The following is a 72,089-nucleotide window of genomic DNA, read 5'->3' on the forward strand; positions in this document are numbered from 1 at the left end:
ACGAGGTTATGCACATCCAGCATAAGCTCCCCAAACACGGGAAACAATCCAATTTGTTCAACTTTTAGCCAGAGTAGACACCTGGATTCCTTCCCTCCAACTTTTAAAATCTCCCTTTTGTAAATTTTCAAGTGTTGATGTCATGTTTGATGGTTAGATCAAGAGGAAATGGCCTCAAGTGTTTTCAGGGGAGTTAAGGCGAATATCAGGAGAATTTCTTCCCTCAGAGGGTTCTCCAGCCCCGGCACAGCTGCCCAGGGCAGAGGTGGAATTCCCATCCCTGGAGGGATTCCAAAGCCACGTGGATGTGGCACCTGGGGACAGGGGTGGCCTTGGCAGTGCTGGGAATGGTTGGACTCGATGGCCTGAGGGGGCTTTTCCCAGGTGAAGGGTTCTGGGATTCTGTGATCATCATTCCCCGAGGATGCTAAACCCAATTTCATTGTTTCTACTTTTTCTCCAGTCCAAATACCCGCTCTGCATTTCCATGAGAGCTGCTCCCTGTCAGAAAACAATTAAATTACACTTGAAGCTTGCCCATGCTCTGCGGCATCACGGTTTGAACAGCTGCGAAGTTCTAGAAGTTGGGTCCCGCACTAAAACCTACACAGCGAGTTCTGCGAGCACCCAAAATAACAAATCCCTGAAACTTTGAGGTGGGGGTGTCATTTTTAACGCTGATTTCCACTGCTGGGGCTGAGTCAAAGGGAGCCTTGTCACTGACTCCGAAGTTTCCGCGAAGCCCGGCCTTTGTGCCCCAGCTCCCGAATCAAAATTCCACCCAGCAGAAGTGTGAAAATATTTTCAGCGTATTTATTAGCACCTCCTCTCGCTCGGGAGGCAAACAGAACCACGAGATTTCAGGAGAGAGTGAAAGACAGAATATTAGCCCCCCGTGCTGCCAGTGCCCCCAAATTTCTGCCAATTCTTGTCACTTCCGACCCCGGGCGGCCTCACGCGGTTTTATTGAATCAGCCCATTTCCAAATTCTTCGGAAAAAACAAATGAAGTTAAATAACAAATAGCATAAATATTTTAATAGGCCTTCACATTACCAACTGCCAGACCAGCTGTCTAAACTGCAAGAGTTTTGGTGGCTTTTTTTTTTTTTTTTGTAATATATTTTAATTTTTTTTAATTTTTTTTTTTTTTTACAAAACACATACGTCTGTGCCTCCAAAGGCATCTGTCTCGGGAGTGATCCCTGGCCTCGGGCACCACGGCACAGACGCTCCTCACGGACACTTGGAGGGTGCTGGGTCCCATCTCTGCACCTCTCCATGCTCCCATGGCAAGTGGAAAGAGGACAAAAGGAGTCCTGAGCTCTCAGTGTTAAAAGCTCAGCTTGCTAATTAATTTTCAGCAGGAAAGATGATGGAAAAAAAAAAATCCCAATACTGTGTGTTTACCATCAGACAAGAAGAAGCAGCTTTGCTTGTGGCTCCCTACTTGTGGGAAGTCTGGTTTTCCACGGCCATGAAGCCAAGGAGCAGATCTGACTTCAGCCAGACAATATTTTGGGAAATTGGCTTTTGTGACAGCAAAAAAAGCTGTCCTTTAGCAGGAGGTGTCCCTGCCCATGGCAGGGGCTGGAGCAAGATGAGCTTTAGAGATTCCTCCACCTCAAACCATTCTGGAATTCTAAACATCAGGAAGAGAAACTTGGATCCCCACACCCCAGCTCAGGAGGAGAGGGGTTGAGTATCTACAGCTGAGAATTTAATAATTTATTCATAGAGAGAAAGAGGCTTTGAATCTGTCAGTGAAATATCTGTTATTGAACTGAAAATAAAAATTGAAAATCTTAATAAAATAATACTCCCAAGCCCAACGCTTTTTTAGGCAAATCTAATTTTAGATATTGTAAAACTAGGAGAGAGGACACACTAATTTCCCAAAAGAAGAAAATAACTACAATTGAAAAAAATATATATTTGATGATACAAGTTTTGGCTATGAAATATCAAACAGTCTCTTATGACACTGAAACAGTGAGAGGAGGATGAAAATTCCGTCTTCCTTTTGTGTCTCATCCAGGCTAAACTCCATGAAAATTCAGTTTTTAAAGCAGGACTAGTTCCCACTGACTGCAGAAGAAAGATGAGCTCCCCAGCTGAATTTTAAGGGAAAAAAGCAGAAATTGGAGGTGCAATGGATGCTGAGGGGACACAAATTCAACATCGTGAAGGTGAACATGGATAATAATCACAGCCAAAGTTTTAAATCTCAACTGATAATACATTAAACATCTTTTTTATACATAGATTTATATAGAGTTTTAATGATTATAAATGTATACAAATATATTTTACTTTTATATATTTAACGTAGTATCAGTTCATATATATGAACACGTATATTATATTCACTATATATGATATATAGACCCACTGCCTATACTGGTGTAATTTAATTAAAAATCATGACAAAACAGTAGTTGATTGCCAAATTTTGTCCTATTCTGAGCTGATTTTCCTACAGCATCATATTAATAACCTGCTGGCTGTTTCCTGCAAGTTTAAGTCAAAAACTTATTTGGAGCCTTGGGAATAGTTAACACTCAGAAATAAAAAATTCCTTAAACACTTACTATTGCTTAGCTTGAATTCTCTAGAACTCTGAATAATAGAAATCTCGTGATTTTTGGGGATTAGGTTCCCAGAATGGTTTGTGTCCAAAGGAACAGAAGAGCTCAGCGATGTTTTCTCTTTTCTCAGCATCTCCAGCAGTGGAAAGGTCCCTACACAAATTGTGAAAACTGCTGGTTTTGGGAGAAAAAAGGGGAATTTGGGGTTTTCCTTGCAGAGGAAGCAGCTGAAGTTTGCGTGGTGCCACCACGGGAGGGAGCCCTGTCCTCAAAAATTCACACATTTAGGGGCGACCAAACAAGGCAGGGAAGAACCTGAAGATCCAGGGAGACACCAAAAACCAGAGCCCTGGTCCTTCACAAAACCCAAATCATCCCAAACAAACCTTGGGAGAGCTGGGGAGAAGGGAAATCCTCAACTGCTGAGAAAAAATGTGTATTTTTTAAGTAATAAATTCCCATTTACATTTGAGTACAGAGGAAGTTTATAGTTAAAACAGTGAGGTGCATTATTTTTGTCTGAAAACCAAGATAAGCTCATCTTATTATTATTATTATTATCAACTCAAATATTATCAATCAAATTCACAGGCAAAGAGTAAGGCAAAACTGAGCCTGCAAATAGGAGAGACATAAAGCTTTTATATAAATTTATAAATTCATATAAATTATGTTGCTGCCCCCAAGTATTTTGAAATATCCACACAAAAGGGTTTAACCACACAGCCCAAATGTCTCCCACAAACCTATTCTGACATCATTCATTACCAAAGCAGCCAAGGTGGTTTTTCACTGCACAGAAACGTTTCCAATATTTAAGTCACAACTTAAATGAGTCAAATGGAGCTTGCTCTGGCATCGTGATCCTCCCCTCCCTGCTGCTGTCATGTGCACTGAACATGACCTGGGGTTCCCATGGAAAAGGGAATTGTAATTACAGCCTAAAACACCACGAGCAGTGAAGGGGGCTGGATGGGCTTCCCACAGCCTTAAATCCACTCCTTCCCCGTGCCAAACATTCAATCCAACACCTAAACAACAATTTCCTGCAAAACAACCTTTCCTGCAACCTGCACTGAGGAAAACCCCACAACTGACTTCTGGACATTCATCTACCACCACACAGATGGCTCAAGGTTTGGCAGGAGGTGACAGGAATCAGGAGCTGTCAGCAGCTCTCAGCTCTCACCATCCTGCTGGGCACACTGGGGTGAGGGATCCCCTCCCAAATGTCAGAGCCCCAAGGCTGGGGAAGGCAAGAGCCAGGAACCAGAGGAATTATTCTATTGGAAGGTGGCACTGAGTCATAGAATCGTGGAATGGCTTGGGTTGGAAGGGACCTTAAGGATCATCCAGTGCCACCCCCAACACCTTCCACTGTCCCAGGGTGCTCCAAGCCCCATCCAACCTGGCCTTGGGCAGTCCCAGGGATCCAGGGGCAGCCACAGCTGCTCTGGGCCTGCCCACCCTCACAGGGAAGAACTTCTTCCCAATATCCCATTTAACCCTCTAACTGTGTCATTTGGATTTCATTCCCCCTCGTCCTGTCACTCCATCCCTTTTCCAAAGGAGCCCCTTCAGGCCCTGAACTCTGCTCCACTCTGGTTCCCCTCAGAAACAGAACAGGTTATACTGAGCAAATTTGAAAAAGAAAATTATCAGTAGCTAAATTCACAGTTTATCAAGTGTCTTCCTGAAATACTAAAATAAAGGAATATTTCTCCTACCCCACATTCCTTCACGGCACCTTTGTGTCACTTTAAATGTTTTGCAAACTCTAATTATAACAATTACTTTAAAAAGGTGTCTTCGCACCGCAAGCCAAAATATTAGGGAACGTGATTACACCCCTGTCCTCAGTCTCTCACTTCTTTTACGAGGCCTCATGAGCCAAAAGCTTCAAGACAAAACTTCAGAGACACAACCTCCACCTACACGCAGCTCCTCTGCTCCGATTTAACTCCGTGTGTACAAACGCGGATGGTGGAACGGGAGGGGAGCAGCACCAAGGTCTCCTACCCACAATTACCAGGAAATGGGAGAGCCTTTGACAGTGCCCAGTATCCTCCTCACAAGGGGTCTCATTTTCTCCCTTTACTTGTATTAACTAACTTAGTCTGTAATTAGAAAGCTGCAATTCCTGTGATAAAGCAACACGGCCTCTCTGCTCTTCACTTCTTCGCTCCCTGCATTATGCCACTTGTGTTACACCATTCATCTTTCTAATTAATTACATTTATTTAATGTATTTATTGATGTATAATCATCACAGAATTCTAGAATGGTTTGGGTTGGAAGAAACCTTGAAGTCCATCTCGTTCCCTTCCCCATGGGCAGGCAGGAACACCTTCCACCATCCCAGGCTGCTCCAAGCTCTGTCCAGCCTGGGTTTGGACACTTCCAGGGATGGGACATCTCCAAATTCTGGGTTCCCCCACCCTGCCCACGGGGAGCAGATTTGGTGATGGGAGCTCCACACCCGTGCCAGAGCCCAGGGAAGCCAAGGATGTCTTCAGAGGAGCGGTGCTGCAGGTCTGCAGACATTTAGGAGTTAATATGAATTTAACATCTTGTGAAGGCAGAACTGCATGCCCAGGAAAGAAGGGAAGGTAAAACTTTCCTTGGACCAGCCATGCCCATTCCCTCCTCACACACACATTGGATTTCACTGGTTGGATCAAGCTCTCAGTGCCTTGAGCTCCTTTTCTCCCCAAATAAGATTTGGAAAAACTAAAACCTGACAAAGAAAACATCCTCACAGTTTCCTAAAAATTCTATTTTCCGTTTTTCTAAATAAATCATTAAATACATCAGCATCATATTAAGCTCTAATCCCTTGCTAGACTCTGAGTCCCAGCAGGAGCTCTGCAGTGTTGTCACCACACTGCCCATCCCTGACCACACGGATTGGGAAGGGATGCCGCTCACACCATCCCACTGAATTCCCGCCGTTCCATCCTGGCTAAGAGCTATTTCCTCGGGTGCAAACAGGGGAGTGAGCAGATTTATACAGGCCTGTGTGGTCTGCACACAAATCACGAGCTGTGCTTTCCCTCCCTTCGATCATCCCACTCCCTCCCTTCAGGGTGTGCTCCCAGGATGGCACTGCCAGGGGGAGGATGGGCAGCAGGACCAGCAACACCTCACAGATCCCAATTCCATCAGCTGACATCGAGCTGCCATCGGCACCTGGAGCTCCCTCCCGCAGCAGGAGTGGGATGAATGAGCAGAGCCTTCCCTAATTCATGCACTCCCATCCTGTCAGGAGTGAAGCAGTTGATGCCTCCATTCATCTCCCTTTGCCTGGCAGTGTCAGGCTGCCCACAGAGCGTTCTGTTCACAGCTCCACGTGCACGGCTCACTGCTCTGCCCACACTGCTCACCTGCCCCTGGGGAGTGACAAAAAACTCTGGGCGTGCACATAATCACCCAAAGTCAAGGACAGCTCAAAACTTCACCGCTTTCTCCTGAAAATAGTATTAACCCCAAAATGTCTAGGGTCATCTCATGCGCTTTGGTAACTCTTGCTGTTTGGTAAAGAGTAAAAGTAGGGACTGACAGACCTCATGGACTGGGATCTTTTCTTAATTTTATCCTTTCTTGATTTCACCACATCTTTGGAATTGTCCCAGGCCAGGCTGGACAGGGCTTGGAGCAACCTGGGATAGTGGAAGGTTTCCCTGCCCACGGCAGGGGTGGAATTGGGCTTTAAGGCCCCCTCCAACCCAAACCAGTCTGGGATTTTTAACACTCTCTGATTCTATTACTCTCCCACACAGACCAGACAAGTATTTCTCTAAATATTTGCTTAGCATAAGGCCGAGGAATTTGTATCTCACACCTAGGAATAGGAAGCCAAGGTTGGAGACCTCCCAGATAATTGATAAATATCAGTGAAATCTGTTCCTCACGACAAGGTCACTGATGTAGATACTGAAATACCAATTAAAAGCCTCCAGAAATTTCATTTACAGGTTTATCCAGAACTCCTGTTTGTCTGGGAGCTAAAAATAAATAGGTTTGTTGACATTTATAGATAATGACTGCTTGAGTAGATAGAATTTCAGATCTGAAACATCTCAGCTTTACAGAGAGTGTCCTGGTACCATTACCTGCCACAATTTACACGGATATGTCATTTATGTCTCAGAAACAAAAATTGCATTTGGTAAAATCAATAGAAAGCAAACATAATATAGCCCATGCTAAAGGAAACATAATTACACAAAGCATTATTCAATTTTTAGTAAAACATAAGGGTTGTGATTGCAGCAGATTTTGCAAAGCATATGAAGCATAATCATTTAGCATTAGGTTAAGTTGGATTTTTACATATCTGAAGAAACAACACCAAGAGAAAAAAAAAAAACTTAGGAGTGATACATCCTCATTCATGCTGAACCAAAACTTCTAAATGTCTTAAACATTCTTTTAAATCATTTCTCCTCACTTGTTAATGGAGTTGCCAGGTCTTCCACCTCTTTACAGCAAGCCCTAATGATGGTTGGGTTGGAATTGAAGGGGAAGTGTTCAGCAATGCCATGACTCAGATTAAAAGTGGTTTCTCTTAACCAATTCCACTGCTTCCAGAGATGACCCTTTTGGAGAATATCATTATTTTATTATTCTTTTTTATTAACTGCTGTCTGAATAGCCTGCTCAGAATATAAAAGCCAAGCAACCCTTCCCTCTCCCTGTAACAATTAGCAGCCATGATAAAGCTCCAATTTCCAACTTAGTTAATTTAGCATGTCAAAAAGCAATCTTTGCCTGGTAATTTCAATGCACTGAATGTCACAGAAAGGCCAAGTGACAGATTGCTGCATTTCAGTCAGAACACTCATCCTACTAAAAATGTAATCACTGATGTTCAGATCTCATTTGATATGCACTGTACAATATTTGGGTTGGGGGCAGCCTTTGGCAACTTTTTTTGCCCCCCTCTCATACAATAAAAAATGAATTCACGTTGCATTCCGAGTTCTACCATCAGTTTTGATAATCACATGGACAGATAAGCCCAGACCACAATGCTTCAATGGAATTCTGAGTTTATAATGAATAATCTGGAATTTACTCCTCACTGAGCAGTTCTGAGTTCAGACTCAATCACTTTGCTGAGAACTGGAAGTCTGATTCCGAGTCACACTCAGGAGGCTGCAAAGTCCATCAGAAATAAATTTAAATCCTTTACCAATCATTAGCATGCCCTGTGTTTAATCACATCCCTAAAACTGCCTGAACTCCATCGTTGCAGGATGGAGAAGCTCCAGTTGGAAGCTGAATTTCAGGGCTCTGTCATGTGCCTCGTGCCCCATCTTCCAGCAAGCTTTTCATGAATCTATTTGTTACAAATTATTTTGATGTGAATTTTCAAATAGAAATTTATTTGTCTTCTTTCCCAAGAATAGTTTCATAACCTCACCGCATTCCAAATCTAAATAACACATATGCTCCATGTTTAACAAACTCCAGTTGGTGCTTCATATGTGTACTTTTCCTCTTTATTCCAAGGATATGGCTGCAGAGCACTGGGGATCAGGCACCAGCGTGGGTGAACGCTCTCTGAATCCCTGCTTTTCAATTGTCAGGCAGCAATTGACTGAAATTGGGGGGAAAATGATTGTTCTGACAGGCTTTGATAAGTCATTGGCTCCAAAACTTTCTCTTCCAAGTCTCCCGTGTCTATCAGATGCTCAGTCAGGCGTGGGGCATCTCCTTCTTGCAGTGCCCATCCTTGGTGTGCCATGGCACTCTGAGGTTGGTGACTTGAATTTACGCTTCAGGTGTGAGGGAATTTTGGACAAATGATTGATTTTTGCCCAAACTGAAGCTGCCCTAGATGGAGCTGTGTCAATGAATAAGGGAAAAGGAGCTACGCTGGAGGATGAAGAGTTACAGGAGTGAGGATCTAAGGCGCAGTCGTTTATGCAACAGCTTGTTCTAAACTCTTTTTAATATTTACACTAAATTCCAGGTCAGCTGAAGTGGTGGGCAGGAGATCAAGCCCTTGATGAGGCATTAACTGCATGTCCACACCTGTCCATGGGAAAGCAGCAGAGATCATCCGACTTCAGGCTCTGCTTTTCCCCTTCTTCCCCTTCCCAGCTTCCCCACGTGACCTGGCACACCTGGACAGCCCCACCAGAAAATTAATTAAGCATAAAGATGAGTCCTGGATGGAGGCAGGACTGCTCTGAGCCCCTAGACACCAATGTATGGAAAACAGCATTGGAAACACAGGTGTTTCCATCCCAGCCCTTATTAATCCCCTGAGGAAGGGCCTCCTGCACAGTATCAGATCATAAACAGTAATGAACACTTTAATTAATACAACCCCACTGCCAGGGAGAGATATATTTAAATTCAATAAATCATGGCTCTTCACAGGCAGTGCTGATGAAACCTGAAGACCAAAAAGGGTGGTCTCAATCCCCAAAATTACCTCAAACAAATTCTCTAGGTGCACCCAAATTCTGATACCTTTCAAACTGGTTTCTTAATACAGATCTCCTCATTCAGAGTCATTTTTATTCACAATAAAGAGTTCAAGGTTCAGGGGGAAGCAGTAAGAAAAAAGAGAGTGGAGGAATTTCCATAACACCCCAAGATTCACAGAGAAATGTTCTTAAGTAGGTTATTTCCAAGAGATAGCAGCCATAAATGCACATTATGTTTTATATTCTTTCTGGATGGGTAGAAGGAACTGCACCTCTAAGTAATAAGAAAAACTTTAGTTCATTAAACAAACCTTAAGGGGAAGAGCAAATGAGAAGTGTTTTATATTCAGTGTCATCAATTCAGCTGAAAACATGTTTGTACCACTCCATGAAATGAACGCTTTTTATAGCACCGTTCCTGCCAACGTTGCCTCATGAACATAATAAAATTAAACATGTAAAACCAACTCTGGAGATGGCAACAAATAAATTCCAGAGAAACAGTAACACACATTCCTAAACAAACAGTTTGTGGAATAAAAGGAGAAAAATAGGTAAAGTGAGGGAAGCATCGTGCAGGGAGTGGATTGAATTTATACAGAGGTCAGGGAAAGAGATTCTTCAGCCTTTCTTTTCCAATGTATTTCTGAAGCCCCAACATTACAGCATTGGCAGCACCACCCCAGACCACAAAAGTGATTAATTACAGACATTTCTGCACTTGATCCACTGGTGGAAGTTACCATGGAAGAAGGGTCAGCTCCATCCCCCAAATGTGGCCTCACACCACTGCTGAAGAAGTGACCCTGGTGGCCATGTGATCATGGACTCAGATGGAAAAGATCCTCAAACCATCTCTAAAGTCACATCCACAGAGCTTTTGAATCCCCCCCAGAAATGAGAACTCCACCACTGCCCTGAGCAGATGTTCCTTTTGGGAAGAAATTGTTCCCAATATCTACCCTGAGCTCCCCTGGCCCAGCCTGAGGCTGTTCCCCCTCCTCCTGTCCCTGTTCCCTGGGAGCAGAGCCTGACTCAGGGAGTTGTACAGAGCCAGAAATTCCCCCTGAGCCTCCTTTTCTCCAGGCTGAGCTCCCTCAGCCACTCCTGAATCTCCAGCCCCTTCCCAGGACAGGGATCCGTGTCCCAAGGACCACAGGCACCACACCGCAGCGGGATCACACCGTGCCAAGGACTCAGCCCGTCTGCCCATGGACATCCTGTCCATGCTGAAGGTGAGCACCCTCCCCAGATTCTCACATTGCTGCCTTCTATTCCTCAGCATCTCCAAACAATCCAGGTGAATAGGAGGATGCAGGAGGTGATTTAATTTTGGGGTTTTCTGTAGGTTGTTTTTGGGACGGAGCAAGCCCATCCCTGCCTTCATTCCCCTCCACTCCAAAGGCAGCAAAGACAAGGATTCTCCCGACTGCCACCCAGGGAACTCAAAACAGCTGAAAGGAGGCACACAAAGCACACAGAGCCCTCCAAAGTTATGCCACAGTCATCAAATACCAGAGGCGTTTGGAAACCACTATTGTGGCCCCGAGTAGGAGCAAACCTCTCCAAATAAGGAAGCATTTCTCCTCCAACGTGCAGGAATTGGCAGCTCCCCTGCTGGAGTTTATGTAAGATTCCTCAAACAGATCAGCCAACTAACAAATGTCAAAGAGCCTTCCTGGATTTTGGAGGGCAATGGCCAGACATGCATTGCAGGAGGGGATTCTGATGAGGTTTGGAGTTGGGAAATGAATTTCCACGTTGCCAGGATGGAGGAGAAGGAAGAGTCCAAATAATGAGCAACCAGTGATGAATTGATGAAGAAAGGCCGTGCTGCCACCTCAAAGTGTCCCCTCTCACATCCCCATACGGGTAATTTACAGAAAAGTGGGCATTTCCAGAAAAAGGGGGGGTCAGGATCCCATTACAGCAGTGTGCTGCTTGAAATCAAGAGGATCAAAAGCAACAAATACAAGATGCTACTGGGACAATATTAATATGGAGACAAAATATTCCAGAAGGGTCTCAGGGAGGTCAGACAACTTTATATTTTTTACACTTAGCTACAGCTACTTTTCTCAGAAGACTGACTACATAAATTCAGCTTCACTTTCCAGCAAAAGGCTGCAGGACAGCTTCCTAAAAACTTACTGGAGAGGAGGTCTTAAAACCAGGCTATCCTGGTTAACCAAGACAAGATATGGCAAGTGCTTAGCAACACTCTTTCCCAATTTTTTTAACCTCCACCAGCCTCCCACGGAGAATGACAAGGAGTTATTACCTCCTGACAATGAGCTCTTTCTTCTGCTTCTTGTCCCATTAGGCCCTGATCTCTGCTGCTTCTGCACAGAAGGTGGTTTGAATATCTAAATACCTAAAAGACGTGATTGTGTGCACAAAAGGCTCTTCAGAGCAGGGAGGATTTGGGGTTACTGCACACAAAAATCTCAGAATAAAGGGCCCAGCTTGTTTTGCCTCTGAAGTGTTCAGCGTTTCAGATCTCAGAGCCACGGTGGCACTGAAAAATTTAGGGTTTATTATTTCTTCATTTATTAAGCTGCCTATCAGAACCAGTGAAGTCTATACTTGCATTCACTTAGGTATTTTCATTTTCTGAACAGCAAGTAAAAATAAACAACAAACGACTGACACAGTTCAATAAAGCAAAAAGCAAATCCAGTTTTGTGGGATTTGAAGGCGCATCTATTGCTCTTTTACCTTAATATACAGAGCAAGAAACACAGAGCCCAGATCAGCATCTGTTTCACTGCCACAACTCAGCTCTAAATAAATATTCACACACAGACAGCAAATTAAAAAGGACCCAAAGCCAATCAGCTGTTTGGGGGTGCTGAATAAAAGAGGCTTTGATCCATGGTCACAGAGGAAAGGTAATATGGAATTTTAGCAGGGTTTGAAGGGACTAAACAGAGCAGTGAAATAAGGAATACGTTAATTCTGCTTTTCCCGCACCATGCATAAAGACAAACAGCTGATGCCAGGAGAGGGAAGGGCAAAACACATCTGGGAAGACACATGGAAAGGGATTTTTCTTGCCTCCTTCTCTGCAAGCTCCGCTCTGGTTTGATCATCCCTTCCACCAGCATGAGCTCAGGCCCAAGCTCTTTTATGTGGACAATTAATAACTCTTATCATCACTTGATTTATCTCTCTTTAACATGTGTGCATCACATGGAGATGGACTGGGTGAGTTATTACCTTGTGGAGCCAAGAAAAGAATTTTGTTTTTACTGTCCTGAAGTTCTGTTTCCTCACTTGAATAAGAAATACCGCAGATCTATATTTCAAGAGGGACACAAGCAATGTCTTTGCCTAAACACATGCCTGATTTATTATTCAGATTTATAACTGTACTTTCTTCAGTGTTTGAGTTACACATTTTTTCTCTGCTGAAAAACAAGGATTAAATCCTAACCACAATGCCTTGATTTAAGCTTAATTTTCCCATGTACCATTTTCCTGCCTCTTGCAACTCTGAGGTTCCATGACTAAGTTCTTCCTGCTGCCACAAACTGATTTTTCAAACACAAGATTTCTCTTGTTTGGCCCGTGCATGGAATACCACAAAATCCAATCATAGTGTCTGCATTGAGTAAATCTTTGTTTAAATCCAGCTACGGAGGCTCAGGGCGCCCTTTTCCTCCACAGCTCGCTGGAGACAGCTCTGAGGGAGGCACAGAACAACAGGATTCTTCCAAGGACATTTCTGAACCAGCCCCAGAAAAGGGGCACTGAGCAAACAGACTTCCACAGTTCAGCATTCAGCTCTGGAGTTACATTTTATGAAAAATAACTCCCAATATAACACAATCAATCATTGCATTGCACAGAGGAGTTTTCAATCTAAAAGTGTCTTTTCTGTACGACTGACAAGGATAAATAGGAGAAAATCTCTGATACCTTTTCACTCTCATCACCCTGAATATTCACCTTTGTCTTCAAGTCCAGAGCCAGCTGAACACAGAGAAATTAAGCCAAGGAGATCTGAGCCATAATTCTCCTTCCATGGCTGTGGCAAATCCATGGACTCTTGTTTATTGATTCACAGCTGCTGATGAATGTGAATGGCCACACCATGAAGGTTTCTGCAGCTCTACATCCAGGCTGGGGTTAGGCATCCCAAGACCAGATAAAAATGCAAGAGTAGGAGCCCTACATTAAATTTATCAGCGTTATTCTCTATCTCAACAGCAGCAGCTGTAGCCGGCAGCGGTTTCATTCCAATTTGTGTCCACGAGGTATCGGCATTTCAGAGTCACCCTGACATCCTGGGAAATTTTCATTGCCAGGTAAAACTCAGATAAAACTGAGAATATCACAACAGCAATGCCCAGGGATCCCTGAAATTTAATATTTTTCCAAGCTGAAGGAGTGGCAGTCAGTCTCCCCCTGAGGGTCCCAGAACAAACTGATCTTTCCCAGCCCACACAAATTTCCACCCTCGCTGGAAACTCTTCCTCCTTCCACACCAAGTTCCTCTCCCAGGTTGTGCCAGGAGAGGTTTAGATTGGATACTAGGAAAAAAGTTGTTCACTGAAGTCGTGGTCAGGGACGGAGGGCTTGTGCCAAAGGTTGGGCTCGATGATCTTGGGGGTCTGCTCTAACCTTAATGATTCTGTGATTCTGACAGGGTCTGCACAGATTCCAGAAAGACACCAAATTAAACCTCAGCCTGAAGGAGCCTGAGGAAAGGCAGTCAAGTTATTGATTATACTCAGCTGCAGAACACTCTTTTTCAGCCAAAATTTGTCTGTGAGAGGGCAGAAGACAAAAGCTTTTGAAACCCACCCTCCCTTGCTGAATTAAATCTATTCCCTCAGGGCATTTGCTCCACCAGATATAAAGATATATTTTCATTGCAGTCAAGATTTAGCCTTTTCCAGACTTTATTTCCCATCCAGTCAAACTGATCTGCAATGATTAATAAGCAGTAAAACAATTTAAGAACAAAGAATAAAAGTGTACTTAAAGTTAAGCCCAAATGTAGAATTAGAGACGGTGCTTGTATCTGTTAACTTAGGAATTAATCTGAGCCTAAAGAAAAGCCCACGGTAAGTTTAATACTTCAACTGAAGTTTCAGAGAAGCAGAAACAGCCAATCCAACATATTCCATGGTGCCTCTCTCCTATGGACACAGCTTCCAACATGAACCTGGTGCACAAATGGGGAAATTACAGCAAACTGGGTTTTCTTTAGGAGTATTTCTCTACCAAGTTACTTTTAAATGAGATGTTTTGATGTTTCCCACAGACGTGGAGCATATGGGAATCAAGAAAGTATTAAAAAGTGAACAGAAACCCTGCTAATGAAAGATATAAAACATATAAAGCTCCTCTGAGCTACAGTAACCTTGTGGCTACATGAGCTGCTGGATAAACAGAGCAACCCAGATAAAGAAGAGCTGGAGAGGGATTAATTAAATCAGAAGCAATAAAGACATATTAAAAAGATTTCTAGGAAGAATAAATCAAATCACAAATACATTATTATGGGGTCAGCAGTGCTATGATGGGAAGGATCTCTGTGCTGGTCCCTCCTTGCTTATTACCCAGGTAATCAGATGGGTCACAGGACTGCAGCATCCCAGTGACTCCCAGCTGCCCAGGCTGGTCCTTCCTAATGCCCTTCTAGATAAAAAAAATGATCATTTCTCGAGGATTAAAAGCACACAATACCCTATAAAAAGACCAGAATCTTTCCTAACCCCTCCTAAGACAGGTGGATATTATCAGAGCATCTTCCCTGGAAACTTTCATTTGTTTGCAAGTCAAAGTCTTGAAAGAATTTCTGACATTCCCAGTGAAAAGACCTCAAGTCAAGTCTTGGATCAGCAATTTAATTCAGCTTGTTTTGTTGTCTCAGTTGTTTGTTCAGTGTTTATTGCCAGGCTTTGTTTTCCTGTCACCTCCATACCCACTCCACTGCCCTTGTTTATCACGTGGCTTTCTACACTCTCATAATCCTCTGAGCTTCCTTTCAAGTACCTTGGAAAAAAAAGATAAATCACAGTATGAGTTCATGAAACAATGTATGAATAAGTCATTTCCTCCTTTAAATACACCTCTGAGTAAATGATCCAGAGACTTTTCAAGAACCATTTACATAACAGTCGCTGATACAGGCTTCAAATTTTCATGTCAATCTCAGGATGGCATTTTAAATCACCCCATTTTCCTAAACGAGGTGAGAGAATTTTAAGAACAGATTTTGCCCACTTCTAGACCCCTTCTTTTAGACCCAAATCTTTAAATGGTGAATTCTGCTCATCCTTCTTCGTTTGGGGTAGTGCAGAAATGTCAGAAGTGCTCTGGATGTATAACCTATAATCCAAACACAGTTGGGTGCTACTTCAAATACATTTTCTTTTGCAACTACAAATGCCATAAATTTCAGCAACTGTCAATCCCACTTCACAGCCTGCAGCTTGAAAATAAAATTTGGAGGCTTTGCTAGATGTGAGTAACCATCAACTGCAGTATTACTGGGAAGACACCTATGAATCACAAGATGCTCAACTAGTTGCAAATAAATTTAGGTAATTTCCAGGCATAATTCACAGACAAGTAAACAAGAGAGTGGAATTTGGCTTCTGCGTGGATTTCTGAATCCATCCTTCCTTGGGCTCAGAAACCAAGAACAGGCTCAAAGGTGAGTCTCTCAAATCTTGTTGGAGTTGGGAGAGCAGTGAGGAAGGTGGGGGTCAGGCTCTGCTCCCAGGGAACAAGTGACAGGAAGGGGAAACGGCCTCAGGTTATGCCAGAAGAGGTTTAGGTTGGATATTAGGAATTTCTTCCCAAAAGGCTCACCTGCCCAGGGCATGGGGGAGGTCCCCATCCCTACAAGGACCTAACACCCATGTGCATGTGGCACTTGGGGACATGGGTCAGCGGTGGCCTTGGCAGTGCTGGGGAGGGGCTGGGCCTAAGAGATCTAAGAGGGCTTTTCCAGCCTAAATGACTCCGTGACTATTCCAGAGAAGTTTCTGGACATGACTCCTGCAGCAGCATGATTGCTCTGAAGGCACCAAGGGCCAGGTGGGAATTGATAAACTGGAGCATCAAGGGGATCATCACAAGCTCCATGTGCTGCTCCAGTGTTCCCTTGGGAACCTTTCCTTGGCCTCAGGATGGAGCAGGGCTCTGCTGAGCTTCCCTTTCCCTGGGATTACATGGATGGACTCAAGGACTTCTCTGCCAGCCTGAGAATGGGAAGCCAGTGCTCAGATGAGCTTCTCTTGGAATGTCTTTGCACTCAGAGGTCTTGGAGCACGAATGAAGGGCAGAGATGGAGATTGGGATCTCTGGAGCAGTGGGAACCTCTCTGGGACCGGCCTCTACATCCACAACACTCCTGATTAATTTTTGTGCTGAGCCAGGAATTTGGGCAACGGAGGGATAAAAGAGCTCATCCACAGCAGTTGGCACCTTTGTTTGAGTGACCTGAAAGAACCCAGGGGTTGGGAGCCATCAATTCCCAAAGGTACTGCCACATTTCTTTTTTTGGCTCCGAGTCCGAATGCCAAAACCCAGGGCAGTTGACTTTGATGTGCCCCACTCCCAGACAGCAGAGGCAGCAGTTGTGACCCCGAGAGACTCCCAGCCACAGAAAAACCCATTCTTCAAGTTCACTGGAGAGGTCACAGCCTCGGAGGTGCAAAATCCAAAAACACAACGTGATTTAAAGCAGAGCTGGAGAAGACAAAGCAGCCGGGGGAAGGGAAGTGGCAGGAAGGCTGACTCCAGGCAGAGGCGGAAAAAGGACATGGAAAAGGCAATGGAAGTTCACAAAGGGAGTCTGCAAAGAGTCAGGGGGTGAGGAGCTGTGACCCTCTCCCAGCTGAGCACTGGGCCAGCCCAGCCTGTGAAAGCAGAGCTGCAATCCATCATTTTTATCAGCAGCTATTCCATGCAGAGCTCAGTCACCCCCACACTGGGTAACAAGCTCCGGGAGGATTTCTCAGACAACCTACAAGCACCAGGCTGAGGAGAAGGACAGCACTGCCAGAGGAGAGGGAATTAAGAAAGATGATGTGAAAATTGGGAGAAGAGAAAGCCGGTGTCAAAACCAGCAGAAATCAGATCCTAAGTGCCTTTTTCTGGTAGAAATCATGATTTTATCCAACTTCAACAGGTAGTGGTGCCAACTGTGTTGCACAATAAACACTGGAGAAGAGGCTTTGGAGAACACATCCGTCACCACGACGTGACATGTTAGTGCTGCCTGCTTCCCAGAGTGAGAACAAACAGCAAAATCCAACTCCTAATGAAGTCAAACAACCCAAAAAGGAAAAGAGCAAAAGGAAACACTCTGTCTGTCTCTCTCCCCCATCACCAAACACATTAGCAAAATGGAGTGTTCATGATTAATTCACATTTCTTTCCCACCGTCTCTCCTGCTAGAGCAGCATAAAATCCAGCTCATTGTTGCTGCTCTCTGAAGATGCAGGAGCTCCGTGGCATCTCTAGCAGAGCTCTGGAGCTCTCCCGGCACACTCCAGGATGTCTGCAGGGCTTTTACCTGTTTGGTGACAACTGCAGAGTGTGTCAGTGCCAGGAGGGGGATTTGTCACAGCTCTGCAAAGAGCCCAGCGCTCGCAGCCCCCGCTGCGCCTCGGCCGACACGGAATTCTACAGCATCGCATTATTTTAGGGCTCAAGGCACAGAAATCAGGCCATAAAAACACAGAGGGTGGAGATCTTTACAGCTCTGAGATGGGCACCATGGCTGGATAGAGAGATAATTAGAAGTTAGTGACAATTTGCACAATGTACAAGGAGAAAAAGGCCTTTCTTTTAAAAAGAAGAAAGCCAAAAACGCTTCGACTCTACTACACTTCATAAAAGCCAGCTTTTTTGAAGCTATTTCAATTAAACCCAGCAAACTCTTCAAAAATCTTTCAGATTGTTCCAGATCTCACCTGACTCTGTTCTACATTTTCAGGCAAGGGGAAAAAAAAAATAAAAAAAAAAAAGTTATTTTACTTTGAAAATCTACATAATTAAAACCAGCACTGTCTTCTGATTGATAAAGTTTCAAGTGACAGCTTTGCAGCAAGCTGCCTCCCACACAGAAGCAATTTGTAAAAGCCTTTCAGAGTTTTATGTAACTGAAAAATCCGAGTTGCTTTCATCCAGGTCTTTCTTTCCAGCCCCAGTTTGAAAGTGGCTGCAAGGAACTGAAACAAATAGATGCCTGAATATAAGATTAATTTAGGGACCCCTCATTTTGTCTAATGATCAGGCACTGACCCACAGCAAAGTCTTTTTCTTGTTGCTCTGTTCTGTTCAGCAAATTTTGAAACAATTTTATCTTTAAAGACCAACTTAAACCTAATTTTTCAAGCACAACTGGTCAAACAACACATTTTCCACCAGCTCAAATGGGCTTAAGTTCCCATGAGAGCAAAGCCAAAAGGAACCGAAACAGCAAAGAAATAGAAGATGAAATTAATTTGTTCCCTGGGCTGGTGAATACAAATCTGTGTTTGTTTTTTCAGCCATGCAGCACCTTCAGCACTAGAGGGAGTACCCAAAAAAGCTTCATCAAAACTTAGCAAAATCTGAGCAGGAGTTATAAAACTCTCATCTGAATCCACGTATTCGCTGAGATTTTGAAAGCTGGCAGGGATAGGACAATTAATTCCATATAAATTTGCCGGGTGGTTTGTAAGAATTGTAGCTCTTGGGAAATAATCTAAACCTCAAGTTCCTCGCCTGGATACAGGTATCAGCCTCCCCAAGCATATCAAGAGCTTTTAAGGTGAAAAAATACACTTTTTTACCTTAAAAAAGGCAATGCATTTTCAAAAGAAAAATTAAAAAAAAATTAAAAAAAATAATGCAAAGTAGCTGAATCAATGTTGGCCCAATACAGTTCAGGAATACAAAATTTTTGTTAAATGCAAACATCATTAGTGGGTTGTTTTTTTTCTAATTAACTGATCTAGTTCTTAAAACCAAATAATTGTAACATTTACGGGCCAGCCACTGTAATGTCCCACAAATGCAGTAGAAACTGAGTGAAAACGCTGAGTATTGAAAGATGAGAGAACAAAGGTGTCAAAAAGAGTAAAATAATGAGAAAATTTAAAGATATTTCTATTTCAGCACTGGTAGATAGGGCCAGTTAATTATCTTAATGCTCTAAAATTATTGCCAGCCATTTCATAAAATTCTCAATAACTGCATTTTCTATCAGCACAAACATGAATTCTCATTTCCTTTGTATTTTAATGGTTCAACAGAAACAGGCTAAAGTGAATTCATATATTAGATGAATAATAAAAGTCCAGCAGAAGCAGAGCAGCCCATAGGTCATATTTGGGGTTGTATTTTGCCTTTCCTTTGTGATAAAGAACCAGAACCCAATTTTGACTCCCAGGAAGTCAGATTACAACACAATGGACGGGTTAGGGAAAAAAAGAAGCAAACCAAAAGCCAGCTCTACAAATCAGCAAACAGTCAAGCAAATCCACAGGACAAAGATTTGGGGCTCATGAAATAAACCTCTCTTAGTTTCCAGTTTTGGTACAAAGTGAGAAACCAGAGGTTCAGAGATCAGCCGCAGCTGTGAGACCTCTGGAGGAGCCTGCTCCAAACACCTGCTCCAGGCAGAGCCAGATCAATCCCTGCTCATCCCCCTGCTCCCTTCCCACGGTGTTTAAAGGTTTGGGATGTTCTCATCCCCAGGGCCCTGCAGCCAGGGCTGACCTGGAGCTGCACATCCCATCGGCTCCTGCTCCTTCATCACCAGCAGATCCAGCACAGCACCCCCCTAAACCAGCTCAGCTCAGGGAGAAAACACCCCTGAACTATCCCAAATACTCTCCAGGAGTCTCCCACATGGCTCCCAACCCAAACAGCTGCCCTGGCAGCTCTGGTTAAGGTCACCCACTGGAATTCTGAGCGCTCCTCCAGCTGCTGTGAGAAACCTTGGTGCCCCTGCTGCTCTGCCCCGTGTGCTTTCCATCTCCAAATCCTCCAGCCCAGCCCCTCCCAGGCAGCTCCCCCTCACAGCTCTGACCATCAGCTGTTCCTTGGAGCATAAATTCCTCTCTCCTCACAGAATCCTGGAAGGATTTCTGTCTCATCCCACCCCTGCCATGCCCAGGACACCTTCCACTATCCCAGGTTGCTCCAAGCCCCATCCAGCCTGGCCTTGGGCACTCCCAGGGATCCAGGGACAGACACAGCTGCTCTGGGAAATCCATTCCAGCCAGGAATTCCCAATTCCCAATATCCCATCCATCCCTGCCCTCTGGCACTGGGAGCCATTCCCTGGCTCCTGTCCCTCCATCCCTTGTCCCCAGTCCCTCTCCAGCTCTCCTGGAGCCCCTTCAGGCCCTGCAAGGCTTCTGGTGTCAAACTCCATTCCCAAACACTTGAACCACCCTGTTAATCCACAAATTCCTGACGAGAAAGGAAGGACACAGATCTTTCCCACTGGTTCCCTGCCCTAAAGACAATCTTTAGCTGCAACTCTGAAGAGTTTTGTTTCCTACAGACAGTGACAGCAGCCTGTGAGTGATGGGTGAAAACCCTCAAGACAGCATACCCTGAATACCCTTTGCCAGGCACATTTGGATGATTTGCTTCTTCAGTCAGATTTTTCTCTTTTGTTCCAGCTCTGTTGTGATCTTTCAACATCCAAGTATTACTTAATTCAGGAGTTTGTCACATAAAAACCATTTTTATTCTTCTTTAGAGGAGGTTTTCATGAGAGATTTGTTCTTCCTGGGGAATATTCTTAATAGAAAAAAAAATATTAACGGTATTTTGCAAACCAGAGTGCTAAATACTTATTAAACCATATTAACCATATTTTTTTTTGCTAGTTCCTTGCAAACAGAACTTGCTTCTTTAACCCTACCATTAAAAGAAGAAGTAACCACTGCCAGAAAAAAAGGGAGAAATTTTGCCTCTCCTCCCGTATAATTTTATCCTGAATATTGTTGTGTGTGACCCCTTCAAAGGGTGAGCATGGAAAAAGAAAATATTTGTGTGGTGGCGATGGCCTCATCTCTCTGAGGCACTTGCCACTCCAGCTGCAGGGATAAATCTCCTGTTACAGATAGATTGTGGCTGCAGAGCAGCCAAAATGGAATGTTAATTTAGGCTCAGCCATGCTAAAGCCAGGCAGGGCTCGGGGCATTCTTGGGGAAAACAAGGTCTCCACAAAAACCTGGCTCTGAGAAAGGCCCTGGCGGAATATTTTGAATTTCTAATGTCTCTGATTAGCTTGAGTCTGAGAGCTGAGAGAGAAAACATCACCCTTGGAAAATGCTTTCACTATTTTGTCCTTGTTTCCTGCTGCCTTTTGACACCTGCTTTCCTGCAGGCTCAGACTTCTGAGTTTTCCAGAATTTTCTTCCATTGTCTTTATCTCCTCAAAGAGTTATTTGGTTCTTCCAACCCCAGCAAAGGCGTTTTCCCATTATTCAGATTCCTACCCATCCATCTGTGGGATGATGGGGATAGACCAAAGATTGGATCTTCCACATCCAACAATTTAACTCCATGGCTGTTCCCAAAACACCACACATCCAGCCCACCACTGTTTCTCTTGGATTCAAGCAAATTTCTGTGGGTTAAGGACCCAACCATCTCACCCAGCCCAAAGTAAGTCCCTGCAGGGTTTTTGGCCAAACTGGAGGTTAAACTACAGTAACACAATGCCTGAGCCCTCAGAAGTCATGAAAATTATTCCAAATTAAGCCAAAAAATAAAAGGAAAAAATAACTTTATCAACAGCTCTAAAAAGAAATCCAGTGTCAAAATGAACTCCTGATGTTCTCCTGACATCCAGCATCAAGGGGGGGAAGGCAGGGAGAAGGAAAATCTGCTCAGCCTCGATATTTTCACTGCTGGTGCTCCCCAACAGCTCCGAGCTGTTGTGTTTCTGTGGAGAATTTGCTCTCCCTGAATAGCATCTCCCACTGCAATTCCAGATGCAGAAGGCAGGGCCAAGCCTGTTCCAGGAGATCATTTCTCATGTTCTTATCAATTTTCATACACAAACCCAAAGCAGCTGTTCCTTGTCCACCAGAAGAGGCAGCCAGAGAAAGCTCAGGACGCAGGGCATGCTCCTGGACACGACTCCAAACCATCAGGGAAAAAATACTGAACCTCCTCTGCCATCCTCCAAACCTCTCTGCAATCAGGGATTTCATCAACAGAGGTAAAACTGCCTCTGACTTTCAATCAGATGCTCACAGGCGCTTTTGAGAACCTTCTGTTCATCAAAAACCTGGAAAACTTCATCCACCCGAGGCCGTGCCCACATGAAAAGTTGAGATGTTCCAGACTAAAATGAGATAATTTAAATTTTTGGTGAATTTTGAGAGTGTAAGGACTAACTCAGGCTATATGGACCTCAGAAATCATTCACTTCTCCTCACAGAAGTCAGGACCAAAACCACTATGAATTTATGTTCTCCATAAGTTTTCCAGGATAAATGGGATGAATTTGGCCAGCTGGATCAAACCCTGAGACGGGCTCTGAGCAGCACCACGATATCTGGGCACTGAACACTGTGAGGAACAAGAGGAAAAACCCAAAACTAAAATACTTTTTAAATCACTTGTATCAATAAGAGCCTTTGCTGTCAGGTTATAGACAGAGAACACCCTTGTTGTCACTCAGCTGTTACAGAACTCCAACTAAGCACTGTTAATTATCTAATATCGAGCCACTTCTACTTCAAAGTAATTTTCCATCCTATTAGTTTTTATATCAGAAGTCATGCAGAACTGACTCTATTTATCTTTTGCTCTCTGGTATAAGTTAAAGTTTCTTAAAGCGCAGACCTGAATAAAATCTTAATATCCCTCTTAATTTGTCACCCATCTGAAAACTGAACTTGAAATAGTTTGCAGAATCTCTTCCACACAGGTCTTTTGTTTTAATTGAACTTTTCTTTTTCCCACAGGAAAGCTAATTTAGTATGACTTGCCACTATGAAAATTGAAATTCTTGGGCTAATTAATTTTTGTACCTGAAAGTGAATATGACCTTTTTTTCTCCCCAGTTTTTAATACCTCCCTCTAAAAACTTCAATCCTTGGCATGTAAAAACCAAAGGAGAGATAGAAAAGTTTTCAGGAATTAAAAAAACTTTACAGGATTTAGAAGGTTTAATAGGGATTACTTTGCAGGGTGATAGAAATTGTTCATCTCTACAAAGCCAGTAGCTGAAATATAAAATCTGGAGGCAATGGGAGCTTCCATTATAGAACTTAGGCATGGTGGGACAGGAACACGCGAAGTTTCCAACCTCATTTCCCTGAGTAAAAATCAGGAGACACGTTAAAAGTGATTTTCATAGGCAGAGATGAGATACACTGGTTGTATTGGTTGATAAATCCCTAAGAGCTAAAAGAAACAACTTTCCTGTACTTGCACCTCGAAGGGGTGAAGCTCATCCCAGGAGATGACTTCAAGCTCCAGGGCTGCTGTTGACACTGGGCTTCAACACCAAAATGATTTTATTGCATCAGGCTGGGCCTTAGATATTTTTCTGTTATTTTATTTCATCTACTGCTTTCTATATTAAGTATTTCCCCACCAAAATAACCCAAGTATTTTACACCAAACACTACAGATCCTCCTGATGCCCATCTCTGTAGCCCATTCCTGACTCTGGATTTTTCCCTGCTAATACAACAAAACCTCACTGACTTGTATTTGCCAACAGCAGAGTTAAGAGCAATTTCAACAAGCTGAAGTAATAAATTGAAGCCACTTACATCACCTGTACAAATGGTTCTGTGCAGTGTCCAGAACACAGAAGAGGTGACGTTTCTCATCCAGGTGGGACTGGAGCAGGGCTGGAGGGCATTCCCCACAAAATTCCCAGCAGGATTTACCTCCCCACTTGGCTTTCCCTAACAAACCAGCCAAAACCCTACCAAAGCCATCTAGGGCTGGGGTAAACCCCAGGGCAGAAGGCAATTGGAGGAAAGTCTGATGAGGAGCAGCTGAGGGTTTTTAGCCTGGGGTAAATGAGGCTCATTGGGGACTCTATTTTCTCCCAACAACAACTTTCCTTCAACTGTGTTTTTCAACATCTCTTGACAGGAGGGTTCTGTCAGCTGGGGTTCAGGCTCTGCTCGCAGGGGACAAGGGATAGGACGAGAGGAAATGGCCTTGAGTTGCACTAGAGGAGGTTTAGGTTCAATATTGGGAAGATTTCTCCTCCAAAAGGGCGACCAAACCTTGTCACAGCTGCCCAAGGCAGTGGGGGAGTCCCCACCCACGCAGGGACTTCAAAGCCACGTGGATGTGGCACTTGGGGACATGGGGCAGTGGTGGCCTTGGCAGTGCTGGAGAGTGGTTGGACTGGATGGGCTCAGAGGCTTTTCCAGGCTTTGTGATCCCAGGATTCTGTGTAAAGCACACAGCGTTTCCCCACGTCTCCAGCTGCGCCGTGTCCCTCACTGACGGATGCACCTCATAAGCTGCAGAACAGTTGTTTTCTTTCCCATGCACAGCCCTGGAAGCAGAAAACCACTGTTTTCTCTGTTCCCTTTCCTTTTTGCCCTTGTACATCTTTCCACACCACTGATGATGTGGCTGAAATCTTTCAAAGAATTAATCTGAGACTCCAGAGGAGACAAAGCAGCACCTGCTGAATGCATGACGGCAGCACTGGGCTGGGGATCAGCTCCTTTCCCTGCCTCTTATTCCTCGAGCCTTTCAAACCACCAAACCTTCATCCTTCAGGTGCTGAGAGTATTTGTGGAAACCCAGACTGTGAGACGGGCACATCCAACACCGCGTGGGTCAGACGCCGCAGTTATTTGTGTCCAATCTCACACAGATCTCCAAGGATAAAAGTTTAAGCCTCATATTTTCTGAGTCATCACCGGTTATTTGAACCTTTTGAACCTTCAGGGATGAGGGCTGATGTGAGTCAGGTGGGGTAGCTCTGTTCCACAGGGTGAGACGGAGAAATTCCTTGTGGACACATTGTCACTCCGGAGCAGACCCGGAAGGCGATGGGAACAAGGCGTGACAGCAACACCCTCCACAGGCTTAGTTCCCCTGGAAAAAGCTAAATTAAAGGAGGAGCAGGTGTCTGCTAAGTCTGGGCTTGCAGTTCCTTTGGGTACGTGGGGAAGTGTCAGCACTCCAGCTCTGTCTGGGAACACGGGCTTGAAAAGGAGCGCGATCCTCAGGACGTGCCCCAACCCCTCCAAGCACAGCCTGCCCTCCATCCCCGCCTTTGGGGGCCCCTTTGCACTGGCACAGAACCCAGAGAGACACCCCAAGCACCCCCACAAACCAGTGCTGATTCCCAGCGATGCAAACCACTCCCCAAACCCATTTTTTAAACCTTTTTCCCAGTCTGGGAGATGCGCTTTTCCATTGGAGCACATACCTGGCAAAGACGCCGAGCAGGATATTTTTGCAGCTCGGGATGTTTGAGGCAGCAGCAGATAAATATGACTTTTTCAACTCTAATCCTCATGCTATAAAATGAACATTTCACACATTCAGGCCTTAGGGAAAGAAATGCCACGTTTTATCTGAGTACCCTATAAAAGGAGCTGTACATGAAGCTCCTCATCATCTGCACACCCCAAGCAACCTTCATTGGTTCCCCTTCCACTTGAGCCATTCACCCATAAATTATCACCTTTCTCAATCATTTTTTCTGTAGCAGGAAACATCTTTCTGAATCCAAGTATGATGAACACAATACTGTATGAAATAATGAAGTTTATGCTTATTAAATTAATCCAAATTCACTCTTCATGGATGTCCAGGCTAAAAGAAAACTTTCAAGACATGACAGGAAATGCAGATAATTAATAAAAATGGTCAGGGAAGTTTTGGATTTATTTTTTTCTGTTAAGGAATGACCTCTCCAGCACCAGGGGAACCTCACAGGATCTGTGAGCTCACGCTGGAGCACATCCATAACAAAACCTGCAGCTGTTTTCCTGGATTCTGTTGCGAAAACAGACTTTTGGCAAAACATTATTATTTTGGAACTTTGCAAGGACATTTCACAATGCAGGTATTTTTACTTAAATGCAGGTAATTTTACTTAAATATTACAAAAAGGTGTCTTTGTCTTGGAGATTTAGTTTCCCAGAGACATCCATCAAGCACCACATCAGCTGTCAAACATAAATCAATTAACCTCTGCTGAGCAATTCTTTTTAATTACTCGAAAAGAAAAACCTTTAGAGGTAAACCTTTTTTAGGGTTTTTAATAAGACATTATTTTGCTGTTTATGTTGGTCTGGATCCTGGTGGTTTGTAAGTGTGGTTTTTTGCCCTTATAAATAACCAGTAATAAACAGACACCCATAATTCAGGGCCAGCCCAGGATCTGTCACTGCTCTGCCTGAGCAATATTTTAAAATGCACCAGAGTGATGCTTCTGTTCTTTTCCGACCTGCAAGGGGAAGAAGTGACACCTAAGGCTATGTCTACATTATTTATACCACTTTGATAGATTAAATCTTTACCACGAGGCTGAGCTTTTCAAACATGCCTGAAAATGTTTAAAGATTCCACAGGTGCTCTTCCCGAGTGCAAACAAAGGCTTCTCTTTGTAGTGCGAAAACAAAATTAAAATGGAACAAAACCCCTGGGAGCCGTGGGTGGTGCTTAGAACAAATCCTTGACTGGACATGTTGGATTTGTTTATTTTTAACTCAAATATTTTTGGAACTCAGCAGAGCAATACCTGTATAGATATGGGGTGGGTGGGATGCACCATGTCCCCGAGGGCCACATCCAGGCACCTCTTGAACACTTCCAGAGGTGCTGACTCCACCACCTCCCTGGGAATATTATTCCAGTGTCTGACCAAAGGGAATGTTTGTTTTTCCTGATATCTGATCTGAACCCGGCCTGGTGAAACTTAAGGCCCTTTTTACTTGTCCCTTCACCTGAGACAAGTGAAGAGGTTGACCCTCCTCCACCTTCCTGTCAGGGTTGTAGAGATCAGTGATGCTCCCCCTGAGCCTCTCCTTCTCCAGAAAACCACTGACACCGACTTGGTTCCTAATTCTTAAACTGTTTAATAATTTCCAAATTTGGAGGCAGGCAAGAATTAAAAGATTAAAACCTCTAAACCACATCTGAGTCTGCCATTAGGGTTAGAAGAGTCTGAAACGAATTCTGTGCTAATTGGCTCCCCAAAATATGACGGAATTAATGAGACAGTTTGGTCCTTGGCTTTGCAGCTGGAGAAAGATGTTGAGTTTCTTTAAGATCAGTAGCAGCTCAAGCAGAAGAAGATCTGAAAATATTCTTTATTTTGATCACCAGAAGCTAACGATGGCCACTGGATTTTCATTCCCTATGTCTCCATGAGAAGAACAAAAAGCCAGAATTTTGGGCCTCACTTCAGCCTAAAATTGCTTAAAAATGTGCCTTCTGAAATAGATGTCTTCCTTCTAATTCCCAAAGAGTTCACAATTGTATTTTTAGAAAGGCAATTTGGAATTTAACAAATACAGATACTTGAAAATGTCTCTGTGCTTTCCTACTTTCACAAAAAGACATTAAGGTCATATATTTTTTTCCGGAGTGGAGATGGCTTTGGGGTGGATGTAACCATGGCTACCCCACTCGGAATCAAACCAGACTGCTGAATTTGGAAGTCACTGAAATGTACAGAATGCACATGATTTGATCCACAATAATTGTGACTCAGATTTATGGAAAAACGGTTCTATTCCCAAATATTTTTGGTTGCTATTCCCAAATAGGGAAGAGGAGAGACCAAATTCATCCATGGGTCTCTTAGTCCATTTTGTAGCAGCCACTCCAATGTTGCTGTCACCCTCAACCCTAATTTTTGTTTGAATTGAGGTTCTCCTGACCTGTCCTACAGGAAACAGCCTCGAGCTGCACCAGGGGAGGTTCAGGTTGGACATCAGGAGGAATTTCTTCATGGAAAGGGCTGTCAAGTGTTGAGAATTTGGGAGTCCCCATCGCTGGAGGTGCCCAAGGAGAATCTGGAGGTGGCACTCAGTGCTCAGGGCTGGTGACAAGTTGGGGATTGGGCACAGCTTGGACATGATGACCCTCGAGGCCTTTTCCAACCTCTGTGATCCTGGGATTCACTTACCTGTTCCAAGTCCAAGATCTTTATTTAGTTAAGGGCCGGTTCTCCCTTCACCAGAGACACCCTGACCTCCAAGAATCAGGAATCAGCTTCCCTCCATTCAAAATAAATAAGTAGAAATGAGAAAATCAGACATCATCCCAATTATTTAGGCTAAAAAAGAAAGCTGCCCTACTCTGTGCTTTGTTCAGTCAGCCCTGCTCTCATTTCAGAAAGGTTTTACTACAGAAACCAGGGCTCTTCAAAATCTAAGCCTAATAGGGGTGAGTGACAGGTATATTCATTTCTGAGGAGTGATGACACAGTTTTAAATATTTAATGCACTGAAAAACATATGGAAAGAAAATAATATGAAGTTGGCTTTTGCACAATAACACCATATTTTCTGTCTCTTTCCATGTTGCAGCCACATTATAGAGAACTGCAAAAAAAGGAAAATGGCAGATTTCAAATCAGTTATCCTGGTGCTACCAGCTTTCAAAATATTAATTTTTTTCCCCCATTTTTTTTATTTTTATAGTGCAATCAATAAACAGAGCATGGCCATCAATCTCCATGCCACAGAGCAATATTTTATTTCCAAACTGATGGCTTCCCATGATGAATTACAGTCATTAGAAAGCATGACAGCCTCTTAGAGTGCCTTCAGCACACGTGCAAGTGTTGCTGACAGAAGAAAGCAGTTTGTTATTATTTTTATTATTATTATTATTATTATTATCTTCATTTGGGATCACAGAATCCCCAAATGGTCTGGGTTGAATGGACCTTAAAGCTCATCTCATTCCAGCCCCTGCCAAGGGCAGCGGTGACACCCATCCCTACCCACATAAAGATGCACTTATTACCCTGAGCATTGATCATTCTGGACAGCCCATCAGAGACGAATTTTACTTTTTCCCAAACATTTAAAATGACATTTCAAGGCTTTTTTTTTTTTTTTTTTTTTTTTCCTGAATAGGTATTTTGTCTTTGCAACTGTTGGATCTGCAACCTTCAAACGCAGTTTTGTGGTCATGTATTTGGATAGATGACCACTTACGTTACTGAAACACGAAAATCAATCAAAAATAAAATTACCTGAAGAATTTATCTGTTCTCCAGATACAGTAGAATGTCCACAAATACAGGAGCATGACTGCAAATGGAACTGGAACTCGGCATCTTAGCAAGACAAAGAATACTTTTAGTAAATAATTACACATGTAGTAGAACTGAGCTCAGTAACACTGAACTTAACAGGCTGCCAGAAGTCTGAGCTGAACTCAGTGGAAGTGAATCCATGTGCCAGGGAAGCAGAAGAGCTTTCCCAGCTTTTGAGACCTTTCTTCTCAATCCTTTCCTACATAAAAGCATCTTTTTCCTCCTGCACTTGGAGCAGCCAATGTAAAAGCGAGGCGTCTTCAGGTGGATCGCAGGACTGGGAATTAAAAGAGGTCCTTGCAATGCCTTTAATGTCACAAAAAACCACCCTGACAGGAGGCACAGGCAGAGGACAGACAGTGGAAATGGGGTCTGGGGCTGGAGAATTCATCCTCTGGAGAAGTGGGATCAGCAGGGGGGAGAGGTGAGGTGGGAGAGGGAGCAGAAAGGGATAAAAGCCCTGGGAACAAGCCTGGGAGAAAATTTAGGGAAGGCACAAGAAGTGGTGGAATGAGGGAAGAAAAGCTCCCCAGCCTCCCTTTTCATCCCGAGCCATCCAAAGCTGAGATTAGAGCTAAAAGCTTCCACTGACAAACATAATGGTCTTCAGATCCAAAATGTACCCAGACACCCTGCAGTGCTCCTGGATCTGGGAATAAATAACAGCTCCAAAGGAGCTGCAGGTGACAGCACTAAATGTGAGCATACAAAGCTTAGGTAGTGATTAACATAATTATCATTGTTTTCTGTGGCATGATCTGCAGAGGAACATGAACCTCAAAAAATTCCAGAAACTTCTGAAAGCAGGGAAAGAAGCTGAATTTTATAGGAGAAAAGGGGGGAAAAATAACCCAAGCCCACAAAGCAAATTTTTGGATTTGGAGAGGAATGAAATATAAATGATAAAGTTGCACTGAAAAAAAAAAAAAAAAAATGAGGAGGCCATAGCTAATTATCAGAATTCAAAGTAATATTTTTGTCACTGGCAGCTGGGAAGGGGTTGAGGATTGCAATTGAATGATGGATTCCAGGTGGGATATTCAGAAATAATCAAAGAGGAAATTCTGACAAATTAACAGGGTTTGAATTGTTTCTTTTGTAAAATCTTGCAGCAAACCTGAGCTTTGAAAATCTCCCCTACACTTTGCTAAAGTTTGTTAAATGCAGAAGAGCTGGTCTGGGGGAGAACTTCCCACTGGAAGAGCAAACAAGCAGCATGTCCAAAGGAGTGGAGAGCTAAGAACAACTTCTTATCCCCCCTGTGGCCCCACAAACCTTGCAGGACAGGGTTTGTTTGAGGCCTTTCCAGTGTCATTAATGAAATTTCAGTGTGTCATGTGTTAGTACTGGAACTGAGATAAACCTGGGACTGCCCCAGGCTGGGCTGGACGGGACTTGGAGCAACCTGGGACGGTGGGAGGTGTCCCTGCCCATGGCAGGGGTGGAATTAGGTGATCTTTAAGGTCCCTTCAACCCAAACCATTCCATGATTGGCTGAGTTTCTTCTGCCCCTACCAAGCTGACTTTGCTCCGTGCTTGTCCAAACCCCGCTGGATTCCCCCATTCCATCTGCTCTGACTGACACCAGGAAGCCCAGCCTAGGACAGGCTGCAGATCCCAGCACAGAGCTCTGCACTTTTCTATCTGGTTCAATAAGAAACTCCTTGGAAAGACAGGAATAACACAGCAGCTGTCAGTCATTGCAAATGCCTCGTCTCCTTCACTCCTTTCCATTTTCCAGCTGGATGCAATGACCCACTGGTCAGTCCCTACACCAAAATCCTCTCTGGGCTCCTCTAAATCAGCAACACCCAAACCTGAAGATTTCCACAGCCAGAAGAGCAGGTTCAGTCCCATCCAAGCCAGTATTAAGATCACTCCTGTTCCAGAACCTTCCTGCTTTTACACTGTGACGGATCTGAGCCTATTGCACTTTCTCTTTTTTTTTTTCATTCCACACAAGCTGCCATCTTGTGAGGAAGGAGGAATAAACATATGGATTCGAAATATGTTGGAATAATCACTTTCTGCACTGATACTTGTCTGTCTGTGTAGACATCAGAGAACACATAATAGTAGCTTTGTGCATGCTGTGTTATTTCACACCGCCTCCCATTTCACACGGAAAAGGCATTTGACTTTGTCTAATACAGCCTGGATTTCTCATGGATTTACCACCCTGAAGAATCCAAATGTCTAAAGCAGCCCTGTTTATCTCAGCAAAAATACTGGAAATTTAAAGTATGAAGTGGTAAAAGAGCATCAGTGACCAATGGCCAATGAAGACAAAGGTCACAGAATGTGCCTGAGGGCACACTTCACTATTTTTTCCAGGAAAAAGGGAAGAAAAAAGAATCTTGATAGAGTTGTTGATCACTTATGCACTTATAACTAATACTGCTCAGACTTAAAATTATATAAATTTAGAAACAGCACTGACATAACTTTATTAGAAGCCACAAATAATCCATAGAATAACCAAGCATGACATTTAAGGAACTCATTTAGCTTTTCTAAAGACCACATGGAGCCAATTGCACATGGAACAACAATGCAGGGATTTATATCCTAAAGTGATTTGGATATTCAGACAAGAATTTGAGGAGAGGGAGAGAAGTAAGTGAGGAGCAGAGACATTCCTCTGTCTGTTCTCCTGCATGATTAATAAGCAAATTACATCTCCTCTCTTCCTTCTCCAACATTTCTGAAGCGTATCTGGTCTTTTTGGGAATCTATCTTAGTATGCCAAGTAGCTGCCAAGACTTCCACACTCTCCATGCAGATGATTAAACTGGTCAAAATATTGTTGTGTGAAAAAGTGAGTAAGAGGATAATGAATCTCTGGATTTGGAGTCGTCTGTAAAACCTCAGAAGAAATCTGGCAGCGGGGAACACGCTCAGGATGAAACAGAGAAGGGAAGAGAGACAGGAGGTCTCAAAAACAAGTCCTGCATCAGAACTGCTCAGGGGTTTGTGCCTCTTTGCAGCTGAATTTATGCAATTGTCTTCCTATTTAATGTGTGCCCATTGGATAAACGTGGATATGAAGGAACACAACAATTTTCTCATGAAAATCTATCCCTGAAGAGGGGTGAACTGACCGGCTTCATCACCAAGAGCTTGAATTAATTTGTGCTGTGTTCCCTGGCTGGGAGGACAATGCCAGGAATTTCCATCACTGTTTTCCCAATGCCTCTGGTACGAGCATGGCACACCCACACCACTGCTCACCTCACCTTTTCTCACCTGAAAAATGGGAAATATCTGCTGGCATCACGAGGGCCTTGCTTTAATTAATTACATCTTCCCCAGCAGAGCGTTCAGCTGGCAGTGCTATTATTAATATCATTGAGGTACAGATCCTCCACACTAATGAGGATCCTGGAAAGATGTGCAACTCCACGGCTACACATGGAAAAGATAAAAGTTTGGGGTTGGACTTTGATCTGGGTGTGCTTCCATTAATTAGAGCAAAATATTTCACTACCTGAAGGGGGACAACAAAAGAGCTGGAGAGGGTTTTTTTGCAAAGGAATGGAACGACAGGACAAGTGGGAATGAATTCACAATGACAGGGGGGCAGGGCTTGGTGGGATTTTGGCAAAGAATTCTTCCCTGTGAGGGTGAGGAGACCCTGGCACAGGGTGCCCAGGGAAGCTGTGGCTGCCCCTGGATCCCTGGGCGTGTCCAAGGCCAGGTTCAAATGTGTCATGTTGGAAATAAAAGCAAAAAATTCACCTCTTTCCCTGCTGTGTTTGGAAGAGCTCAGGTGTGATGAGGAGGAGATGGGGGAGCTGGGAAAGGGGCTCAGGTTGGAGAAAAGGGGGATCAGGGGGAATTTCTGGCTCTGCACAACTCCCTGCCTGGAGGGGACAGGCGGGGGGGTCGGGCTCTGCTGGCAGGGAACAGGGACAGGAGGAGAGGGAACGGCCTCAGGCTGGGCCAGGGGAGATCAAGGCGGACACCAGAGAAATTCCTTCATGGAAAGGGCTGTCCATCCCTGGCACAGCTGCCCAGGGCAGGGCTGGAGCTCCCATCCCTGGAGGGATTAAACCACGTGGATGTGGCCCTTGGGGACACGGGGCAGTGGTGGCCTTGGCAGTGCTGGGAATGGTTGGACTGGATGGTCTGAGAGGGCTTTTCCAACCTCAACCATTCCATGATTCCCAGAGTGCTCCCCAGGGCTGCTCTGTCTTTACAGGGACTGAAACCCAGGAAAGCTCCCGGAGGTACCGGAAACACTTGTGATCTGTAAATACTCCCCTCAGAAACCCAGCTCCTCCAAACCTACATTTACAGCCTGATTTCCATGCTGACAGTTTCGCTCCATTTGTTGAATTGTAAACCATGGAAAGCTCAGCAATAAAACGTCTGCAATCTGGAGCAGTAATGGGAGGAATGTCTCATAAACAAGATAAGTTGTTTCTTGCCAATATTGTTACACTTCATAAATACGAACTCGAGTCTGTTTTGCGTCTCCTAGATCAGTAGCAGACTTTTATTTTAATTAAACACAACATATAAAATATTCATTTAAAAAACAAACATCATTGTTTTAAAGACATTGTGCTAAATTAAATTACAGCGCTTTTGCCATCGAGTTCTCGCACAAAAAGACAATTTGGAATTGAGTGGACTGAGATGGCACAAGTGTCCATCGAGCAACCGTAGCAAGAAGCTGGTAGCTGCCCTATGAATAAATAAACTATTTATATTTCCTGATAATATAAGTGCTTGCATGAACCCAGTCCAATTCCCAAAGACTTCTCGTTCCAGCTGGGGCTGTAATTAAGAAACTTTATCACCTGGCAATGAGGAAGATGCTGCCAGACCCATTTTCTGCAGCAGAACTCCTGAGTTTTCACTTCCCACAGACATAATTTATGGTCTCATTTCATTAAACTAATGCTGGGTATCTTTGACAGAGCCATTTTCAACAGTCTCCGCCCCAAAAGTACTTTAGTTTTGAAATTTACCCCTGCAGCTTTTTGAGGGTCTCGAGTACAACCACAACAGGTTAGCTCCAGCCTCATTCAATGCAAATGTTATTCCTGGTTTAGTAGCACAAATCCAGCTCCTGGATTTAGCTCGGAATCCAAACACATTTCTTCCGACACAAGCCTCAGTGATGACATAAATTACAGAAAGCAAGTTTTTAAACTGTCAGCAAGGAAGAATTTTGGGAATTGAGAAGAAATTAGCCAGAAACAGCTGAATACTGAATTTTCTATAGAACCAGAAGCCCCTAACCATGGCCTGGAAGGCGCCAGCCACACCTTTCCTTCATGTTCAACATGGAGAATTGTATCCCTCAGTGATAAATCTACCAAAGCAGGAATAGAGAAGGCAGAACTTTATTAAAAAACTCCATAGCTGAAAGCAAAACTCAGCTGCATCTCATCACCATTCTGTGCCTTTAAATAAAAGTTTAGAATAAATGAAACTGCTCAATTGTGGCTTCAAAGCCACTGTGTGCAAAACAGACCAGTAGCCAGAAGAAGACTGGCCAAAGCTCTATGTTGATTTAATTCCATCCTTAATCCAGGAGGAAAATGGAAGGAATAGGAAAAACAAGAAGCAGCATTAATGCCCTGCTAAAATTTCAGGCTTCTGTGGAATTTCAGCAGAGTAATAAATGGTAAATATGAAGTGACTCAAGTTTTGAGCTGTGCCTGTGTCTTGGATCACTAAAACACAAGATGTGTCTTAAATACTTATTCCTCAAGTTATTTCCCAGAAAATAAGTCCTCAATCAGAGTCAGCTTCAGGAAGATGAAGAAGAGATGCAATAAAATCTCTGTCCTGTCAGGTTCAACTACCTGGAGCAATCTTGGAGTCCTCCAACTCTGAGGCAAGAGAGGGAAACTCTTTTTTTTTCCCCCAAGAAACAAGAAGAAAGGATGGACAAGATGAATTTAAGGCTTGAAATGTGTAATTTTCACCAGAAAGAGAAATAAGAAAAAATAATAAGAAAAAAGCTCAAACCCTGGCCATCATCTTTACTGCAGGTCTGATGGCTGATAAGTCGCATTCGTGTTCCAGGGAATAAATACAAAAAAGGGCACAAAACACCCTTTTCTTCACCTGCTCATCTCCTGCAGGAGTCATCTCAGCTCATTTATTTTCAGTTTGCAATTTCTAAACTTTAATAAGTGGTTCTAATAAGCAAGATTGTAGTTTTTAAAAATTTTAAAAATACCCTGTCCAATTTTCTCTTATTTTCTGCAAATGAATTGTTTTTATTAAAAGTAGAGCTGTTTTTGGCAACAAGCTGGATGCTTTTAACTCCTATAAGAGACTTTCCCTAATCTCTTATTTTGGCAGGGCCCATACTTGCATTCCAAATTGCTTTTAGTACCTCTGCTGATTCATTACACACAGATAGGGTGAAAAAGTGAAGTCATTTTAGCAGCTTTTATAATATTACAGAATTTCTACATTAAATAGTTTTAAAAGACAAACCACACTGGGAATATTTTTATTCCCAGTCAATTTATATTTTTTTTAAAAAAATCAGCATAAGAATAAATTACAGGAATAAAAAAGTGGCACTGATCAGACCAAGTATTGTATGCAGTGGGGATGGAGAAATGGGATTATTTTTATTTCCAGATTGAGAAGGAATCTGTGAATTAGAATTCCTGCCTGATTTTTTTTTTTATTTTCTTTAATCCAAGTTTACCAAAATTTAAGTTCAAGCCTGGAACAAAAGCTCCAGACTCCTCAGGGGAGACCTGGGTAAGACAGGTGGGTATTAAGTGAACTAATTCAGTCCCTGCTTCCTGTAAGCCTGAGACACAACACTTGATGCTTTAATCACACAGCCATTTGTTTTTATAAAATGTAAAATTACTAAATTGGGCTGGTACTCCATCCATCACCAAACTGGGCAGTAATTGCTCTTCATATAGATTCTTAGTCTGGGCTGTTTCCTGATCAGTATTTCCCCCCTAATGAAAAACTTTTAATGCTTTCAGATTTTGAGACAACAGAGCAATAAAAGTTGTCAGTTGAGTCCCTCTCATAGCCCACGAGATGTGAAATCACCAGATGGATCCTCTCTGCTTACCCTAAAACCTGGGTGGGATTTATTCAGAATAAAGAGTGGCTCACAAAGGATGGCGACACATCAATTGCCGCTGCTCCTCAGCGGGCTCTAACCAAATTCAGCCTTCCCTCTCCTCCTTTTCCATGAATTCCAAGCTGGTGCTGGGGAGTGCTGATGGACAATGCTGCTGGCTGGGAGGCAGCTGGAATTCCAGGAGCAGGAGATCTGCACGTCTCCCAGGACCACACGTCCATCAGCAAGGCAATATTAAACTCCTCTTTGGCCAAGGAACACAGAATTCCAGGCTCAGTAGTCCCAGAAAGGGGCTAAAACGTCTCAGTGCTAACAGGCCTGTCCAGACCCCTTCCACTTCTGCACATTTTTATCATCCCACAGAGCTGTAGGGAGTCACCACCTTCTCTAATGAAAGTCTGAACAAAAGCTGGGCTTCTGAAGGATTTGGGTTGGCTTTGTACGGCCAAAATCCGTCTGTCCTCCTAAGCAAACACAATCCCCCAGTCCCTCACTCTCACGTCTCTCCTTTTCCAGGCTGAGCAGGGAAGTCTGATCCTCCCTTGGATATCGTATTCCTTACAAACCGTAAATACTGTGTGAAAGAAGTGATTCACTGGAGGGATTCCATTCCAGAGTAAACCCAGAGGAATATTACTGGTGTTGCCCAATAAATTCATATGCAAATCACTGCTATGTTAATTCACACCTTCGGCACAGCAAAGGTTTGCCCAGGCTGAGATCCCTGAGGAGTGCCACAGAATCACGGAATTATGGAATCACTGAGGTTGGAAAAGGCCTTGAAGATCATTAAGTGCAAGCATCAACTGATGCCACCATGCCCAATGAACACTGTGCCAGTGTTTAACCACTCCTTCTGTGGAGAAATTGTCCCCAGGATCCAACCTGAACCTCCCCTGGAGCAGCCTGAGGCTGTTTCCTCTCCTGTCCTTTGTTCCCTGGGAGAAGAAAGGCAGGAACCTGCAGCAAGTGCTGATAGAACCCAGGGAGATATTCCAGCCTTCACTGTGCTACCAAGCCTGCAATTTCCCCTCCTCACTGCAGCAGCCTGGTGCTGAGAAAACTGAATTGGAATAAATCACTCCTTTTTTTCCTGATTGTTATTTATCTGGAGTGGCTGGGAACTGTGTTTTTGCTGATCCGAATGAATTGCTGTTCTAAATAACAACTAAATTAACTTTGGTGTTTCCATTAGCATAGTGAGAGCCTCGAGCTGGTTATTTTATAATCACTCAAATTGCATTTTTATTCAACAGCTTTATCATAACATTTTCCTAAACTGGAACTTGCACAGCATTTAACAAACTCAGAGAAGTTACCAATATCGATATCAGTGGTAGAACACAAGCAGTACATGGAAATCTAACAATCACTGAGGTTGGGAAAGGTCTCCAAGGTCATGTCCAACCTTCAACTGGATACCACCTTGTCAACTAAACCATAGCACAAAATTCCACCCGTTTTTTGAGTCTTAACTCATTTTTGGAACACTTAAATTTTATCCCATATTTTTGGAAAAACTTCTGCCCAGCCCCAAAGTTATCAGCAGGATGTGCTGGTAAATCATGGCTGTGAGAATTGAGGATGTGTTCACCAAGGAATGTCTAAAGCATCCACAGGGAACGGAGAGTGCTGGGAATTCCTCATGGAATGTTTGGGCAGGAGTGTGAGCACGGCCACACCTCCTGGGCAGGAGTGGGAATATGGAATGGCTTTTTATTATCACACCGCTCAGGCAAACAGACCTTTAGAAAAATACATACCCGAGCATTCTGCCAATTTAAACACCTTCTCACACGTTAACTGCTATTGAAAATGCTTCAGCAAATCCCCAGGTATCCTTAATTTTCCCAGATGTGTACAATATTCCTCAACTATGCACGATCCCAATAAACAGCCACACTCCTGGTGCAAATACACGGAAACCTCTCACAGAGTTCAGATGGGATCCCTGGAGCTGGTAATTCCCAGCATCATGAAATCAAGGAACAACCCTGATATTTTTCAGCTGGACCAAAGTCCAGCTCAGCACCATTTCCCAAAGTTAACGAAATTTACTTCCATCAGTTCTAAATATACGTGGAGCTAAATATAGTAAACCTCAAGTTGAAAAATCACGGCTAAAGCAACATACACTGAGTCTCAGTCTGTGCACCAGCTGTGGGTAAAAATGTGCTGAAAAGTAGAACATTTCGTCTCTTTTCATTTATCAAACATTCAGTTGCAAACACACAGTCATCTGTTTAAGAAGAGCTGAGAATCTGTTAAAATTATTCATTTGATGGTCTTCTGAATTTAAATCACCATTTTCTCTGGAATTCGAATTCTCAGGTAACTTTTTCTGGATAAATGCTTTCAATCAAAAAAAAAAAAAAAAAACTTTGGTTACTGCAGGTCTTTTTTTAACTGTACTTTTACATTTTAGCAACATTTTTTTCATTTATTTGTTAATACCAGCAATGACACTTTCCTAGACAGTTGTAAAACACGTACTTACATCAGGGTACAGATTAATGAACCAACCTAGCTGCTGGGATAAATTCAGACATCAATTTATTTCTTTTCTCCTGTGTTATCACAGATAAGGGGATTGCTAATACCATGCCAAATTTGACATTTCCATCTCTTCCAAGGAAGGATTTTGTTGTTTTTTATAATTCACCAAGTGTTTTTTATAATTCACCCTGCATGAATCTGTGTGAGAAGGAATGAGGACCCAGGTGGAGTCCAGATGAAAGATTTTGGGCAGACTTGGGATTTTATCATTTTTTTCCTTTTAAAACCTGCAAGGGTAGCAAAGGATGGTTGGAACTGGGGACTTTCTGTGAGCCAAATCAAACTTTCACTCTCTAGAAGGCTTGTCTGGAGCTGAACTAATTCTGTGCAGTCTCTCTAAAGCCAAGACTAAGAGAGGTTTTACTTTTTCCTCTCACACAATCCCATTCCTTCAGTGGCTGACTCCTGAAGAGTCCCACTTCTAATCCTCCTCATGATCCCTCTTTTCTTTCTTCCTTGCACATTCCCTTAACATTTTTCTCCCCTCTCCCTTCCCTCAGTAGTACAAACCTGTAGTTGTTCTCTGTCATCTTAAAAATGTCTGAAGCTACCACTGATGCTCCCCCCATTGCCCTTCCTCTTCTTCTATCATTTTCCCCCTTTTTGCTATTTTTTTTGCTATTTTTTTTTCTCATTTTATCTTCTTCTCCCTCCTTTTTTTTCAGATTTCTCTGGTGCTGTTTTGCCATCTCTCTCTGACATCCCTTTCCTCTCTCTTCCAGATTCCCTCCGTCCTCTCCTCTCCCTTGGAATTCCTTCAGCTCTTCCAAAGAACCTTCCAAGGACAGGCCCACAGCAAATCTTAAACTCAGAACCACAAATCCATCCTTTTTTAAACCACAAATCACCTAATTTCCTTGCCAGGTCTTCTTTATTTTTTTTTATTTTTTTTTTCCCCTGACCTAAACTCCCGAGGCTCCATCTCTTATTTTTCCCCCCCTCTCTCTGCTCCCAGCAGGGGAGGATGTGCCTTCCAGACACCCCTACATCGCATTTTTCATCAGCAGCTTTGACGTCTCTTTACATTTGAGGACACCCTCCCACTCAGCTGCCTCCTCATCCTCTGTCAGATGCTTCCCAAAAAGCCACGGCGTTCCTGGTGACAGGAAAAGAGTTCATCAAAGTGCTGGCACCCAAGTGCTCTGCGAGTGAACCTCCTACGCCCCGGGATAAAAATAAACAACAACAGGCAGAAATATGGCTGGGGAACCATATGCTTGGGGATTTTTGGCTATCACCAAAAGAAGGGGAATCGCTGGGCCCTTGAGAATCAAGCCACCCATGAAGCAAAAAATCATTATCATCCATCCCTCAGATAAGTTTGAAGCCCAGACAGTCTGATGAAGTGCACTGGCTCGTGTTTGTTAATTCTTAGAGAACTATTTCTGATTGTTAAATTGTCTGTTAGGTTGTTTTTCCTCCCCGCAGCTGGAGGTGTTTAAAGGAAAAGTGGTGTGCATTTTTTCCACAATATGGAGAATTCCTATCCCTATATTAGATTTTATTCTTAGAAGCTTGAGAAGAAATTTGAGTTCCACTGCAATGCTTCCACTAATTGCCTTGAATAATTCAAATTTTTACCACTCTCAGGGGCACAACTGGAGCCAGACTGTTCTAAGCCATATTTGTTACTCTGGAGCCAACAAAATAAGTCCGTTTTATGTTGTAGAGCACGCTGAGCTTAAGTTACATTATTTTGTTTGCTTCAAATTTAGACAAGCGAAAAATAAAAAAAAAATTTAAAAAAAAAATCACAGTAGATCAACTTTGCCAAAGGAACCCACCAAGAAACCCAGGACAAGCCCAGTTTTACTTTGGAAGCAGCAGGAACGTGTCAAAAATTGCAGCATAACACTGAAAATTGTCCTTTGTCAAAGAAAATTAGCAAAGGCCTGAACTGTGGGATCTCTCTATTTTTGGCTCAAGAGAGAAATTCTGAAGCTGCTGATGATTTGAAATGGGTCCTGAAGAGAAGGAAGGAAGGAAATTAGATTTTTTTTTAACTTACAAAATTGTCTTGCCTGTGTAATAACACTGAGCATGACTGTCACTCCGAAGACATATTAGCTCATTTAGGTAATTAGTGTGAGCAGCATGTTTCCCTGCTTATTCCATTCAATTATAGGGTGCTCACTTTGTCATTACTGGAGTATCTTAATGTGACTTGTAATTAGTGTAATTACAATCCAATGTTAATTATATCTGCCACTTAGACATAATTTTATATAGTAATGGTCTTATTCTCAATAACCTTATTATGTTGTTTATTCAAACAGGAATTTAGCCTTCTTTCATGCGTCAAATATGGAGATTACAAAAAGTACTGCCTGTCATTTTTGTAGTTATGACTCGGGGAGCTTCGCCTTGCAAAATCATATTTGGGGCAATCAATGAATGGAGCAAACCAAATTATGGGGCCTGATTATTAGAGACATGCTGAACTCACAGAAATGATGTGCACAGGAGGCACATTAAGCCATCCTGTGGCTGCTGAGAGCCGCAGAGAGAGGTCAGGGGCTGTAAATTAACCAGGGAACAAGAGATGGGATACAGAAAGTCTGGTGGTAGTGGTGCACTCATTAGCAGGGTAATAAACTAGCAGGAGTAGAAGTGCCAAAAAAAAAAAAAAAAAAGATTCTCAGTGTTAGTGACACCTTTTTGTACAGGGATTACACACCTGATGAGCAGCTTTAATTTTTCCTTTTAATTCCCTTTCTCTGATCAACAGCGTTTTTGGGGGTACAGCCACACTCTGGGCTTAGTCACCAGGAGAGAAGCTTTGAAGAGTCTTTCCTGATTCCTGAGCTCTGCTTCCCACTGTGGGAATGGATTTCTGCATCTTTTCCTATGAGGAAATGCTGGGAGAGCTGGGAATGTTCCCCTGGAGAAGGGAAGGATGCAGGGAGAGCTGGGAATGTTCCCCTGGAGAAGGGAAGGATGCAGGGAGAGCTGGGAATGTTCCCCTGGAGAAGGGAAGGATCCAGGGAGAGCTCCGAGCCCCTTGCAGGGCCTGAAGGGGCTCCAGGAGAGCTGGAGAGGGACTGGGGACAAGGGATGGAGGAACAGGAGCCAGGGAATGGCTTCCCACTGGAAAAAGGGAGATTTGGGTGGGATTTTGGGAAGGAATTCCTGGCTGTGAGGGTGGAGAGGGGCTGGTACAGGGTGCCCAGAGCAGCTGTGGCTGCCCGTGAATTCCTGAAGCATCCAAGGCTGGGCTGGATGGGGCTTAGAGCAGCCTGGGATGGTGGAAGGTGTCCCTGCTCATGGGACATCCCAAACCATTCTGGAATTTTATGAAGAAAACTGAAAGACATATCCCAGGAATATCCTTGGTGCCCTGGCACTGGGTGTTCTCCCGCAGCACCAGGTAGATATTCCAGTCTGGAATAAAAATCCACCAAATGCTCTCAGCACCTCCTTGCTCTGCCCCACCACTGGCCATAAACCCATGAGCTCCTTCCACAGCAAAGACAGATTCCTTTTGTAAAATAACTTCTTTTGGGAATTAACCCCAGCCTGGAATAAACTCCCTCTGGAAGCAAAGCGCTCTCCAGGCCAAATCCCACTCTGCCCCACACTGCCTTACGTGCCACCTCCAACGGCCACAGAGAAACAGATTTGGATTAAAAAGCCCCAAAAGAGCCAGCCAAAACAAGGCACATATTTGTGCCTCCAGAGAGGCCCAAAAGGACGAGTCACACATGACAAACATCAGTCATGTTTTAATGCACAACGCTGGAGAGCGTGGCATAAGAGCCACAGGAGTGGAGAAGGGAATTTGGCAGCTCTCTGGGAGATGGAAACCAAGATTCCCCCTAATCCACGTCTTTTACTGAGTCTGAAAAGGGTTTCAAGCTTTGAGCTCTCTCTTTGGAGGCAAATGAATCATCCAGATTTCCATGGCTCAGGGTGATGTCCCAAGACAGCTGCCAGCTCTCTTTGAGCTCAGGAAAATCAAGAAGTTTCAAAATGAAAGCAGAGAGGCAGTGAAAATAGAAGTAAATCGGGGTATGTGCACCAGGGAATGATGCTTAACCCAGCTGGAGCACCAGGAGACATTCTCCAGTCCTGAAGGGAGGCTTTGGGAGCAAACCCCATGGGGAGCTGAGCCTCCTCCTCTGGATGATCTTTAAGGTCCCTCCCATCCCCAACCACTCTGTAATTCCATGATTTTATGAACTATTTGATCACTCTCACATGCAAGGCTTTTCCTTAGTCCCTTTATGTTTCTTCCACATAAAATAGGATTATTTTTACCACTAAATCTGGCATTTGGTGGCTATGAAACCTTCTTGGATTCTCCTTCTTTAAAACTATCAGGGACCCTAGAATTGTCATTTTTAATGGCCCAAAGGAAAAGTAAAAATACTTTTTGTTGTTTTAGAGGGCATACACAGAACACATCTGGATTAACACAGGTCTGAAATTTTATGGTTATTTTAACCTCATTTAGGAGCTTCACATGTGAAAGTCCTCCAAATCCAACACACAACTTCATGCACAGCATTGCTTAGGTAGATATTGCAGCGTTGGGTGATCAAATATATCAGCTGGTTATATAATAACTATAATTTATTATTCCTGCAACACAAATCTTACTGCCACTTCTGCATAAACATTGTTTTCTTACTGGCTGCCAAGTAAATCATATTTCTGCCAGTGACTCTCAGTAAACTAACATTTCTACCTGTTTTACTTGCTTTTATTTTTTCTGATTTTTCAGCTCCAAGTCCATCTCCTTAGAGCAAGCCATGGTTTTAGAGCTCCCCAATCACTGAAGTCACTCATTCCTCACCTTGGGCAGTGTGACACGGCACCAGGACTGCTGCAATCACCATTTGGATTTTATTGCTTAAATACATCAGCAATGGCATCTCTGGAATGTGCATTCAGCCCCAGGAATTAACCATTAGCCAGCAGTTTTCCTACCAAACTTTTTTGGTAACTGAAAGGCCTCAGCAGGAGGAGCAGATCTGCAGGGTAAGAAATGTCTCTTCTCTCTTCCCACCTGCTGCCTCAAACCAGGGCAAAGTTACAATCCCAGAACAGGTTGTTCCCTACATTTTCATGGGGTTTGTGGACAAAACATCATCACTGCCCGTTCCAGCCAGAGGAAAACTCTGAAATTAATTCAAGATGATTGGTCCAGGCAGGCTGGACAGGGCAGTGGAAGTATCCCTGCCCATGGCAGGGCTGGAGCTGGATGAGCTTGGAGCTCCTTTCCAACCCAAACCAGTCTGGGATTCTAAGTCTGTAGTAGCTCATCACACGTATTTTCAATCCTAGAAAAGATTGGGAGCTGGTTTTACCTCCAGCAATCATTTCCTCCCTGGATTTGTTTCCCTTTGAGATGCCACTTATGAGCCCATTCCAGCAGTTCCACTGCCTGACCAGGAGAGACAACCCAGGATGGATTTCTGCCTCCCACAGACCTCCCCAAACAGTGGGATTTGTCCACCCTGGAGTCCATCTGGATGAGGTGGCCAGAGATACCAAGGCCTGTCCACCTCATCCAAGGATGGAAAAGCTCCACCATGGTGTTTCTCAGGAAGGTTTCCTGAAATAAAACCTGAAGAAGGTTTGTCCTGAGAACTCCATAGAAGGACTTTTCAGTCTCCAGAGGGGATTAATTCCAGTAATTAACTACCTCAATATTAAAAACCCTTCCCTCATGTTTGACCAACTCTTCCCTGCTGTGATTTTTTGCTGTCATTACTCATGTTCTATCACAAGGGGCATGGAGAAAAAATTGTTTCTTTTCTCTTCCCAGCCCTTTCCACATCTGAGGATTTACTGTCGTTGGGCATCCTGGATGAGAGGAGACAACAGAGCAAGGCCTAAATCTGGGAAATTTGATTGGCCTCTTCCTTCTTTGGCCCTTCCTATTCATTCCTGCAGGTTTCCCTCTGCACCTTCTCCACCCTAAAGTCCCTGTTTATCCAGGGACTATTCATTAATCCCAGAATCACCAAATCATCAAGGTTAGAAAAGACCCTTAAAATTGAGTCCAACCACTCCCAGCACTGCCCAGGCCACCACTGCCCCATGTCCCCAAGGGCCACATCCACATGGCTTTGAAACCCCTCCAGGGATGGGGACTCCACCACTGCCCTGGGCAGCTGTGCCAGGGCTGAAGACCCCTTTCCATGGAGGGATTTCCCCAAATATCCAACTTAAACCTTTGCTGGTTTAATTTGAAGCCATTTCCAACCCTTTGTTGCCTCTTTCCCAAACCCCCTCCTGTGACTGGGAGGACAGAGAGTTCCAGCAAGGCACTGCTTTGTCTCCCATGCCCACGACACCTCCTGAGCCCCCACACCCCTGATCCCCCACCACAAACACCCAGAGCTGCCAGGGAGCTCAGGGCTCCCAGGAGAGCTGCCTGGAGCACAGCTGGGATTCCCAGGCTGGGCTGTGCTGAAAACCAACAGCAGCTCTGCCCCATCACTGGTCAGACAGCCCATCAAACAGCCTCATCCCATTCCTGCCTTCCCATGCAGCCTCTCCAGGCCCAGGATGTCGAGGCTGAAGCCCCTGATGGATTGGGGCAATTACTGTATCTCAGACATACAAGTCACACTAATGCACAGCAAATATGGCTCGCCCTTAATTACAGCTACAGACACGGACATTTGTTTTTCTTAGTAATTAAAATGTTCTATTGTGCTTAATACTGTTATCTGTATTCTTTGGTTAAGTGCAATTTAATTTGCTTTAAGAAAGCTGGGTATAATTTAAAATGAAAAATGTATCCCTTCTGCTATTTTTTCCCCCCTAATGCTATTGTTTGCCATGACTGCAGATCTAGAACACAGTAACTTCTGAGTTTGTGAACAAAGTTTCTGGGAGGTGATGCTGTTCTAAAACAAAAAAAAAAAAAATAAACCCATTTATTTGTGACTGACTCTGGAAACTTCCTGGTTGCTAAAGCACTTAGTGGGACAAAGGAGGTTCCTGAGGCATTTCCAGGGCAAAGGAGCTTTCACAAGGGAGGAGAGGTTGGGTCCCTGGAGTGCCCTGCTCACTGCTGAGGTGCTGTAATGAGAAACACAGATCAGAATCACAGATGGGTCAGGTTGGATGGGACCTCACAGATCCTCTCATTCCAAATCACCTCCCATGTGTCTGCATTCCATCCCAGCTATCCCAGGTTGTTCCCAGCCCCATCCAACCTGGCCTTGGCCACTTCCAGACACAGCTTTTCTGAGCAACCTGTGCCAGGGCCTCACTACCCTGACAGGGAAGAATCAATTATTATTAATTGCTTCAAGAACAGCTGACAGAACTCCCCTTAAGCCCTCTGAGATGCAAAGTTACCCTCCAAAAGGGGAAACATTTTTGGATGTTCCACATCTGAGGAAAAAAAAACAACCCAGTGGTGCTGGAAGCAGCTCAGTCCCACATCCACCTGTGCAAGGAACCAGGAAACTTCTTACTCATAATTTTTTAACACAAAAACAGGTGGGAAGGTCTGCAAACATAAATCTGGTCTGTCATTAATGTTGTTGCTGTTGTTATTTGACCTGTCACAGCGCAGAAAGGATTCCTTCCCTGCAGGAAATGGTTGTATTTCTTCTGTCCCCTCTGAGGCCACAACCCTCCGGAATCAGCTCCCGCAGAACGATCCAGGGCAGAAGGCACAGGAAGGAACAGCGTTCCAGCAACCACTCAGGGATGAAATCCTGCAGCCTGTGGGGCTGGCTCCCCTCCACCCTACACACACCAGGAAGGGATCCAGCCCCAGAGCTTCAAGCCACACTTTGGCTGACTGACATTTCTGGAGAAAAGGGTTTTTTTGTAAACAGCACGAGCTCGGAGGCTCTCGAAGAACGTCCTCGCTCGGGTGTGCTGTGCAAACAAAGCCCTTTCGAAACCCTCTGTCCTCAGCCTCAGCCAGCAGCTGACTTTCCCCATCTTACAGGGTCACAGGAACTGGGATATTGTGAAATCACTCACCAGAGATGACCTGCTTTAATCTCAGCTGTCATTTCACACACTCTAGGAAGGATGGAGCAATGTTTAAACATCATCCACTCCCTTCCTGTAAATTCCTGCACTGTTTTTGCTCCTTATCTCAAGCTGGAGAATCTCAAAGTGCATCTGAGATCCTGCTCCCCCTGCATGAGTCATTAGGAGAGCACAGAAATAATTTTGCCAATACTCACTCAAAGGAGGTCACGGTCTGGTCCAGAACTTTGGTTCTTTAGCTCAAGAACTGAGTTTTCCCCAGCCCACCTTCCACACACAGGTTTGTTTTTGTCAGGCTATAAAAAGTATTCCACCAAAGCACAACTTTTGCTCAATGTGAAATACAATCCCATTCAAACCCAAACTCCAGTATCAATGTTATCTCCTACAGAACAAAAGAGGCTTCCCAGAGAAGTGTGGATTGCCCATCCCTGGAAATATTCAAGGCCACATTGGATGTTGTTGTCTGCAGTTTTTCCTCAAATTTAGGGAGACACAAACCTTATAAAATAATAAACATCACAAAAACCTCATGGCATAGAAACAGAAAATTGAGGGAGGAGAGTGCTGATGTTAATTCAGAATGAAACTTCTTCCTCCCTTAGAAAGTACCCCAAGACCCACACAGTTAATGAATGAAGTGTGCATTTGTAATGAGGATAAACCAAGCTACTTTGGGTCACTACTATCAATATTTCCACACTATTTAATGACAAAAAGGTCAACTTTCAAACAGAAAATTTTAAAACGGTGTAAATTCAATTAATGAACAGTTTCAGGGACCTCAGATTCGTGTAAGTCTTTTACCAGGGTTTGCTCTTGGCTGTTTCCCTGCCTTTGCCACCCTCCTGTGACTGTGGCTCCTTCCACTCCAGTACCCTGAACCCCACAGCTGTGAATTTGTTCCACTTGCCACTCCTAAATCCTAAACCAGAAAGGCACAAACAGAATTAATTTCTTTTCCTGGTTTTCTGTTCATATTTTTTTTTTCCTCCTGGCAAACAAAGCCCTGCCAGAATTCTGTCTTTCTGCATTGCCCTGACCTGGGGTTTCACTCAGCCAGCTGACACACCCTAAAATCACAACTTGTGTTCTCAGCACCAGGATTTAACGTGTGCTGGTTAACCTCTGCTGAAAATTTCCCTGTTTTCCCTCGTGGTTGCAGGGACACACGTGGAGTCATGGAATGCAAAAACCCTCCTGCTCTGCATCCACCTGAACCCCTCTCTCTGTCCAGAGAGAAATGGATAATACAATTAATATTATTGATTATAATTAATATAATTATCATAATAATACATATTATAATTAATACAATATACATACATAGTTATGCATAATTAATAGTCCAGCCAAAGCTCGCTCCTCTGAAAAGCAACAGTTAGATAACCAAGCTCTGTGTCAGGCCCCATAAAATACTTTGAAAAGCAATATGTACAATTGCAATTTTCCAGCAGAGACCAAAACAAATTAGCAGCTTGTATTCCTCTGTGCTTTGCTAATAATTTGTTTCCAGTGCTGTGTCGGGGAGCAGCGCTGGTGTAATGAGGGGCAGGAAATAGTAACAGCCTAATTAAACCGGGGTGGGGAGGAAGCAAACCATCAATCCTGCTTGGCTGCAGCTCGGTGGGCAGCCCTGCCCCATGTGCTGGGGAGAAATGTGGTTTTTAAAAATAATAATAATAAATTAAAGGGCTAAGCAGAAGCAGAGAGAAAATGGCTTTGACCTGGATCGTATTTACACGAGTTATTCATCAGAATCTTTACCAGGACTGTTTGGTGTTACATCCCAGCAGGGAGAACAGAGCACTCATCCCCAAACTTACTGATCTGTAAGGTGCACAGAGGACCAGGGATGAACTGAGATGATGCACAAATTGCCTTTTCCTTTATGGAATTAAGCTACTTTGAATTCACAAAAACCCACCTACACTTACAGATCAAGGAATTTCCAGCCTCAGCAGAACTCCGTTTTCCACCCAGTCCACCTGCAGCACTTGGAGGAAATATCCTTACTGTGTGAAGTGTGCCTCACCTGCAGGAGCCAGTCCCCGTGTCCTCCTCCAGCAGAGCCCTGGAGTGGGAGCAGGTGCTTATGGAAGGAGTTTTTCTGCTGGCTGTCATCAGCCCTCAGGAACAGGAGCCAAGCAGGCCAGTTCCTGGGTCAGGAGAGTTTCAGCCACAGCCCAGGCTGTCATTTTTTTGCACACTGATGTCACCTGCAACCATGAATTTTTCACTCTTAGAGCAAACACTGCAAAATATGGGGCCTCATTTGACTCAGTCTACTCTCCTCTCAACACCAGGGAAAACTGCAGATGTCTGCCCATGGGAGGGAGAGAGAGAAAACCCAAAGTGCCAGCATTTCAGGAGAATCAAGCCCTTATAATTTTGGAACTCTTAATCCACAGGAAAGTTATCACACAAGCTCCAGATCCAGAATTTACAAGGCGTTCATGCAGCATTTGTGGCAGACAAAAGGGCACCTTCTGGATCAGGATTCAGCATTGCCACATTCAGGCTTTTCCCACATTTCCTTCAGTTATCCCACTTGTTGATCCATTTTGATATCACAGCACTGAATCATTCAGGTTGGAAAACACCTCCAAGATCACCAAGTCCAGCCTTTCACCAAACACCCCCAGTCCCACCAAACCACATCACTCACCAAATGCCACATCTACACATTTTTTGAAGACTTCCAGGGATGCTGACTCCACCACTTCCCCAAGAAGCCCATTCCAATGCCAGTCTTTCAGTGAAGATTTTTTTCCTAATATCCAACCCAGGCCTCCCCTGGTGAAAATATTTCTCTTTGTTCCATCACTGGCTGCCCGAGAGAAGAGGCCGACCCCACCTGACAGGAGTTGTAGATAAAAACTTGCTTAGACTTACCTCAAAAGCTATCCATAATGTCAGTAGAAATAACACCAAATATTAACAGGAAATACAAAGAATTTCATAGACATTCAAGATAAAAAATGGGCATTTAAAATTGGATTAAACCAGTATCTCCTTCTACAGAAAGAGATTTGGGGACCTGCAGAACAATGAGGATTTCTTCAGCTGGACTCAATTACCCCCATCTGAGCTGGGAGCTGCACCTGAGGATCTCTGTGCCCACCCCATCTCACAGCCACAAATGGTTTAATTCATCAAGGGACAGAAAGGATTAAAGCTTTGGAAGCTTGAAGTGAGCCAAGTGTATTCCACTAAACATGAGAGGAGCTGAAATATCTCAAAACCTGGAAGACCTCTGCAATGAGATTCCAGAAGCCCAGTGGGTCATGAGAGTGGGGATGGTATCCTAAAACATCCCTGAATTAACATTAAATCTCCAGCAAAGCGTTTGCCCCAGTCTCCCCGGGAGCCAGGCTGAACACATCTATCATTTATCTGATATTAACATCTATTTATTTCCAAACTGAGTTTGTAGATTTGCTCATTAACACAGAATTTCTTCCAGATAAACAGATCTAGTGCTAATAAATCCCCTGGCTTGCAGTCACTGGCACAGCAGGTCTAATATCTGATGTAAATAATGTATTCAAGATGTTCCCTTAAATCACGAGTTAGACCACGGCACTGAGACTCCTGCCTGAGGGCTCTAAACCCCTGTGTAATATTAATTATAATTACCTCATTAAGCTGCTGCTTTAGCACCTTTACACCAAAGCAATGCCACAGAGGGAATTTGAAGGAATCACCTCCTTCCCAAAGTAAATCACGTCAAGGTCAGGATCTGAAGCATCCCAGCAAAGGTCCTTCAGAACCAGTCAGAGACAGAAACCAATCTCAAAGAGCTGAAAACTGTGGGGAAATAAACAGGAAATAAAAGCAAAAAAGCAGAGTTTATTATAAAGATAGCGTTAGCTGGGATTATTATTATTTGTTTTCACTGTTTTGTCCCCAAAATTTGCATTTTTAAGCCAGTATCTTCTTGCGATCATCTTAGATCTGTGGCGAAGCTGACACCATCTGTCAAAATATGGTATCACTTTCAGGGCAGTAAATCCAAAGGGGCCAGATAATCCTGGAATTCCCAAAATGCCTGCTGCCAGGCAGGGTGTGGGATCCCCAGGAGAGGGGCAGGGAACAGTGGAGGACTGACCAGGTGCGGTAACTCAGCTGCCACATTGCACAGCATCACCTCTCCCTGCTGAACCTGGAACTCAACATCATCCAAGCTCTGTGTCCAGGTGCCTAAAAAACACTCCAGAATGAGGTTTCATGCCTGTGGCTTTTTCCCCTCCCTTTTATGCCAGTTCAGTCCCATGTCACACGAGAGGGGCTCTCCAGAGCTGTGGGGAATGTCCTGACAACCAGGAGGTTTTCACCACCAGAATATAGGAAATAAAATGCAGCTCTCATCACTCTTCCACTCCCAGTATTGAACTGGAGAGGGAAAAGGTGCTGCCAGGAGAATTTGGAGGACTACACAAATCCTTACACCCACAAACTACCTGAAACACTGGTTGGAAGAAGATATGTGAGCATTTCCTACACAATAATCACCAGTGGGGGGTTTGAGCAGGTTTAGTCTTCACCTAAAGCAGAGGAGTTGAAGATGAAAAGTTTTCCATAAGAAATACCGGGAGATACCTGCTTAATCTGCTTAAACTCTCCCCAGGAGGCCTTATTTCTATATTTAAGTGGTTTTTTTAAAACAGAACCCTTATTTTGGTCAGGATAAGGCACATCATGACCCCACATTTCATTTATACAACAGAATGGGAACATTTCCCTGTGGCTGTCCCCCAAAAAAGCACATTTGGGGTGAAGAACACAGCAGGAAGACCCTTTATAACATAGGATTTTGTATACATTATCTGTTGTTTTCTATTTCTGCCTTTGCTTTTCCCAGCCCTGGTTTCAGGAAGGAATTGTGCTGGCAAGGGATGAGGTGAAAGCAAGAACCATCCATAGCCCCGGGGCTCGTACCAAGGCACAAACCCAGCCCAAAAAGCCACAGGGATGTTGGAGAAGCCACCAGGTGAAGGCTGAACAAAGAGCCCTTCTCACAGCACTCCCCACAAAGAGGCCAGATCTGAAGGGATCTGTTCTCACACCACGAGGCAGACATTCACAAAAATACACATTTTAATTCCCTTTCAACACCACTGCTCTTTTTCACAGCTCTGTTTTTAGGGTATTTGTGGTGTTTCTTGAGTTATCACACACCTATCAGAGATGCACCTCTTCAGGTCTGGCACATATTCCAGCCTCGACCTGGAAAACTTCCCCTACTTCCCAATCACTCCACATAAAACACAGGCAGGCACAAGAACACAAATAAATACAATTAAATTCTGTTTTGATAGGTGAGCTTTTTGTCTTCTGAGCATCTTACTGAACGATGTTTGGGGAGAAAAAGTGAAATATTCATCTCTGAACCAAGCTGTGTCAAATTTATTGCCAAGTCTAACAAAGGGCTCCTGTGAAACGAAACTCTTCTGTGGAATATACTGTAATTGTACTTTTTCAAAGCAATGTCAAATCATTGACATCGACTTGGTGTTCCACGGGAAAAGTTACAATATATAGAAGCTGTAAATTAGACCCTAATCCAAACTTATCACTTTGATAGTTGTTAGACTATTTGGGTGCCTATTCAGCTCTGTGATTCTTCCACTCCTTTTTCAAGCTATTGTCTTTCCCTCGGATTTTCCAAATCGGATTTTCCAGTAACCTGCACGATAAATTTACATCGCAGTTACAGCACAGTAAAGTTAAGCTCAAGCCAAATCACAAATGCAAACTCTCCAAGGATTTATGAAGAGGAAAATCAGGGTCTGGCAGATGAAATCCAGGTTGCAGGAATTTGGGAAGTGAGTTGCAAAGCATATTCCTGAAAAACAAAATCCATATAAGCTCCAAACTGAGCAGTTATCCCACTTACCGTATACATTAGCATATATTATTAAAAGTCATCTTGTTTAAATCATGTTTTTTTTATTTTCAACGTGACACAGGGAATAGCCCAACCTGTGTTTGCATTAGTGAGCACTGACATCCAACAGCAACATCCCAATAAAGCAAAATATTGGTGCTGGGGGTCTCCAAGGTGCCTCCCCAGGCACAGAAAGATGGACAGGACACTCCCAACCCCACCCAAAACACTCCTTTGAAAGCTGGAGAAATCCTGAAAGATTCAGGCTGAGCAGATATTGGCATGTAATGGATTTACAGAGAGAAATTCCTCCAGGGAGGAATCCAGGATCTGGAGCCTTCAGGTTAATCACCATCAGATGTTGAACGTGTTCATTATCACCTCCTTTGGTGCTGTTTTATACAGCTAGGACAGAAAGATTTCTGAGGGAGATTGAACCTTCCAGGTGGGACTGAAAACAAAACAATGCTCATGTGCAAATAGAGGAGGAAAGAAAGAAAGAAAAGCATATTTCCCAGAGAAAACAAGTTCTTGTTCTCTTGAGGAGCCTCCCTCAACTGCCATAGCTGTGACAACAAAGCCCACTTTGGAGATAGATTTAAGGGAGATTTTTTAGAAGATGGCTTGAGGGCATTTATCTTCTTTTGCACTTCCTAACACCGTCACATGGCTTAATTAGTACAGGCCAAACACAGCCAGGAGATGAATCCCACCTGTAATTCCTGATATCCCAGAACTTCTCAAGCTGGAGACACGTTTACAGCAGATTTAAGGCTTTGAATTCACAGAGAACATTTACTAAGAACATTTACTACACAAAGAAAGTCTGAGGGACATGCTGATAGCGAGGTGCCTGCTGACATCTCCCTGGAATGCCAGGTCTTTCTGGAAGCTGAGAATATCTGGGTGTCCCTGGATCCCTGGAAGTGCCCAAGGCCAGGCTGGAGAGGGTGTGGAGCAATCTGGGGTAGTGGAAGGTGTCCCTGCCCACAGAAGGGGGTGGTACTGGGTGAACTCTAAGGTCTCTTCCAACTCAAACCATTCCATGATTCTCACTAGAAAACAACTTTTCCATCCTAACCCCTGGAAAAAGTCCCCCTCTGCACTTTTCCACCTCACAAGCACAGTGTTTTACACCGGGTCTCTGCTGAGATCATCGGGACAGAGTTTTAAATCAAGAAGCTGCAAACACTCTCACACCTTGGCTATATTTTAATAGCTGAAATTTTGAGGTCTGTGAGTGAAAGCTGCTCAATGCATCAAACTCAGAATCCAGAGGGAAATACAACAAGAGAGACAAAGTCCAGGCCCAGCAAACCCATTTATGGCAGTTTTGAGTGACCACAATGCCTGAGCTCCAGATCTCTGCCTCACCTTTCCAATCCACGACGCCCCTTTCCCTGCTGCCCGAGCCTCCCAGCTCCATCTCCCTCACTCCTAACATTTTGAACAGCTGAAAAGCTGCCAACCTTTTTTGAAGGCAACCTATTTCCAGAACTGTTTCTCTACCTCAAGATCTGTAATTTCTCCCAAAACACCCCAATGGAGCAGAGCCCAGGACTGGCAATATGTTCCCCAGGAGCAGGGAAAGGTTTACGTTTCAATACCTATTGCACCTGTCACCATAATACCAGGCATTTTCCACCCACGGCGCAGGAGAGAATCCAAACTTCCTGTGGGATGTGCAAAACTCGCACTCAGCCTTGGGAGCCATCCAGGAATGGTTATCAGGAAGAGAAAAGCTATTTCTGCTGGCTTGCAGGAATTGATGGCACCATTCAATGTCTTGTCTTTATATGCAAGTGTGTCTAACCCAGTTTCTCCACAGCTGCTGTGACGTAAATAAATTCAGTATTATCTCCCTTTTACATTGTAGGGTGGAATATAAATAGTCCTGGAACTTGTGCAGGGCGTAATTCAACGTTTAAGACATTGAGTACAATTCACCCATAGAGCTGCCTAACACAACACAAAATGTTTGACTGCTTCAGGTATAGCAGGACAAAAAATATTACCTGTGATCTCTAGACTTATCTCCCAAAGTGGGATGGCATTTCTGGGAAAAAATGTCGTTGGGTTGATCATCTTTTTATCATTGTAAAATGTGGATTCAAGGTCTCCTTTAGAACAGTACATCCCTACTACAGTTATCAGGAAATATTAGTATATGTTATACACGAAGAAGCCCTAAAATACCTGCACTTGGATTACAGAATTAGCTGCACTTGAATGGTAACTATGTATAAAATCCTGATTTTTTTTTTTTTTTTCCCCTGCACATTCTATTACCTAATCAGACAAAATCATTTGTTCCAGATGAATTTACTAGAGTAAAAATGTATCTCTTGGTACCTACAATTTTATTTCAGGCTTTCTCTCTTAAGGTAGCAGTGTTTCAGCTGCGGGCTGGAGTGAAACTCCATCATTCCCAGGAAAACCCAATCCACCCATAGAAATACCTAACCCAGAAAAGGAGACACAAATTGAGAGGCTTTTTTTACCATAAATACAGCTTTGGGCAGCAAAACACCTCCTATTTTGTTTCAGCAATAAGTCACTTCCCTGACTTGAGTTAGTAATGAGATTTTTAATCATGTGGATTGAACATATCCTGGAGTTAATAAAAAAGTATGGCTTCCTCTTTATCTTTAATAAAAGATTTGTACACTGCTCAAATGATCAGTATTACGTTTTTAAAGAACCTGAGATTGATGTTTTCAATTCTCCTTCCTATTTTTCCAGGCTTTTATAATTCAGAGGTAATACAGGGAAGAGTTAATAATTCATAAGGTAATTTTAAGGCTTTTATTCGGAACCCTTTTGCCTATTGACTTAAGGATGTGCCATAAAATATCCAGGTATTACTATCCCAGCAATTTGCAGCTCTGCACAGATGAAATCTCTGAATTTATGCAAGTCAGGATTTGTGTTTAAGAATCAGAGCACATCATTCCAGCCTTGGAAGGGTACAGGGGGAGGAAATAGCTTTCTAGCACTATTTAAACGAGAGTATTTCATGTCTTCACACAGTTCTGCTTTTTCGCCCTTGTTTGCAGGTTTATTCTTGATGGAGTTATTTTTGCAGTTGCCAAGAGACAAAGGAGCTGGGGTAGTATTTTAAAAAAGGTAAATTCTGCAGCACGAGCCCTGTGCTCCCACCTGCACGAGCTCCAAACCGAACCCTCCGCTCTGGGAGAGCTCAGGCAGACAAAAAACAGATCCTCACAACAACAACAGCAGCAACAACAACAAAAATGGACTTGTTGGAGATGAAAACGTCAAAACTGTCTCCCAGTTAATACAGTCCAAGAATATCCCATGTCAGTCACTAATGGATGCAAAGCTGGTGGCATTGGGGTGGGGCAGGGAGGGACAGCAGTGTCCCCACAGCCCCCCCTGTCACAGAGCAGCCACCTCCAAATGCCACTCCATGAGCTGACTGAAGAATTCATCCAAAAACTCCTCAGAAAGTGGAATTTGTGATTGTTCCTGTCACTGGTTTGCAATGAAGAATGGAAGTGAAAATGGGTTTTGGGGGTGCAGTATTTGAGTCTTGTAAATTAATTTTGTTCATTAAGAAAAAAACAAAACCCAAACATCACTTAATTTGCTATTTAATCTTTTTTTTCTCAGAGTTGCTCCTCAGACTGTGTGGTTACACTACAAAGTACTGGATTAGTAAAAGCCAGGCTTGAATACAGAATTTGATATTGGGAATTGGGAATTCCTGGCTGGGAGGGTGGGCTGTCCCTGGCACAGGGTGGAATGGGATGGACTTTAAGGTCATTTCCAACCCAAACCATTCCATGATTCCATGAAATGTGGTTAAGGCTTTTTACCTACTTTAAACAACCAAGGCATTTTTACCTCCTGTGTTCTACTTCCAGCTACTGCAAAGGAACCACTCATCTCCCACAGGGTCTCAGGGAATGCTAAGTAACAACAGCAGAGAGTAATGAAAATTGATGCTAATTAAGAATTCCACCTCTAAGAAAGAAAACAGAGCTCAGGTGAACACTGAGCCATCATTTACTGCCACGAGAAGTCAACAGCCCCACCTTTCTCAGCATTTCCCTGCATGGACAGCCAGGAGATCCTGTGCCTGTTCCTCTAAGCTTGCTAAATGGGACCCAAGTTTTGCCATCCCAAAGAAAACCATGTCTTTATGAACTTACAGTGACATCAACTGGGTTATATTTCATTTCAGGCCAGCTCTGGGCTCCATCCTCTGTTTTCCATCCAATTCCCATCTCTGCCAGAGCCTCTCTGAGCTCCTCTTTTTGGTTCGACCTCAGAGTCCCAAAAACTCCTGCCTAAAGTTTCCTGTTTCTCTTCTGCAGCTCCAAAAATGCAAATTGCTGTCAGGTTCTTCAGTTCCCTCTGAGAGACAGGCAGCATATGTCATGTGCATTATTCAGAGCTTTCCATGGCTGCTTTTCCAGGGAGGTTTAAAAAGGAACAGCAAACCGTGTGTCAAACCCAAAGCCTTTGCTACAATAATCATGAAGTGACATAAAGTCTAAAGCTGGACTAGCACAGGGGTTTGTTTCTAATGTAACAGGGTAGCAATGCAAGAAATTTAATCTTTTTTTAAGCCAGACAGGACTGAAGGTGAAGTTTACACAGCTGAGGTCTTTTGTAGATGAAACTCTGAGGAAATAGTTCAAGAGGAATATGGAAAATGTAGTTTTTGTTATCCTGAGGAGCAGGAAAACCATGACAGTGAAGCACAATGAGAGGAGTTTCCTTTGTGCTCAGCTGAAAAATAAACATAATTTAATGTTTAATGAGTGGCCTTTAAAATCCTGAGAGCATCTCCAGGCTCTCCCACTGGAAAGAGGAACAGAAGAATTTCACAGAGGGCACATAAATTCTGGGAGCTACTGACATTAATCCTCTTGGTCACACAACCACAACTCTGCTCTCCTAAAAGAAATATCCTGGGAAAACCCAGACCCACAGAACTACCCCAAGATGATCCCTCCTTACAGAGCACCCCAGGAGATTCTGTCACCTGCATTTCCACAACAAACACAGATAAATAAATTGCTCAGAATTATGCAAACCCAAGGATATAATTAAGTGCACAGCAGCAAACAAGCTGTGGAAGTGGAAATTCTGTGATCCTTGTTCACGTTCCCAAATATTCAGTTTCTATGCATTTGTTGAGCATTATTAGAAACAGCCCAGCCAACAAAGCAAACCCGAAATCCTGCCCTAACTAAGGTTTAAAATAAAAAAAAAAAAAAATCCCAAACCTTTGAGTGACTCCACTCAGCCTAGAAGTGCCTGCCAGGAAAATGGGAATTTTGGAGATGGCATCTCATCAATTTTCTTCATTTGTGTCAGAAGTTGAGCAGCTGTCTCCTTACCAGACTGAAGTGGAGCCAAAAACCTTGTCAGGCAGCCGAAGAAAAAGCACTTCAGAGGAGCTCATCTCCAAGACCCCAAAGGGTATCACATTTTGGAGCGGGCATGTGTTAATATTCCTGCTCCAGTATCAATTGGCAAAGTTCTGCAGCAGGAGGGGGGGAAAAGGCTGTTTTGTTTGCTTACACTGCCTGCTCAGGGAAAGCAGGATGCCACACATACTTGAACTCCTGAGTTTGTTTATTTATTTACTTATGGCCAGCAAAGGGATTTTAGCTCTGTCTTCCCCGAGCTGGTGAGGAAAGTGAAATGAGATTCAGCCCCATGGATGCACCTGGACTTTCAGTGGCAAGCAGAGCTCTGTTGCTCCCAGGGATTTCAGCATGGGATGAAAAATCCCAGTGAGAGCCGTGCTGGAATCAGCTCCCAGCTCCTGGGATTGTGAGATGCTGGGAAAACCCAGCTCCAAATTGGTGCCTTCTTTAGCACGTGCTGGGCTGAGGCTCCTTCAGGGCAGCCCCCAGAGGAGCCCTGCGCTCCCAGCACCGCGGGTGTGACAAAGGGAGCAATCCAATTCCAGCAGTTATTGCAGCAGGAGCTTTGCCAAGTGGGATCCAGCACCGTAAGGCACAGCCTGATCAAACTGAGGGAAGTTACTGATCTTAACTCAACCCAGAGCACAAGCCAGGGAAGGTCCTGGCATCCTCCTTTTGTCATCAGAACCCCGAATATCCACAGAACACAGCAGATATGGGGGTCTGACCTCTCCCAAGACATGTTTTTGTGATCCTTTTAACCTAAAAAGCCACATTTTTTCCCTTTTGTGTGTGACAATTCCACTCCTGAAGCAGACCCCACTCAGCAGGATCTGGGAGTTAGGAGGAGCTGGGATTTTCTGCTCTCTCCCTCTGGGATGGGGCTTGCACAGACCACATTTCAGAGCAGGAAGAGTCTGCACCTGCGACCAGGGCGCAATATTGGTTAATTTGATTTTGATGGAAGGGTTTGGGCTGGAAGAGCCCATAAATCCCATCCAGTCCCATCCCTGGCCACGTCCAGGGACACCTTCCACTATCCCAGCTTGCTCCAAGCCCCACCCAACCTGGCCTTGGACACTTCCAGGGATCCAGGAGGATGAACAATTATCCACCATCAAGATAAAGGTGCCATATACAAGGTCAGAATCCAAGTGAATAAATAAAGGAAGAACCATTCAAGATCCTCTTTCACCAACCCTCTTCTCCCAGCCAGCTTTTCCCCAAAGTGTTTATTTACTACACAGCCAGGCTTTTGGCAGCCTTCCCACTGCAAAATGTGCTTCCCAGATATTAAAAAGTGAACTCCAAACGAAAAAGACTTTTTTGTTCTTAGGTCTCTCTTTCTTCCAAGCAGATAGCGCTTCAGAGCTGTGCCTTTAAGGCACAATTTTGCCCAGAATTTCTCGAATACTCACTTAAAGAGAGATGAGTCCACAGACCATTGCTAAAAATGAGATTTCCTGCGTGGTCTTCAGCAAAATACTTTAAAGAGATATTCTGTTTCCTCTATTTATCAAAGCAACATTTCCTTGCTTTTCACAGGTGTAGAAATGTAAAGGAAAAAAGGAACTAATGGAATTAATTTCTGTTGTGTTTCTAGCATGTTTAAATAATATTTTTTAAATCGATTGAATAGTAGATCAACAAGATTTTGGCATTCAGGTATTGCATGTTGGGAAATAAGGGTTGTTTAGAGCTAGACAGAAAAAAGTCAAGAACAGAAAATAGCTGTGATGTGCATGGATGATGTTCCCTTGTTTCTGCAGAGAATCATCAGAGAATCATGGCATAGTTTGGGTTGGAAGAGACCTTAAAGCTCATCTCATTCCAGGGCAGGGGAGGGACATACTCCACTATTCCAGGTTGTATAATTGGCTTTGGACACTTCCAGGGATGTACATATATTTTAATTTTTTTGCTATTTATATTTATATTTATATTTATATTTATATTTATATTTATATTTATATTTATATTTATATTTATTATAGTTTAGTTATATTTTTATTTATATTTTCATTTTAGTATTATATTTATATATTTATTTTTATATATATAATTATTTATATATATAATTAAATATAATTATAAGTAATATAATTATTTAAATAATTAAATAATATTTAATATATAATATAATAGAAAATACGATTAAATAATATAGTTATTTATTTATATTTATATTTATATTTATATTTATATTTATATTTATATTTATATTTATATTTATATTTATATTTATATTTATATTTATATTTATATTTATATTTATTATAGTTTAGTTATATTTTTATTTATATTTTCATTTTAGTATTATATTTATATATTTATTTTTATATATAATTATTTATATATAATTAAATATAATTATAAATAATATAATTATTTAAATAATTACATCCTATTTAATATATAATATAATATAAAATACGATTAAATAATATAGTTATTTATACTTTATATTTATATTTATATTTATATTTATATTTATATTTATATTTATATTTATATTTATTATAGCTTATTTTTATTTTATTATTATATTTTTATATTTATACATATTTATATTTATATTTGTTATAGTTGTTATATTTTTCTTTTTATTTTATTATTTTATATCTATTTATATATTTATATTTATGCACATATACATATTCATATACATATGCAACTATTATTCACGATCAAGTTCCAGTCACAATCAAGACCCCTCAGAAATCCAGATATAAAAGCAAACCAGTAAGAAAATAGTGTGTTTTATCTCCTTTCCCTGCAGCCCAGCAGAGATTCCTGCTCAGGGCTCCCAGACTGGCCCGAGCTCACCCAGCAGAGACAATCCATGGCCCTGCACGGATATTGCTGGAATCGCCTGCTGACAAATTCCCGAGCTGCCAGGGTACAGTGCTGGAATTCAGTGGGCTCCCAGCTGCACACTTGTGACTTGTGAAGGCAGGGGAAGGTGGGGATTGGCAGCAGGCTCTGGCAGATGAGCTCCCGCTGCAGATGACACCGGAGGTTCTGCCAGGCTGACGTGGAACTCTCCTCTTCGTTTGTTGTTGTTGATGTTGTTGTCGTTCCAAAGCTCCTGGAGCTCTCCTGGGCTCCCTGCTCTCCTGAGTCTCCTGCTCGCTTTTCTGACTCTGGCATTTGCTGACTTCTGAGATTGCTCATCTCATCCCCTCAGCTCTGTTTATATGGCATTGGCATGGATCAGTGTTTGCTCTGGAAAAATTCCCCTTTCACCCCAGTATTTCAGTGCATTATCCCATAGGTGTGCCCTGCTTTACTTCTCTGTTCAAAACTGCTTGGAATTCACTGCAGGGACCCCTCCAGAAATGATTGTGCCTGGGTGGCTGGGACCCTGCAGACCAGTCAGAGGGAAGGAAAAATTCCTTACTAAGGGCAAAGGAGTTGATGCACTGTTCCAGCACTGAGTGCTGAGCTGGCCTGATTCCATCCAAAGCTGGGTGGGCACTCAAAGAAATCCCAGGAATAAAACCCCAAACTGGTTTGGGTTGGAAGGGACCTGAAAGATCATCTTGGTTCCACCCCTGCCATGGGCAGGGACATCTCCCAGTGTCCCAGGCTGCTCCAAGCCCTGTCCAGCCTGACCTTGGACACTTCCAGGGATCCAGAGGTGGCCATGGAGTTACTTGTACCAGGGCTTCCCCACCCTCCCAGACAGGAATTCCCAATTCCCAACATCCCATCCATCCCTGCCCTCTGGCACTGGGAGCCATTCCCTGGCTCCTGTCCCTCCATCCCTTGTCCCCAGTCCCTCTCCAGCTCTCCTGGAGCCCCTTCAGGCCCTGCAAGGGGCTCGGAGCTCTCCCTGGATCCTTCCCTTCTCCAGGGGAACATTCCCAGCTCTCCCTGGATCCTTCCCTTCTCCAGGGGAACATTCCCAGCTCTCCCTGGATCCTTCCCTTCTCCAGGGGAACATTCCCAGCTCTCCCTGGATCCTTCCCTTCTCCAGGGGAACATTCCCAGCTCTCCCAGCCTGGCTCCAGAGGGGCTCCAGCCCTGGAGCAGCTCCAGGGCCTCCTCTGGATTTGTTCCAGGAGCTCCAGATCCTTTTCATGCTGGAGATCCCAGGCCTGGACAGGATACTCAATTACAATTTGGATTATTCTTTCTCCCCCTTGAGTTCTTTGCCACCACCACAAAAATGTTCAGATGAGATCTGTGACCAGATTTAAATAAAAACCAGAATCAGGTGACAAAACACTCAGCTTAATTTCTCCTGGTTGTTTTTCTGATGCTGCTCCCTCAGTGATGTACATCCCTGACTTGGATTTATAAAAAAATAGGCAATACATTATGTTAATTGTATTTATTATATTATATATGCAATATAATAAATCCAATTAAATAGCATAGGATATCGTAGACACTTTAACAAAGGTTAATTGTGGTATTAACTGTTCTCCCTGTACAGACTTTTAATGTGAGAAATGTTTCACACATTTAAAGCTCCTTTTAATCCCCAGACCTCAAGGCCACACTTCCCATTCCCAGCTGAATAGCTTCCACTAGAAAAAAACACAGGTTTTTTTTTCCCTGTGAAGAACTCAGAGTCTTTATATGAACAATGAAATATTATTCATTGAACAGACACCATCCCCACGAAACAGAAGTTTAATTTCTGTGAGGTTCCATAATATCTTTAAGAGTTGGAATCTTCCACCAAAAGTTTTCAAGGGACGCCCTTCAGGTTAAAGAAATAGAGAGGAAGGAAAATTCTCTGGACTCCCAAAATAACCCTCCCTCTCTCTTTTGCTGTCTCTGATTTTTGAGGGAGAAAGCAAATTGCTCTGCAATGGATTTGCATGAATCACAGCACGAAATGCACGCGGGGAGCCGTGATTAGGGGCGATCTCCTGCGGGAGGGATCGCCTGCACGGAGCCTGTGCCACGAGAAACCCAGGGGGAAAAACAAGGAGCTGCTGCCCCGAGCCCTCCTCTCTGTGCCAGAGGCAAGAACAGGCCAGGGACTACAGAAAAGTTAATAATTAACTGAAATTATTCTCAATATTTCACGTGATTTCGAATTCACGGCATCTTCCTCACCCTTCTTTTGGATTTTGATGCTCTTGAGTAGGATGGGAAATTTTCTCTTGAAAGTGGGATGGAAATATCCAGGAGAAGGGTTTGTTAAACAGGAGCCCGAAGCAGGGAACAGTTCATTCCCAGCCTGTTTCTCAAGACAGCAAACACACAGAATCATTACTGATCCCCCTCCTTTTTTTTTAATCTTTTTGAGAACTCTTGCACAATTTGCTGTTCCCCAGCGTTTCAGCAAGAGGAATTCACCACTCTCAAGCCTTGCTTTTTTTTTGCACCCCAAAAGCTGCAAGTTTCCCTTCAAACTCTGCACGTCATCCTCATCAAATCCTACACAGAAATGGGCATTAAGTGTTTTGTTTACTCATAACTCGGCAGAGCCACAACAAAGAACAGAATGTAAAGAATGAACTCCCTTTGCAAAAGTCATTCAGAGCCAAACAAAAGCCTTTACCTTCCCCAAAACAGATTTTTCCAAGCGGGCCTCCTCTCTTTCTGAATTGCCCAGCATTACAGGGAGCTCTCAGATAACTCAGAAACATTTGAGAGCCAAGCTAAAAACAGAAAGGATGAGAAAGTTCTCCTGCATCTGATTTTATTTTTTTTTATTTTTTTTATTTTTTTCATTAAAAAGGCATTAAGAAAATGTGGGCTTTTCACCACTGCACTGTGAACAAGCAGCCGCTTTCCACATGACGTGCAGGGACCTGCTGGATCCAGGCTCCTTCCAACTTCCCCTGGGCTGTGGCAGCTGGATGGATTTGTTTCCACCTGCTCTCCCCGTTTGTCATTCCTGAGGTATGCTGGAGAAAGCCAGGTTAGCTCGAAACCGTCAGCCTGGCTGCAGCCAAAACTCTTCATTTTTATTATCTGATCACTTCCCTCCGAGTGCTTCGTGTTCCTTTCATTCCCAGCTCCCCACACCTCTGCACCCATGGAGAGCAGCTGGGGTTTGAGGGTTTGTTTTCAAATGAAAATGACCATTTTTTAAAGCCCTCCAAGGAAAACCACATTTGGCCAATCCTACGGACCTGCTCCTTCCCCACTCTTTGCTCCATGAGTTACAAACTCCTGTGGTCACTGGAGAAGGGATCGTCCAAACGTGGCTGCAGAGACCAAAATGCTTCTGAAAAAAAGATTAACATCTCATCAAAAATGTTAAAAACCTCTCCCCACAAACCCTTTGGAAGACTGGCTGCCTCCATCCCCTGTGCTGGTGCTGGAAGTGAAGCTGCCTGAGAGATCTTCTCCCATTCCTCCCGAATTTCAGGGGGATAGGAGAGAGTGGGTGTGGGGAGGGAAGGTAGCTGGAGTACAAGAAAGGATGATTATCAAGTCTAAAGAGAGCACGTCATAAAATGAAGAAATATAAAGCTATTTTTAAAGCAATTATTTTGTTTTCAAGCTGAAAACGTGCTGCAGTATTCCCCCTCTGCTTGGCATTCCAGAGGAGGTGTTGCATTCAGCTACAGCAAAAATTAATTCCCTGGAAGAGAAGAAAACTGCAACACTGGCAGCACAATAGAAAAGCAGGAGAGGAGAGTTTTGTTTCCTCTGTTTTGAAAGGGAATTATGTTTTCCAAGATTGATCCTCTCCCAAGCCCAGCTCTGCTGTGCCAACCACAGACAGGGTTTGTGCAGAAGGTGCCCTGGTGCCACAGGGATGTGTGAGTTCGGAGCAATCTCTTCACCCTTCCATCTGCATAATTTATCCAGAGATACTCTGGAAGTTCAGAAACCTCTCCAATAACTTAGAAAGATTTAGGAACTTTTGGGGAGAAAGAGAAAAAAAAAAAGAATTAAATAAAAAATGTGACCTGTTACATAAACCTGTATTTTAAGAAGTGAACTAGAGACAGGAGGAAGGATCACAGGGGTTGGACACATACCCAGCTGTCCCAATTTGGCGGAGCTGTTTTAGCTGTCAGCGTGTGAATTCTTAATGTGTGATGATTATAAAGTATGGAGAGGGAGCTCAGCTCCCTCATTGGAATTATTTTGCCTTTTTCTCTGAGGAACAGACCCAGAATTGCTGCTGGCGACTGCCCCAGCTCAGACCCACACCTCGAAGCCCCTTCCAAACATTAAACCTCAGAATATTGATTTATTAAGATCTAAAGTGATAAAATCCTGCTTATCCCAGGCTCAAATTTTCCTGACACCTCCACTAATTACACACCATAATGAAATCCCAGAAGCACTGAAATAATTGCTCCAGCAGGAACTCAGCCAGCAGAACACCTATGGAAGCTTCTTTCCCTTCACTCATCACTGTGGGAAGCAATCTCAGAGTCCTCTCCAAAAACCCCCTCAAACAGATGTCTTGCAGCACAGCAAGACATTATCAAATTCAGACTTGGAGAGAGCATGTTCCAAAATCCCTCGGAGAGAGAGTTTTGCCAGGCACACCTCATCATCCACAGGAAAGGGAGTGGGATCCAGGGAGGGCACCTTCACTGGCACAGGGAAAAGCAGCTCTGTGGCCTGTCCAAATCCAGGGGTGACCAAATAACATCCAGGTGTGACCAAATAACACCCAGGGGTGACCAAATAACTCCTTAGCCCTAAGCAATACCCTTATCCCTGCCTGGAGATAGAGTCACAGAATCATGGAATTGTTAAGGTTGGAAAAAACCTGCAAGATCATCCAAAGCATTCCCAGCACTGCCAAGGCCACCCTGCCCCGTGTCCCCAAGGGCCACATCCATATGGCTTTGAAATCCCTCCAGGGATGGGGACTCCAGCACTGCCCTGGGCTGGACAACCCTTTCTGTGAAGAAATTGTTCCCAAAATCCATCCTAAACTCCCCTGGCCCAGCCTGAGGCCGTTCCCTCTCCTCCTGTCCCTGTTCCCTGCCAGCAGAGCCCGACCCCCCCGCCTGTCCCCTCCTGCCAGGGAATTCCAGAGAGGGAAAAGATCCCTCGGGATCCTCCTTTGCTCCAGCCTCAGCCCCTTCCCAGCTCCCTCAGGAATTCTCCAGCCCCTTCCCAGCTCCCTCAGCCCCTCCTGGGGCTCCAGCCCCTTTCCCAGCTGCTTCCCTGCAGGGTGACTTCTGCCTGCTCTCCAGCCAAGGCTATGGATGCTCCCTGTCCCTCCTCTCACTGGGAAGCCTGACAGGCATTTCCATGCTGGGAGCATCCAGGACAGCTGACCCAGAGCTGGAGCAGCATCAGGAATTGTCCACAGTGGATGGACCAGGTGGCCACCATCACCAGCTCCTGCTGCCTGCATGCCCAGATCCATTACCAGGCAATCCTGAGACAGATTCACAGCTTTCCCAGGAAAACATTTCTAAGTGGGATCGATTTTTTTGCTGTTTTAAAACCAACATTAGCAAACGCGACTGCACGGTGCACAGATCTGTCAGATTTGTTCTCAGCTGCAATCCTGAAACGTGTCATTATCGTGTGCTGTGTGAGCAAAGCTGGGCCTGGCTGCCATGTGACTGAGCTCTAAATTAGTTTATCCATAAAGTTCCTTCCCAATGTGCTCCATCTTTCACTCCATCTTATCTTAATGAGCTCTTAACCTCTTAAAAATAAGTTACTGCCAGAGAGACTAAATACAGGGTATTAAAGTCTCCAAGAAAACCACAGGGATGAATGGCCCTGCTCAGGTAGCTCTGCTTCCCTTGAATGCAGCTCCTGCAGCTTCCAAGTGCACTGGAAAAAATAATTTCCACTGCATTCATTGTAAAAGTCATTTGTGATTACAAGGTCGTGCTATTTTTTATAAATAAGTGTGGGAAATGATCATCTGAAAAATGTGCATTTCCCCAGGCAAAACTCCAGGGTTCCTGCTCTTGCAGCCTCAGCATTTTGGTTCTGGATCCCTTTCTTAAAATGGAAATTTTACTCCATGCCAAGTGTCATAGGATATCCTGAGTGGGAAAGGACCCACAAGGATCATCACAGTCTGACACCTGCCTTTGGCACGGGGAAATTGATCTCATCCCAGAACAACCCCTTTCACCAGGAACTTCTGCTGGAGGGGCAGAAATCTCATGGAATCTCATCCTGCTTGGGCTGAAAGCATTCCAGGCCTCTCCAGAATGCACCTGAGCACATCCAGAGGATTCCACAGGCGTTGGGATCCGGTCCCTGCTGGGATCCAGAGCAGCCCCATGAACACATTTCCAGGGGCAGCAGCCCCTCTCCACACTGGAACTGAGGCTGCCTCCACGTGCACGTTCAGCCAGAGTGGCAGCACATTTTATATTAAATAATTATATCAAATTATGGTATCATTTAATCCCCTCATTTCCCTGGATGAAGCCGCTGCTGGAGAAGCCAGAGGAGCAGCCCCTGGACCAGAGGCTTTGCTGGATTTGTGCCATTCCAGAAACAACTCGTGCAACTTTTGAGCAGAGAGATGGAAAACAAGATGTGGAATTCTGGACTTCCTTAGCAAGGATGTTCCAGGGCTGGAACCCCTCTGGAGCCAGGCTGGGAGAGCTGGGAATGTTCCCCTGGAGAAGGGAAGGATCCAGGGAGAGCTGGGAATGTTCCCCTGGAGAAGGGAAGGATCCAGGGAGAGCTGGGAATGTTCCCCTGGAGAAGGGAAGGATGCAGGGAGAGCTGGGAATGTTCCCCTGGAGAAGGGAAGGATCCAGGGAGAGCTGGGAATGTTCCCCTGGAGAAGGGAAGGATCCAGGGAGAGCTCAGAGCCCCTTGCAGGGCCTGAAGGGGCTCCAGGAGAGCTGGAGAGGGACTGGGGACAAGGGACGGAGGGACAGGACACAGGGAATGGCTCCCAGTGCCAGAGGGCAGGGATGGATGGGATATTGGGAATTGGGAATTCCTGGCTGGGAGGGTGAGGATGGACTGGCACAGGTGCCCAGAGCAGCTGTGGCTGTCCCTGGATCCCTGGAAGTGTCCAAGGCCAGGCTGGACAGGGCTTGGAACAGCCAGGGATAGCAGAAGCTGTCCTGCCCATGGCAGGGGTGGCACTGGATGATCCTTAATGTCCCTTCCAACCCAAACCATTCCATGATTCCATGACACCAAAACAGGAGCTGCTCCTGTGTGCATTTAATGTGATTGTGTCACTGGATTATTAAAAAAAAAAAAAAAAAAAAAAAAAAAAGATAAAAAGACATTAGAATTTCCTTTTAAAATCCCCACTTTCTTGTGCTTCACAGCTGGCCCATAATTCATGTTGGGAATTGCAAAAATTAGGGGATGTACAAACTGTCTCCCACACCCTGTCTGCTCAGGAAACTCACTGTCATGTGGAATTAATTACATTTTTTTTTTAAATACATATAATTTCAAGCTCGTGGTCCAGCATCTCTGATTCACAGCAATAAATGTTGCACAAGAAGAGAACTGTGTAGAACAAAGGTTAATTGGAGGGTGAAATCCCCTTCCTAACGAAACCCAGCTGGAAACCTGCTGGCTCCCGAGACAAATCCCTGCAGCACTATTGATCCTTAATTCCTGATTGCCAGGTTTAGGGATTCAGTGCCTTCAGACAGGAGCAGGAGGAGGCAGAGAGGGGAAGCAAAGAGCTTTTCCAGCTCCTGGCCTGGGATTCTCCTGGGATGTTCCAGGTTAATTCCTCAGTGTCACACAAGGGGTTTGTGACACCTCCACCTTCCCCCCTTCAGCCCTGGAGTTTTCAGGCAATATCAAAACCCCGAGATCAGAGCTCAGGTCTCTGAGCCAGCCTCAGGGATTTAGAAACCAGAGCCAGCTCTTGAACTCCCAAAGTAGGAGACAGTTTTAAAAGAACACTTTTTAACTGCTGGGGTTTATATTTTTGGATTCTCTTTCATACCAGCGAGGGCTGGACGTGTCCTCTTGTGCCACAGCCCTGACCATGTGGATTTGGGAAGGATCCCATATCTGACAAGACTCCCAACAGCATCAGGAGGCCCTGGCAGCCACAAGATCATGCTAAAAAAATAATGAAATGGGAAAAAAGCAACAGAGAAGGAGGGGAAAGGACGGAAAAGCGAGGGGAGAGTAACAAAAAGGCATTTTCTAAGCACGAACAATGATTACAGAGGTCAAAACTGAAGCTGCTGCAGGAGTTTCTGATTAAATCCTGCTTTGTTCCAAACTGCTGACGTGCAGAACTCCAAATGGTTTGGGGAAGGTATCAATCTGATAGGAGCTGTTCCTGCAGGGTCATTTGCCTACTTGCTTTACTCGAAACCTTGGCTCCTCGACAGCTGCTCGGATGGGCTATTGGGAAAGCCACATTCCCAGGCTCCCCAGAAACTGGGGATTAAAGGAAATTAATTATTGATACAAGTCTCTGCTCTGCATGTTTGCCTTATCAAATGATCTGTAGCTGTGCCTGTGGCATGGGAGGAGCACATCTGAGATCTTTTAATGATGCAAAAAGCTCCTTCAAGGGGCAGCCAAGGCGAGCAACGCTCCCGCTCCGGGCTCCCTTCCCCAACAACAAGGGCAGAAATAAGGAGTGGAAACGTTATAGGGAAGTTTTGAAGAGTTAAAACTTCCCTGTTTCTATCACCAAATCATTGGAGTGGTGCTGCCTGATCTGATGAGCGCTGACTTTGTGGGATAATGCATTTCCATGGTGAAATCCAAATATCCTGGGCATTTGGGGCTGGGAAAGGCTGTGAAAACTGACTCTGGCTCCCTCCATCTATTCCACTTTTGGCCTGGGATTTGGTGCCTGGAGTTGTGCTGGATGTGGGGCCCAGGGATGTGGGATCAGGACCCAGGGATGTGGGATCAGGACCCAGGGATGTGGGATCAGGACCCAGGGATGTGGGATCAGGATTCAGGGATGTGGGATCAGGACCCAGGGATGTGGGATCAGGACCCAGGGATGTGGGATCAGGATTCAGGGATGTGGGATCAGGACCCAGGGATGTGGGATCAGGATTCAGGGATGTGGGATCAGGATTCAGGGATGTGGGATCAGGATTCAGGGATGTGGGATCAGGACCCAGGGATGTGGGATCAGGATTCAGGGATGTGGGATGCAGGGATGCTCTGCACTGTGCACCGATGCCATTAGGTGGTGCTTGAAACAGAAGATTGCAAGAAAGAAAAGCAAGAGCTTCTGTGCTGCCCAGGCAGCCTGCTTGATAAATATTTCATTCCTGCAATTAAAAAATAGAAAATAAAAACATTTTTTTTAAAAAAAAGATAGAGGGAGGAATTTTTTTTATTTTTTTTTTTTTAAAGAGCTCATTCTAGGATTCAGTTTCCCATTTCAAAATTTGATTTCTAGGTCTTGGCAGAGGTGAGTAATTAACTCTTCCTCGTGCCTGGAGCAGCTCTGCTCACACACACACACTCAAACACTCCCTTAAATCAGCCTCTGATATTTCTGTGCTCAGCCAAACCTGCTCATCGTGCCTTAGATCTCTATCTCTCTCCTAAGGCTGATAACTGGATTTCCAGTAAGTTTTGAGTCAGAGATTGAAACACTGTTTAATGCACCAGCTTGAAAATGAGTTTCCAGGAAAAACTGTCCAAGGCAAAGCTCACCAGGAGCTGGGAAGAAGTCTTGATTCCACTTGGAAATGCAGAGCTCCCTCCCTTTCCCTGCTCTGGCAAACACCTCCAGGCAGCAGGTAGAAATTTCTATATTTACACATTTTCACAGCTTCCCTTCAGAACTGCATTCACAGCAAAAGGCCTGTGCTAAACGCTGACAAGAGTTCATCAATTAAATAATTGCGTCTTATTAGATTTAGCAGCCACAAATAAACTTGTGCCTCCAATTCTGTGTAACCCTTTAGAGAACTCCTGACTTCCTGCACCCTCCTGAGATCCAGGAGCTGGATCCTTGTAGGGTCCTCCCAACTCTGGATGTTCCAGGATTCTGAATAAGCAGTTCTTATAGTTCTTTTTCTCCAGCTCCTTTATCATTTCAATTCTTTCATTATTGAATTATCATGAAATAGTGAATAATCATTCATTATTCATGTTCTCTGTGCCACTCTCGATTTCATAGCAACTATATTTTAACAACTCTCACGGCAAAGGGCAGGACGGCTGCAGATTAAAAAGAAATACAGAATTATAGATCATGGAATCATTAAGGTTGGAAAAGCCCTTAAGATCATCGAGTCCAGCTGTTCCCCAGCACTGCCTCATGTCCCCAAGTGCCACATACACGTATTTTTAAAATAATTTTTAGGGATGGGGACTCCACCACTGCCCTGGGCAGCTGTGCCAGGGCTGGACAGCCCTTTCCACTGATAATTTTTCCCTAATATCCAATATAAACCTCCTCTGGCCCAACTTAAAGCCATTTCCTCTTCTCCTGTCATAAGATATGCTCCAGGAATTGTTTATGAAGACACTAATAAACCTAAACTTTGTTTATGCACTGCACAGATTAATTAAAATAGAAATACTTTGAGAAATTTGGGGCTCAGCAGAGGCAGAACTGCTTGTCATATTTGTATGAGAACTCAGAGATGACAAATCCCTGGAAGAGAACAAAGCAGCATTCCCTCTTCTTCATGAGTTACCTGAAACACCAAGAGGTGGGAGGGAGGTGGACAAAAGATATAAACAGAGACAGCTGTTCCATTTTCAAGCCTCTCTCGTTCCTTTTAGGCTTTAGATTTCACATAAATATTTCTTTAAATGCACACATCTCTGTACCAAAACTACCATTTGAGAAGCTTCCAAAACTTGGCTTTTAATTAAAGCCATGAAAGTATAATGCTCACACTGAATAAGTATCAAAAATAGAGACAAAACTGAGAAAATATGCAGGCATTTTTCTTGGGGTTTGTCAGGCACTGCAAAGACAATTAAGTTTCTTTTCTTCACTGTACATATAATACTCAGAAGTGAAAGCTTAATTAACTTGTCAGAAACTCTGGCATCTCTTTTCTTGAGCTG

The 72,089-nt window shown here is 43.8% G+C and overlaps 1 long non-coding RNA gene across 1 annotated transcript; it reads right to left on the bottom strand.

Annotated features, from left to right (window-relative positions):
• Positions 1 to 21,767: 21,767 nt before the first annotated feature.
• On the bottom strand, positions 21,768 to 49,917 carry LOC111931822 (uncharacterized). The gene is made up of 6 exons (XR_015289347.1): positions 49,779 to 49,917; positions 29,216 to 29,299; positions 28,139 to 28,229; positions 25,685 to 25,749; positions 25,427 to 25,517; positions 21,768 to 25,099 (listed from the first exon to the last, which is right to left on the bottom strand). It is a non-coding gene; the product is annotated as an uncharacterized LOC111931822 (long non-coding RNA).
• Positions 49,918 to 72,089: the final 22,172 nt, after the last annotated feature.

This window comes from Cyanistes caeruleus, chromosome 7 (assembly GCF_971803275.1).
Source record: "Cyanistes caeruleus chromosome 7, bCyaCae1.hap1.1, whole genome shotgun sequence".
In the NCBI taxonomy this organism is placed as follows: domain Eukaryota; kingdom Metazoa; phylum Chordata; class Aves; order Passeriformes; family Paridae; genus Cyanistes; species Cyanistes caeruleus.